Source organism: Haliotis rubra, unplaced genomic scaffold (genome assembly GCF_003918875.1).
Source record: "Haliotis rubra isolate DU_JTF1 unplaced genomic scaffold, ASM391887v1 Scf1568, whole genome shotgun sequence".
Classification (NCBI taxonomy): domain Eukaryota; kingdom Metazoa; phylum Mollusca; class Gastropoda; order Lepetellida; family Haliotidae; genus Haliotis; species Haliotis rubra.
The window spans coordinates 43,503-115,591 of record NW_025765523.1 but is presented as its reverse complement, the minus strand read 5'-3'; the positions used below and the strand labels follow the sequence as shown (position 1 = coordinate 115,591).

The 72,089-nt window shown below is 41.4% G+C and overlaps 1 protein-coding gene across 1 annotated transcript; it reads left to right on the top strand.

Annotated features, from left to right (window-relative positions):
* The first annotated feature begins 27,058 nt into the window (after positions 1-27,058).
* On the top strand, positions 27,059-47,029 carry LOC124271017 (ornithine decarboxylase-like). Its single transcript, XM_046706079.1, has 11 exons — positions 27,059-27,184; positions 27,663-27,818; positions 31,425-31,521; positions 35,324-35,400; positions 36,739-36,911; positions 37,331-37,468; positions 38,142-38,307; positions 41,272-41,431; positions 41,951-42,081; positions 44,808-45,016; positions 46,091-47,029. Exons 2-11 carry the CDS (start codon positions 27,717-27,719, stop codon positions 46,254-46,256), a joined length of 1,419 nt encoding a protein of 472 aa, XP_046562035.1. The 5' UTR covers positions 27,059-27,184; positions 27,663-27,716; the 3' UTR covers positions 46,257-47,029.
* The last annotated feature ends 25,060 nt before the right edge of the window (positions 47,030-72,089 follow it).

Genomic DNA, 72,089 nt, shown 5'->3' with positions numbered 1-72,089 from the left:
GAGTCAGTATAATGTTGTCCTGAGTGGACGCGACAGGTGCTAAAAGGGACATTTGACATGTGATAAATAGTTGAAAACATTGTGAGTTTTTGTTTCTGCATTTTCGGTAATGGAGATATTACTGCTTGGATTCAGCGGTTGGGACAATGGTCAGTAATAAAGGGCGCCAATATTGCAGAAATGGGAGCGCCAGTACACGAGATAAAGTCTATAATACACGAAGCTTCACGGTCATGGGACGTCGGTGTTCGTCGGTCGGCAGAAATTCTCATAGACTTGCATGTTATTTATTTTTGTAGTGTGGCTGTAATGAATTTTCGTTGAATTCAGTTTTCCGTTGTTTGGTTTGGTATGCACAGTGACTGAGCGATACTGCTGTCGATGACTGTAGGTCGTGATAGGCAGAAGATATGGGCTTCCCGTTCCGTCGTTTTGGAGAGATGTATTTGTGTGTGTAATGGAAGACAATTGTGGGTTTTGAAACTGCCATATTGTCTCTCACTCCCCGGGCTATATATTACATTGCTTCGTAGATTATCAGATATAATAAAAACCATTAGAGCGTTACCAGAATAGCACGTTTTTTGTCTCTGAGTAAATGAAAAGAAAGAACTTGATGCAATTGACGCTGGAGTTGTCAGTTAAAGTTGAAACGCACCAAAGCGCAAGAGGCGGTCATTGGGTCATTTGTTGTATTGAGTGTGATAACAATGACGGGGGTCGATATATTACGTGGTTGTCTTTCTTAACTACCACGGAATTATGATACTTCTGATTCTTTTCACGCCAAGAACACAATACGTCACGTTTGGATCGTAGTCAGCATCCCCGTTACATTCGGCATACTTTCACCGATTCTGCACGGTATAGTGTAGCACGCGGGCGTGGTCGATCACCGTGTTAATTATAGGCACTTTATTCCACAACCCTGACGATTTTTGGTGTGAATGAATTCAACCTTTGTATGACGCAGGCCTGGAGACAAATCAGGTTTGAGAAACCTAACACCTCTTTCTCCTGGCCATTTGATGAACGCGGTTGGTCTGGTGCTTAATGTTATACAAAATCAACAATTTAGTGCTATTCAAAAATAAGAAGGTGTGATTTAGGTACACAGTTGAATGAGTTTATCAAACGCACACATTCTATATACATTTCACCAGATTTACACCGTGAAAAGGTGATTTTCAAAAAATGGTGGGTCACGTGATCACATAGAAGCACGATAGCTTCTCTGTGTCCATCCACATTTTATCTGTCACAGATCAAAATTACTTCAAAATTCGTTTTTTAACATGTATTACATTTGTGTTTCAAAACATATTAAATTGTTCAAAAGACAAAGGGATTAGGCATAAGTGGTTGCCTTCTGCGTCTAGTTTACGAATATTCCATGATCAATGATAATAGGGTGATGCATTTCTAACTAATTTAAGAATTATATTTTCAGTAATTCTCTCCTTTGTACGTTATTGCTTTATGTTTATCGGTGAAAGCTCGTTCTGGCCAATCTTCATTAGGTCAAATGTGACATGATGCCATGCCATGTCGTCAGTGACTGAACATGGCATCTGATTGTAGATGACGCTAACAAAGCGACACTATGTGACGTCATTTCAACAACAGAGCTGAATCCATCAGAAATCAGGAAACACCAATGTCCAGAACAAGACGGGTAATATAAATATAAGCCTAAGAACTAGGAATATCGGAATCCTGTCCAGAGTGAATTAATGTTAGCAAATCGCATGTTGCTAATCTCTATCCTCCAATATGCGTATTGACTAAGTCTCCAACTTGCTTTGTACAGCCACAATTACTCATACATCAGGGGTCCCCAGAGATATTACTTCTATCTATACTGCGGGGAAGTTGGGGTGAGTCAGGTCAGTGTTTTGCTCGAAGCACTCAGGCTACCGTTATATAATGGAAGCGGGCGTTTTCGCACTAAGCTTAGAAGCTGGCTATGTTTTCAGGTAATATATAGTGTAACCTACATTGTATGGTTTGACGTCCGTGCCTCACAGCTCAATAAGCGGTACTGGCTGTACAGGAACGATGAAGTGAACCAACAGGACATACAATGTAGTGGGGTGGAGCAGATGTAAGGGAAGATGAAGTGAATAACAGTATACAGTAATCCGTGGTGGGCGACTGTAAAGGTGGAATACACTCGCGGTAAGAATGTCGAGGGGTGTAGCTGGTGCATCTTTAGGAGATTTCTATACGGCTGAACACAAACTAATTGCGCTTACATTTACGTTTGCGGCGGTGAGCGCGGTTTGACAGTGTTGTTTGAAGATGGCATGCAGATTGTTTTAGGCGTTTCGGAAGAAAATGTCTGCCTGAACTTATGGCGAGGTGCATGTAGGTTGGGACTTGGTCTGCCGTAGACAGAATTGGCAAATGGTCCTCAGAAATAAGGAGGATGGGTCGTTTGAGGATGAGTTGAGGACATGATTCTGCGTGGTGATCTAGCTATGTTTCATCGGTGTTTGCGTGGCGTGATTGATAGGGTGGTCCGAGTGGCTTCCGGACGTTCAAGTAACTAGTACTGGCTTTGGACGCTACCCTGGCTGTAGGGCTGTTAAACAGCTTACCGTTCATTAACACTCGCATAATGGCATTTTGTGGTTGCGGTCACACGCACAGGCCGTTGACGTTTGTGGAACAAGAAAGAAAGACGATAGGCATTAGCGGTAGCGGCTAGAAGAACAGTCAGATAGTGTTATTCTATTTCGATGTTCACGTGACATATTGTGAGGAATGAGGTTTGTGTAATGTGGACGGCCATACACCTCACCGGCTTATCTCTGCAGAGTCACCGGACCATGCACGTCCGTCGGCATAACCAGCCTGTAGACTTTTGGCTGTATTGTATTGTTATTGAGTATTACCGCATTATATGTTCTGCAGGCATATTCGGAATAATACAACTGGCTGGATAGAAAAGATACTTTTGATGCATGGTGCAGTATGCATTATTTGCGCGACTGGCATGATATGAAACATGAGCATGGCAACATATGTGATGTTATAGTATCGTACGTGCAATGTCTCCCAACAATAGCCCAACATGACTTACGTAAAGATATAGTGTTCGTGGCAGTAGCCTCTCCACCACAATGTTTGACCACTAGTACACATTACTATACATGTTACATACTTCGTTCTTAGCTAGAGTTTTACCAAAGAGAATTGTGTTCAAAAGGAATATAAAGTGCTACTAAATACCAGGGAAATTGCCGATGTCACCCTGGATTGGCCGAAAACGAAAAGGTGACAAGTGGCGTGATATACTTTCATCTGGCATTGGTGCCCCCACGACTAACACCTGGGGCAGGTGTTAAACACATACTGCTCCACGGGCGTACACTACGTTGACAAGTACTGATCAGAACCCTCAAGTCTGACAAACATACAAAATTAATTAACGAACAAATACATACAAATCAATACATAGCAATCGGCCTACTTTCAAAAGCAAAACGCAATATGCCTGGCTCTCTCAAGATGCACTTCTCATCATAAAATGTGTACGCACTGAAAACAGTAAGATAGAGATTGTAGAGACATGTCTGAATTCTGAGCATACATCTGATAGAGTGTGGACGTGTAGCAGGAACCTCCGTAATGTGGACACACTGACCGGTTTTGTTATAGAAATGTTATTGAACACAGCACCAAACATGATTATACGTAATTTCTTGGGAAACGTTCGTTATTATTTTTTCATTCTAACGATGCTTCCGGTGAAAGGTAAAAGGCGCCGACAATGTACTTAATCGAAGACGATAATGTGCACTTTTTGCAGCATCGTCACAATGTATTGGCGTCCACTGCGCCATTCTAGTCTACCCCTCGTAATCGAAATATATAATTTTGCGTTACGTCCTGTTTGTGAAAGCGACGTCACGATGCATGTCAGTTGTCATCGCTTCGTACGGTATCTTACGACAGTAAACTACTCCGTTGCATCCCGTTTCTTGGTTTTGCAGTTGCTTCACGCAGCTATGCTTATCACTGGTGCAATCATTACGTTTATGTTTTCCGACGGTTAAAATGTCTCAATTTGACCTCACAAGTTTTCAGCGACACGGTAACGTTCGCAATGTTTACATTCCCACAATGCAATGTGGAATGTAAACTTGACTACTCAGCTTCATCTGGATGTACTGATCTAAACTTACGTTGGTAGTAGAAATGCGACGTTCATATTGCCCAATATGGTTTACGTTAATCATAAGATGTAATTCAAAAATAATTTAGAAGATATTTAATCCGAACGTAAAACCGTCGTCAACGCTGTTATCATTTGTTTTTTCTGGTAACGTGTCGTCTTAACGTAGGGGGCAGACACATCAACAGGAACAGCTCAGCCAGTTAGCCCTGTAGAGTAATTCTTAATTGAGGTCACCGACACCGTGCGTTTTGTTTTCTACCTGTAGATTCGTCGTCAATTATCGCCCAGAAAGAATGAAGTTTGGCGTCTTGAAGTACGGTTAAATACTGTTCGTGATGCCACCATGTATGTATTAGCGCGCAGCTGGCCCGCGGACTGTTATCGGCGTTTAGAAGCGGTCGGTTGCAGGCGCCTCGAGACTTGGCTTTATGAGGTTCAGGGCGACGATATGCATGTACATGGTGGGGAGCGAACTATGATAATTAATATGTTTTCGCATGAAGTTTCAAAGGCGGCGCGGTGACGTGCGTAGTGTGGGCTATTAGGCTGTCATGAGTGAAGTATGTTACGCATTCACGCTTGCTATCATACACTCCGCAGCTTTGATAGTATTTGAGTTAAGTTCACGGTGAACAAATGTTCGTGTTAGTGTGACCTTCATGAATATGCATCACATTATTTACATATACAATATTTGATATGACAAGTTATACCATGACATGGTGCATGCCATGACGCCGAAGACGAAAGGTTTGAGGGCACACGACCAAGTAGGAGATGACAGAAATGCTGGTACCCCGGTAACATCGTTTTCTGTTGTATCCGGGAATATCGAACGTATTTGATTTTGTGAGTGGTAATTAAATTTCCAGAAAGTAAAGTGTTGGATCATTCTTTTAAAAGTAACTCGGACATTGCCTGTGAGAAGATAGCGTGTCTGCTGCCTTGTCACCAGCGTTAAATTTACCTACCCTGCTGAGCTGGAAACGCTAATGACCATATATGAACCAGTATTATTCTGAATACTAGTTTAACATTATGAAATAATACTGCTTATATGTTCATTGTGACCATAGTATCTGGCTGTCTGGGAAGACAGTCTCATCAACCTATTGCTACGAAAGTGATTAAAGGCTATTATCATGACAGCATTGAAACATCATAATTGCTTAAAAGCGTGGAGTTAAATGCACCAATACCAACGACAGATCACATACTAAGGTGGTATAATGTGGTTATTCAACATCAATCATAAAACAACTGTAACGATTGGATCTGCCCGGCACTGATGTATCGCAACTTTCTACTTTGACGGAACAGGACGTTACGGCTAGCGCCATTTCCTTCAAGCAGTCACATGTAAGTACTTAGTTTCTACAACACGATCCCTCATATGCAACACACACTGACTTCCCACTGTCCACATTGGAATGGTCAACCAGTTCAGTTGTACATGCGACAACAACAACAACTACTCCACTCCAGTGCAACTTGCTGTACATGCACGACGACACGGAGGTAGAGGTACGCAGTATGGAATCAGTCACGGCGAAGGTTCAAGTTGTACAATACGTGCTAACAACATCCTCCTCAATTACACATTGCTGTACATGCACGGCAACCGCGGAGGTAGTAGAGGTGCAGTATGGAATCGAATCACGACGAGGTTCAAAGTTGTAAGGTTCACTCCCTGAACCAACGAATCACCACACATCTTCAATTGATGTTTAAGATTACCGCCAGTTTTCTTGAACTTTATCATTGAGTTTTTTTTCAGAAAGTGCCGTTATTATTGCCTTTTTTGGACCGCGTTTAAAGTCATCTCCGGTTCTGCGTGGTCACTTAATCGCTGCTCGAGCTCTCGAGACTTCCCCATCCGTGGACCGCCGTTCCGCTGCCTGCAAGAAAGATTCATTACGAGGACTCATATGGTACACCGTCAAGTATTGACTTCTTCTCTGTGGTTTTCTGGCTGTGCCATCAAGCTGATACCCAACTTCCAGTATCGTTAACGCTATAACCACCTCAAGGTCGTCTTGCCGGTGTTCTTCGCATTTTGTTTGAACAACGGTTTTGTTGAGTCTCGCTTCGGTTTCTCGCCCTCACGCCTCTGTCCGAGACTTGCTGCTATCCTTCTTCCTGAAGGACCCTCCATGAAACTGGCGGTTTGGATCTAACTGTGTACATGGGGCGATCGAACTCATGGTCATCCTAGATGGATGCAGAGGTGCCGGAGAAGTCATCCTGGAAACTCGTATGAAATGCGTATGGCTGAAATTAGGTGACGTGCGCATTCGTGGTAAGCCCTCAAGGTCGGGTCGTTTCTTTTATATTTAAATCGGAATGCGGGATGGATGTCGGGCGTAGCCCGATCTTCTATGGGGCGGCTTCTTGATGCGGATGGGACCTATCGTTCTCATGTGCGTTTCCGTAGTTGTGGCGTTGCTGACGATCGAAGGATGTACGAAGACAGGGGTTGGAGCTGAACTGGTCGCCAGCATCCGAGAGACGAAGTATTGGAGGTTTCTGTGTTTTCTGCCGGATAGAGTAGTTTTAGCCGGATGGTTTCGGTTTTCGTCGGAATGTCGCATTAACGCGATGATGAAAGCTTTGTTCACCTTTTCCTACTTTGTCTCTATCACTGTTCAAAGGCTTTGCGCCGTTTGTCAATCGGAATATTTGCACTCCCATCACTGGCTAGGTATTTTTAGGTTTGTAGGCTCCCAGTTGTATAAACCTCCCTTTCATTTGCCGTTCAGATTGTATTTCTTTTTGCCTCATACTCCGAAGCCACCAGCCGATTGTGTCCAATGAATGGGTCACGCGGTGCCGGACCGCGGTTCATCGCCATCTTGAAGTTGTGGTCGACTTGAAGCTATTCACGGATACCTGGAAGATAAGAATATACACTCCCACTTAACAAATGACATGCGCGGTAGTGATAGTCTCTGTTTGAAGTTTACCAGATTTAAAGCATGTCGTTATTGCGACATTTACAAAAAGGAGAAAACCATAGCTAAAAGAGTATGTGTGTGTCAGTATGTGCAGCCACTCCATCATCATGAGCAATATATCTAACATCAGGAGGACCGACATTGTTAAAAGTACTCCTGAAACACTTTACAGGTGCAGCACACACAGCAACGCATAAGGCAAATGGTGACATATGTTCATCTCACCGTAACACCATGATCATCACGTTTCATCACGATCAGATTATGTTCCATAACGTTAAATCATGTCCCGTCACGTCTCATGGTCTTCCCCTCATGTCTAGTAACGTGAAATCATGTCTCGTCAAGTTGCATGACGTTCCATAACTTCAAATCTTGTCCCGTCACAATTCATGACGTACAATAACGTCAAATCATGTCCCGTCACGTTTCACGACGTCCCATAACGTCAAATCTTGTCCCGTCACAATTCATGACGTCCAATAACGTCAAATCTTGTCACGTCTAATTCATGACGTCCAATAACGTCAAATCTTGTCCCGTCACTTTTCATGACGTCCCATAACATATGCGTCGTGCTCGTGCACTTGTTAGATCCCTAGTGCTATCGAAGTTAGATGATTGCAACAGTGTCTACTACGGATCACCAGATAAACTCATCTCAAAACTACAAGAGTACAAAACTCAGCAGCTGGCATTGTCAAAAAAGTGTCCAAGAGAGAACATATCTCCCCAGTTTTACGAGCCTTACACTGGCTGCCCATAAGAGCCAGAGTGGAGTATAAAACCCTGAATCTAGCCCACCAGTGCTATCATGAAACTGCTCCCGACTACATCAATGAGTTGGTGACCAAACATGTTCCATCGAGAGCCTTACAATCAGCCGATCAACATCTATTAGTCATCCCAAGACGTAAACTAGAAGTCTTTAGTTTCCGCTCCTTTAGTTATGGAGCTCCAACACTATGGAACCATCTGCCACTCGAACTCAGACTAACAACATCCCTTGATTCCTTCATATGTGCCTTAAAAACATTCCTCTTCAGAAGATACTACAGTGATTAACAAACATATCCTCAAAAGTTTAACTATTTAATGTACAAATGTTTTATGTCTTGTAGCACTCCAATCACCTTTATATGTAGCACTTTGAGCATACATTCAGCGCGGAATAAATACACATATTACTATTATTATTATTAAATCTTGTCCCGTCACGTTTCGTGACGTCCCATAACGTCTCATCAAATCTCAGTCTATCTGGTACAGTCTTCCGATGCTAGCATACTTCAGCAAGTAGCAGTTATCTGCACCAGGACTACGTCATCTGCTCATCTGTACAATTACACATCCGTTTGTATATCACTGCTATTGTCCTCCCTCTATACTACCTAGGGTAGGTCGCCCGACACCCAGCTGTTTCGTTCGTGACAACATTTTTAAAACCACATCCTCACGCCTCGTACTGGTAGTTAAAAGATGTTCCCTTTGTTTGAGAACATCCGGATGCAGCCCTGGCCCCGATTTCTCAAAACAAACTTAAGTTTTTACTCAAATTTCAAACTGAGTTTGACAATTTGAAACAGCTGAATTTTTAACTCAGCTGCATTTTTAAGATAAAAAAGCCCAAACAACTTAAGTAATCAGTCCACCAAACTCAAATCGTCTACTATGTTTGAGTTTAATATCGATTTCAGTTCATTCTGGGAAATACATTTTCTCAAATTTGAGTAAAAACTCTAACTTAAGTCAAAACTCAGACTTAAGTTTGTTTCGGGAAATCGGGGCCGGGTGTACTGTACATAACTGACGTGAACATCTTGGAGTGCACATGCCGCTTGGGTATCAGGCGTGACAGCGCCTTTAAATAGTTACATATACCATATAATGTTCATAAATGTAAACGAGCGTAATAAAAAACTAACGTTCATACAATTATTATACAGAATATAACAATATAAACATGCTGATTTGAAATGGTCTAAAGTCCTTCTGTGGGATACATTATGAATCACTCAGCATGTATTGTGACGTCATTACATTTATTGGAATAGAATACAAGTTGTTATTGTGCCCTGACAGAGGTAGGTTATATGACGGACTGAAGTAGAGCGTGTCGAGGCTACCAGAGGAAAACAGACTCCATACCACTACCCCACACTTGTCAACACGGCCAGGCTGTCCCATTGCCAACTTACCTTACTCATGGCATTGACGTCTAACACAAGATCAACACATACATGTATACACTGAATACAGGGAATATACACAACAATCACGGCAAATAAACCTGCTAAATATGTCAATGAGTAAAGTATGTGTATTATGTCACCAGACTGACAATACATTGAATCTTGGACGGTTGTGTTATCAATGTGAAGTACCACAGTAACAGTGTTGTGACCACTGAGGGGGTCGCTGAAAAATACACGAGGTGGGAGGCTAAGTTACATGGTTGGTACACAGTCCTCATTCAATCAGTACATGTTACATTATGACTACGAAGTTGAGCTACAAAAATCCCTCATCATTTGGATTACCTTAAATTAAAACGTCGGTCCCTTCGTGTCGTGGCCATGTCCGTATCTCAATCATGTAGGCCAATACAAGCAGGTACTACAATACATTTATAAAACATATCGTTATGTATATTTCTGTTTTCCACTGTGAAATTACATGACTTGAATTACATACTGGAGTCACATTGACGCCAATTCCATGACCTTAGGACAAAACCAGTATTGAATCCCTACAATTACACCGCTTCATATCCTAGAAACATGACAACTGGTTGTCCGATAACATCGCTGAAACCACCTACCGTCTTTGTACTGATACCAGCTGATATAGCCCATACGCCTGTGTTCTACACGCGATGGACAGAGGAAACCGGGTATGCTGGGCGCGGCCAGATAACAAGTGACGAGAACTTCACGATAATGAAATGTCAGGTCTAAACAAGGAATTAAGTTGCTGTCTAATTTGTCAGTCATTGAACTGAGGGAGGTATTTCCCAACGTTCTGCTGATATTGGGTTTTCTAAGCAGTACGTTAGTGACGGTATTTTGGAACCGGCTACACAAGATTATTTTAATAATGATCTATATAGGAAATGGCTCGTTTCATTACGTGTGAATGGTAGTGAATACACAGTCTACTCAGAAGCTTCGACTTGTCGCCACAGCCAGTTCCCTCATGCGTGAATACATCTCGGGTAATAGAATGAGGACGTAATTAATAATTTCTAAATAATTCAGAAAATAATAGACGTGTTTTACTTTTCAGATCCCCTATCTCTTCAGGTGACGCCTTCCGATCTTGTATAGTCATGGTGTAGCTAGACGTCAATAGCTTGTACTTTACTATTTATTACTCACCCGTTGAAGATATCACTGTTTAATAATTTTACAATGTTATTACACATTGTGTAATAACATCGCGTGATGCCGTACGTATGACGTCAAAGTGGTTTACAGTTATGACGTCACAATGCTAATACCTCTGTCACAATAGTATTAGACCTTGCTTGACTCGCGGAAAGCTGAGAGTCATCACACTCGTTGAATTCTTAGGAAAGAATTACTTTGCTCGATATTATTTTGCTAATGTTGGGTGAGTAATAAATAAAATACTAAACTATGTCCCGTGTAATACCATATTTATGAAACTCGTGAATGGTATTGGTATCTAACTCGCGATTCTCGCTCGTTAGATACCAAACCATTCACTCGTTTCATAAATATGGTATTACACGGGACATCGTTTAGTTAGTCAATACCTTCACAAGCTGTATTCGCCATACCGTTGTATAAACACTAACATTCACATAGAATACAGTATTGCTAACCTACTGTCGTCACGCAGTCACATGTTGAATATCTTTCACTGGAGATCATGTGGCTGGCCCAACTACCGGGAGACTAAGCAGTGTTGCAACAAAGGGGCTATTTACCCCAGCGCCTACCCCGTCTACCCGCCACACAACAGCACACAGCCAGTATGGGATTCTTCACTAACTGGATTTTCATACAGAGCTATTGGTAGAGGAAATATCCGCTATAAATAACCGGTATATATACGACTTGCTTTCAAGCGTGATGTCAGTCGGCTGGTGACAGCGACAGCCGCTGCTGCATCCCAGGCCTCAGTGAATAGACCGTTCTTCACGGTATGTTATCGTGAAAGTGCTGTGTATTGTGTGTCTGTAATCATACGGGGAATATTTCTGAAGAGTGATTCAGGTGTGGGTTTGGCTAAGATGGGCGTGGCGTGTAAAGGAAACAATACATGACTGATTCTGATGTGCGTCACCGCCATATAGGAAGATGTCGGGATGACGTTCCACCAGCATCATAATAAACATGCATTTAACGCCCGAGGGACAGATCCAACATCAACAGGTGTCAGTACGCTGGGCAGACATCCTGCTTCTAACACTCTTAAAGGATAGCCTCAAACAATTGCATAAGAGACCAGGAGATACAAATGCATTACGTAACACTTTGCATTCATATCAATATATTATCAAAACCGTTCATGAATATATACATATAAACGCACCATGTCGACAATCCGTCACCATATCGTCTAATAAACCTACACGATTTGCATATAACACAAAGTCAATATGAGCGGCACTATAGGACGGAGAAATACACTGAAAGTCACAATCAATAGGCAGTTATCGGTATTGAGATGACGGCATGACACTGAGTCTTTCAGACGGAAATCACCCGCAATTTATTTTATATGACAATGATTAGGTGTTCCTCGTTATATACCGATCATATTACATATCAGTCAGGTTACAGTGCGCCACAAATCAGATGGTTAAAACAGAGGCGTGATGAATATGCTGAACTCCCCTTATTAGAGCTGTCCAAGAAACGAGTGTAAAGTGAAATATTGTACTTCACATTCCTAATGCTACGGTTGGTGCAGGAATTACAATCAGTAAAGTATTTAACTTATCTGATCAACCTCCTGTTCCTGTACATCTTGTTCTTCTAGTGTGAGATGCGAACAAAGAAATATGCACAGTCCAATCGTTTAGAGAATTAGGACATGAACAACTCACAAAAGACATTATTGCCTTACATGCGGTTTTTGTAAGCACATACATGAGCAAAGCATCCGCTTTACACCGACCTAACGTAAACAGTCTGGATGCTTGACGAGTTTGCCAGCATGCCTAACATGAGCGTCTAGCAGCGAATTACTGGTGTTATGCAGGAATATATCTGTGATGAAATATTCATGTCTCGGCTATACGTCAATAGAGTGCAGCTCTTATTGCAAGGGTCGAACATGCACAGGATATCGGGAATGACTTATTGATATCAATGTCAAAGTTACACAGGCAGATGGATGCCAAGAAACGGGATATGAGCTAACTGGCAAACCATGGCACTTTTAGTTTTGGAAGTTTGCCTGAAAAGTTTAAAACTGTGGCTTCAGCATTACATCATTGGTATTGTATGACTAATCAATTCAGTACCTTATAAGCACCTGATGTTGTAGTGAGTAATCAATGTAAATATAATTTAAGCAACACACATGTCATGTTTTAAGTATATATAATTGTTATTCAGCTGTAGGTGGGTATCAACATCATAGCTGTACTTAAAATGGGTCTGAAGCATACATCCTAGGATATATTTTGCCATATGCGTTGAAGGAACAATCTATTGGTCCAAAACACGCCCCAGCAACGTATGCTTGTGGTGCTAGGCGACCAAATTGTATCGGTTGGGCAGGCTCAGGGACTGTTGATGATTTCACGCAATCACTGGATCGTCTGGTCCAGCCTATATCATGTACAATTCGCGGCTGTAGATCTGGATTACTGCTGACTGCATCGTTAACAAAGATTACAAAACATATTTTTGATCCTTTAAGACTTAATACGTAATTCAATTCACATTTTATTCGAATCCCTGATCATGGGCTTGACTGGTCTTGGCTGTGTTCTCAACATTAATGTTTTTAGTTCGGATCAATGATTTATATAAAGAAACAGCATAAGCAATAAGAAAGAAGAAACCAACATCAAAAGCTTATAGAAATAAATAATTCAATCAGGTAGAAATAGATAAAGTATATGCATATAGAAATAATAAATATATCTCACGTCAATACAGCTTATGTTCCTGACTTTCACCAGTGAGTGAAGAACGGTCACCTGCAGCCTGGAGGAATATCGTCACTTCACCGACTGGATGGAGCAACCTATATCAGTGTGATCAGACTGGGAGGCATCGATCCCCCACACACGTCAGTATTACAACAGCAGAGATTACACAACGTTTCTTCCTAAGTACGAAACCAAACAACTGACAAATCTACAGCCGAGAAACAGAGCCCGACTTACACCGACATACATGACATTAGAGTTATCACCACTAACATCACGAACTTGCATAATTATCAGAACGTGTATCACCTGTAACCGTGCACTTGAACATTACCACCAACACCGGAGGCTTATCGTTTCATAACGTTAGTTGTATGTCTTGTGGGTCATCCCGGGAGAAGCCGTTATGTTACCCTGCCAGGCTGAACCCAGTGGGGCATGACCTGTAATATATCTCTGTAAAGAATTCCTTGCCTAGGGCGTGCCTGTGTTGAGAACCCACCCGAGCTACCGGGCTATAACTTTGTTTATCACATGCCGCGAGATATAGCGATATACACGCTACGTGTAGACGTCAGCATATGCTTGTCTACAACACGCACGAATGTTTTTGTAACATCAAGTCAGTAAGCACGTTGCAAATACTGTCGTGGATGTCCTTCTTTGTTCAGTAAAATGTATCTGGATGCTACCGTACCTCAATGGGAGCCTGGTGGTTCGTGAAAGCTACGGTGTTTGTGCATAACTCTGAATAATACAGCTATGTCAAGCCTGAATAGATAGAATTCTTAAAGTGATTCTCTGTCGACCTTTGGATGATGTCCCAGAACACTGCTTACAGTTGACTGTAGAAAGTAGTATGGTAAAGTGGGCCCGTACTGGTAACAAAGCTATACCCTGTCTGGACGTCATATCATTGCATGTTATATAGGGAGCGTTTGAGAAGGCTAAGGGGTCGCAGTTCGATGTACAGAGTTGCGTCCCTTAAGCGTACCAGGAATCTACAAATTTTGGTTCGAATTCAGCATCCTCTGTTAATGTTTTTTGCTTTGCCAGCACCATTCCCGTGCCCTGGTTTCACGAAAGACGTAACCGTCTTCAACCTGCATCACGACGGTCTCACCTCCTGCATGATATATATTATGTGGTGTTCAAGTCGACTTTAGCTCAACTCACCATCAGTCTTGTGGATAGAGAAGGGTCCGAGAATACCCTGAATGTCTCGCTTATATATACTTGTCACAGTAGATCTTTAAACAAATGACGGGAGTTGTGTCTATACCCATTTGACGGGAGTTGGGTCTATACCCATGGGTTGTAAGTTGGTAATAATATAAGCACATGTGACGGATTTTGTTATAAACACATGTGCCGCGAGTTAGTTCTATGTACATGTGATGTAAGTTGTTGATAAGCATCTCTGACGGTTTTTGTTATATACATGTGACAGGAGTGGGTTATAAACACGTGACAGGAGTTGGTCATATACACATGTGACGGGAGTTGGTTATATACATGTGACAGGAGTTGGTCATATACATTTTACGGGAGTTGGTTGTATACATGTGACGGGAGTTGGTTATGTACATGTGACGGGTTGGTTATATACATCTGACGGGAGTTGGTTATATACATGTGACAGGAGTTGGTTATATACATGAGACGGGCGTTGGTTATATACATGTAATGGGAGTTGGTTATATACATGTGACAGGAGTTGGTTACATACATGTGACGGGAGTTGGGTATATACATGTGACAGGAGTTGGTTATAAACCTGACAAGAGTTGGTTATATACATATGACAGGAGTTGGTTACAAACATGTGACGGGAGTTGGTTATAAACATGTGACAGGAGTTGGTTATATACATGTGTCAGGAGTGGGTTATATACATGTGACGGGAGTTGGTTATATACATGTGACGGGAGTTGGTTATATACATGTGACGGGAGTTGGTTATATACATGTGACGGGGGTTGGTTATAAACATGTGACGGGAGTTGGTTATATACATGTGACGGGAGTTGGTTATATACATGTGACGGGGGTTGGTTATATACATGTGACGGGGTTGGTTATAAACATGTGACAGGAGTTGGTTATATACATGTGACGGGGGTTGGTTATAAATATGTGACGGGAGTTGGTTATAAACATGTGACGGGAGTTGGTTATATACATGTGACGGGGGTTGGTTATAAATATGTGACGGGAGTTGGTTATATACATGAGATGGGAGTTGGTTATAAACCTGACAAGAGTTGGTTATATACATATGACAGGAGTGGGTTATAAACGTGATGGGAGTTGGTTATAAACATGTGACGGGAGTGGGTTATAAACGTGATGGGAGTTGGTTATAAACATGTGTCAGGAGCGGGATATATACATGTGACAGGAGTTGGTTATATACATGTGGCGGGAGTTGGTTATATACATGTAATGGGAGTTGGTTATATACATGTGACAGGAGTTGGTTATATACATGTGACAGGAGTTGGTTATAAACCTGACAAGAGTTGGTTATATACATATGACAGGAGTTGGTTATAAACATGTGACAAGAGTTGGTTATATACATGTAACGGGAGTTGGCTAAAAACACGACACAGGAGTTGGTTATATACATGACAGGAGTTGGTTATATACATGTGACGGGAGTTGGTTATATACATGTGACGGGAGTTGGTTATATACACACGACACAGTTGTTATAAACATATGACAGAAGTTGGTTATAAACATGTGGCAGGAGTTGGTTATAAACATATGACAAGATGGTTATAAACATGACAAAAGTTGGTTATATACATGTGACGGGAGTTGGTTATAACACACGACACAGGAGTTGGTTATATACATGTGACGGGAGTTGGTTATATACATGTGACGGGAGTTGGTTATAAACACATGTGACAGGAGTTGGTTATAAACACATGTGACAGGAGTTGGTTATATACATGTGACGGGAGTTGGTTATTATAAACACATGTGACATGAGTTGGTTATAAACACATGTGACGGGAGTTGGTTATATACAGGTCATCAACATGACCAAGTGAGCAGTACATGTCTAATATGTTTCACCTCAATGTGCATTTGTCCATGAACTCACCTTTGTGTGTTCATATAGCTGTGTCATTCTACGGTGTGACATTATGAATGTCTTGTAATATCAGTTTGTTATGGTAATACAGATAGTTTCATCTATTGCATTTTTCCGAGTGATATCGTCAATATTCTAAGCATGGTTCTTAAACGGTTCTGCACAAAATATTGTTGAATACACTTATATTTCACTTTCATAAAATGTCGGATTCATAATTTGTTTTCTTATTAAATATTCTGATCGTCGTGTAAGATCCTTACAACTACTGCGGTATGACACTTACAGCTACTGTGTAAGACACAGTTACTGCTGTGTAAGACACTTACATCTACTGTGTGTAAGACACAGCTACTGTTTAAGACACTTACAGCTGCTGTGTAAGACACAGTTACCGCTGGGTAAGACACTTACAGCTACTGTGTAAGACACTTACAGCTACTGTGTAAGACACTTACAGCTGCTGTGTAAGACACAGTTACCGCTGGGTAAGACACTTACAGCTACTGTGTAAGACACTTACAGCTACTGTGTAAGACACTTACAGCTACTGTGTAAGACACTTACAGCTACTGTGTAAGACACTTACAGCTACTGTTTAAGACACTTACAGCTGCTGTGTAAGACACAGTTACAGCTGAGTAAGACACTTACAGCTGCTGTGTAAGACACAGTTACAGCTGGGTAAGACACAGTTACCGCTGGGTAAGACACTTACAGCTACTGTGTAAGACACTTACAGCTACTGTGTAAGACACTTACAGCTACTGTTTAAGACACTTACAGCTGCTGTGTAAGACACAGTTACCGCTGGGTAAGACACTTACAGCTACTGTGTAAGACACTTACAGCTACTGTGTAAGACACTTACAGCTACTGTGTAAGACACTTACAGCTACTGTTTAAGACACTTACAGCTGCTGTGTAAGACACAGTTACAGCTGGGTAAGACACTTACAGCTGCTGTGTAAGACACAGTTACAGCTGGGTAAGACACTTACAGCTACTGTGTAAGACAGTTACAGCTACTGTGTAAGACACTTACAGCTACTGTGTAAGACACAGCTGCTGTGTGTAAGACAGCTACTGTGTAAGACACAGCTACTGTGTAAGACACAGCTACTGTGTAAGACACTTACAGCTACTGTGTAAGACACTTACAGCTGCTGTGTAAGACACAGTTACAGCTGGGTAAGACACTTACAGCTGCTGTGTAAGACACAGTTACCGCTGGGTAAGACACTTACAGCTACTGTGTAAGACACTTACAGCTACTGTGTAAGACACTAACAGCTACTGTTTAAGACACTTACAGCTGCTGTGTAAGACACAGTTACCGCTGGGTAAGACACTTACAGCTACTGTGTAAGACACTTACAGCTACTGTGTAAGACACTTACAGCTACTGTGTAAGACACTTACAGCTACTGTGTAAGACACTTACAGCTACTGTTTAAGACACTTACAGCTGCTGTGTAAGACACAGTTACAGCTGGGTAAGACACTTACAGCTGCTGTGTAAGACACAGTTACAGCTGGGTAAGACACTTACAGCTACTGTGTAAGACACTCACAGCTACTGTGTAAGACACTTACAGCTACTGTGTAAGACACAGCTGCTGTGTGTAAGACAGCTACTGTTTAAGACACAGCTACTGTGTAAGACACAGCTACTGTGTAAGACACAGCTACTGTGTAAGACACAGCTGCTGTGTGTAAGACAGCTACTGTTTAAGACACAGATACTGTGTAAGACACTTACAGCTGCAGTGTGTAAGACAGCTACTGTTTAAGACACTTACAGCTACTGTTTAAGACACTTACAGCTACTGTGGAAGACACTTATTCCTCCTGTTGCCAATGATTTTGTGTTTGTGTCCCACTACTCAGTCACCACCCTGTTTCTCTCAGCTACATGTATTTACACACGCTCTCGGCACTCCCCGACACTTCAGGCGCTGAGATGTAAGTGATCCACTGGTAGCATACATAGCGTTCACTGACATGAACGCTATTGCAGCACCTCCATAGGCCGCAATGGTGGAAATCCTTTGTCGCACTTTCGCGCACTCGTTACGATTTTTGCGCACGAAAACTTATATGAATTACTTCTTTGTACTTATACCTACACGTGCGCCCTATTTTTCGTTATCAAAATATCCAAAATATATATTTACAAGCCATCAAACATCTCAGTCGATCGCTCACATATGAGCGGGGCCATTTTGAATCACGTGACCTGTGACGCGAGGGGATATCCCTCCAAAAATAGTAACACACGTGTACCATACCTCGTTGCTTGTTGACAACACATTTTCATACATTTAAGGCAATTAAAACGATTGTATGGAGATTTTCGTTTCCAATCAAGACTGACTGACCACCCCTGCTTTTTCAACAGCTGTTTTCAAAGGATTTGCTGGTGAGTTTTCAATGCTTCATATATAATATAAGATTATTGCTGTCACCTTCACAGTTCCATGGGTGTCTCTGTACTACTCATGAATATTTGCCTACAAAACACAGTTTACTAATAAGACTTATTAGAATTTAGGAATTAAATAATTAACGAGTTCACGAATCAATTATCTATAAATTTCATTTGTACCATATAACCTTAAATATTTCTCATTTCACATTTCTCCTATTTTCATCATCATATTTATTTCCTCCTTTGGATAGGAGATTAGATGTTGATTACATGAAGGGACAGTGTTTTTCATCATGAATTATTAACAAATCCTAAAACAAGGGGATACATCTTGAAAGCAATTGTTAAAAGGGGGAAGGATCATTCAAATTACAGCACACAGCCAAATGCAAATCATTAAAATGCGCTCCGCCCGTCCGTCCGTGCACATTCGTCTTTTCCGGAGCAGAACTTCAAAACCGCTCACTATTTCTTCACCAAACGTGGCACATAGATAGATCTGGTGGTGTACTGGTGCCTTTTTGGTAGTTTGGGATTTCTGTATAAAATATTTTTGTGTGTGTTTCCATTGCAACAATTTTCGACTTTGACTAAAATTGGTGGTAGTGTTCTTTTCAGGAGCAGAACTGTAAAACTGTTCAATATTTTTCACCACAAATTGGTATATATATCAATCAGAACCTTAAGTGGTGCCCTGGCTATTTGCAGATTTTTGACATTTTTATTTTTCTCGGTTCCATGGAAACGATTTGGACTTAGTCTCAAAACGTAGGGGTGGGCTTCTTTTCCTGAGCAAAAATCGAAAACCTTTCATTATCTTTCAACAAATGTAGCAGATATATGAGAGAGATCTTGAAGTGGTGCCTTTTGTTATTTCAAAGTTTTAGTATTTATATTTTTCATGATTTCCATGGAACAATTTGCACCAAGTAAAAAAAAAATCAAGTTGGACTATCAGTAACTGTCAGATGATTTGTTCTTTCAAATTTCTGGAGCCTGGGGGGATTTGTCATCTTTGATGACTCTTGTTTTGATAAGTTATAGCAGTGAGTTTCACAAAAAATAGACATGTCGTCAAATACTAAGCTGCAACTATATCTCTTCCATCCCTTTGTTTTGTCTTCAACTTGCCCTTGCAATGGGCACAGACAGTGTCATCCATGGTTTCTTCTCTCAATTTTCAACCTTGAATACCAGTAAATAAAGTGCATATCAATGTTAATTATTAATTATCACTTTAATTTAACATGAGTTTAAACTTATACCTTCAAAAGAATAAACTTCATGCACATGTTCATATCCTTATCATTGTTAATGTTCTCAATAAACATCTAATTGCACCTTGAAAAGCAGACTTTCTAAACTAACTCTTCATTGATAATTTGGAAAGCCTGCTGTGTTTGCTGTCAAAAGATAAGAGGTACTGTAACGTTTGCAAATGAATTTTCTTCAGTTGACCTAACAAATAAAAGCCTTCTGTCCAATGGTGTATGCACAAGAGTTTAAGTATGATATTTGGCATTGTGCTGTAATTTGAATGATCCCCTTATTCAACAATTGATTTATTGATGTATCTCCTTATTTTAGTTTTTGTTTATAATTAATGATGACAAATAACACTTTTTTGGCCACTTGGTTTGCTAATATGGAAATGAAAAGATGATTTTGGCAAGGTTTGTAGCTGGTGCTTGAGACCTAATACAACATGGAAACATTTAAAATTTTATTCAAGGTAGGAGAGTTGTAAACTGAGAAATATTTAAGGTTTTTTTGGGTATACATGAAATTTATAGATAATAATTCGTGAACTCATTAATTATTTAAGTCCTAAATTTAATTAGTAAACTGTGTTTTGTAGGCAAATATTCATGAGTAGTACAGAGACACCCATGGAACTGTGAAGGTGACAGCAATAATCTTATATTATATATGAAGCATTGAAAACTCACCAGCAAATCCTTTGAAAACAGCTGTTGAAAAAGCAGGGGTGGTCAGTCAGTCTAGATTGGAAACGAAAATCTCCATACAATCGTTTTAATTGCCTTAAATGTATGAAAATGTGTTGTCAACAAGCAACGAGGTGTGGTACACGTGTGTTACTATTTTTGGGAGGGATATCCCCTTCGCGTCACAGGTCACGTGATTCAAAATGGCCCCGCTCATATGTGAGCGATCGACTGAGATGTTTGATGGCTTGTAAATATATATTTTTGGATATTTTGATAACGAAAATAGGGCGCACGTGTAGGTATAAGTACAAAGAAGTAATTCATATAAGTTTTTCGTGCGCAAAAAAATCGTAACGAGTGCGCGAAAGTGCGACAAAGGATTTCCACCATTGCGGCCTATGTATCTTGCTGCATAGCGTTCATGTCAGTGAACGCTATGTATCTGTATACACATTGTATAAGGCAATAACAGACGAAGCAGCATAGGTCAACTCCCTCTACTAGTTCCGCGGAAGATACTGTGCCGTGTATGTGACGTAGTGACATAAGCTCCGCCCACTCATGAATATTCATGATTTCTGTGCACTTAAGACCATTGTGCGTTTAAGGGCACAACAGACGTGAAGGTTGTGTTCGTGTTCCTCCAGAGACAGCCTCAGTTAACATAACCTCTCTGTGTAAGTATTAAGTAAGCCTATGGTTAGTGTTTTCATCAAGGACCTTAATTTGTGTATCAACTGCTGCAGAAGGTTTCGCTTATGTAACTGAAAGAATGTTGTTAAATCGATGTACATGTATGCTTGTTCATTTGACGATCACTCATTCCTGGAAGTTTGTTAAGAGTCATCTCTGCCTGAGACATTTGGTGCATAATAAGTTGTCTCAATAAAAGAAGGATACGAAATGAATTTGCAGCCACATTACCCCTACCGCCATGTTTGGAATGTATAATTTTAGCCGAAAAAGCAGATCAGATAAAAAAAGCAGATCAAAGCAGTTTAAATCAAATATAAATCTATACTCTAAAAGATACAACCTTTTAAAAGCATTCGTTGAGTGCTGAAAAAGCAGCAGTGCAATTCATTTCTTGGCTTTTGGATATTTTCAATTGAAAATCAAACATATGACAAAATCACCCGAGAGCTATACGTTTCCGTTTGCTTCTCGGGTTATCAGGTCAGGATTCTAACTGATGAAGAAATCTGCCCGATCCATGCTTCAGTCGATAAACTTTGGCGTGACTTTAAAATCTGAAGATATATATCAATTCCCCTTTTGTACTCTCAGCTAAAACAAATCCGTACAGACAGATCTTTTGTTAGGTCCAGAAATAAATACCAGCAAATCCCTCTCATAGAAACAAACCTATTATATACCTTTTAATACGATCAAGAAATGGTTTTCTTTATTAGCAAAGGTATTTTACACAAATGGAATTAATTGCATGATGATTCTCAAAAACTTTTAAGGGTTTGTTAAATTTGACTTGCTTCTTTGGAGTCTCAGAAAAGAACCAAATTCAGTTCTGACGAAGTACGTGCTTGTTCAGTTTTGTAAACCGCTATCCCTCTCTCCAGCTTTCTGAGAAAACTTCATTCCTTGATACATATGTGCAACATAAAACATTTAACGCGGTGACCAAAGATAAGTTACATCTGTATCGTCACATTGAAGCCCTGGTTTTATATATTGAGCATCTCTTTCAAATTCAAAACTACAATTAAAACACTGACGTCAAAGTTAAAAAATAATAACTCGTTGAAACACCTGTACCGAACTTTACTTCACTCAAGGCTATATACGTATATAATGAGGAGTTAACAGGTCAACCATGCGTATAATCTATTCCTGCATTAACTGTACAGTATTCTGGGACACAATGGAGAGCAGTTTAATCAGCTGATAGCAATAGTTGAACCGGTGGAAACATAGGAGCAAATAATTATATCATTAATGATATACGGTAAGATCTGTAAAGACAGGCTTGTTATAAGCAAGAAAGGAAAGACCACTCCATGTATTTCGTAACGCTGTATTTTTAGACATGTAATTTCCTCAGCCCATGAAACATTGCATTACGCATTGTCGCGTTATCGCCATATTTACTCAAATTGAGTAACATCCTCACAGATATGTAAGCAAAATAGTTCCTATATCTGTCATTGGTATAACAGTGTCCAGGTCGTTTCTATCCCGTTTATTACTAATTATAGAAATACCACTGTTTGTGTGATATGTTGCCATTCTCATTAACGCTAACTGTACACGTAATTGGGTGATTTCCATCCTTAGTGTATTCATACGCATCGCAGGGTATATAAATAACACGTCCGCCATTTGCAACAGTCTCTGACGCATGGCGACGGGATAGCATTGTTTAGCTGTACAGATCCCGTCTTCTTTTACATCATTAATGCATTAATATTTTCTCATTGATCCCGTAAAGCCGTCAAGATTACGGCCGTAAAAGAAGAAGCAAACGGTCTTGAAGCTTCTGTGCAGGTGAGAAGTATTTCCGAATTATTTCTACAACAGGGACATTTCATTCATAGCCATCCCGTTTGTGACATGTGACAACCATGCGTGTTCGTGGTTACATCCATAACAGCCGACAAAGCGTAACTATGTTATCCAACGGAACTAACTGATTACTGATGGGCCGAAAATAGAATTAGCATAGATATTAAACATTGTCAGCTTTTAGAACCTATATCAATATGAATGATTAACGATATGGAGTGTAATTCAACGCAATTAACTATCCTGGTGGAACTGACTGAGGAAAGAATTCCACCCTATCCGTTCCGAATTATTCACATATATAAGTGACATGGAGGGGATGTTATGGCAATGATAGTTTCTGCTTCATCATTCAGTGACATTTACACAACCTACATATCGTGACGTCACTTTTTTGCCAAATCTTCATGCGGTGCTATCTGGTTTCCTTCCACGAGTAAGATACTGTAGGTCATGCCCCGCGATGAAGCCCCTCTTTTTGGAAGTGCTTCTTGTAGAGTACGAGGGAGTTAGATTCTATTTTACGTTATTTTGCAGAGGGGTGAATGTTGGGTAGGTTCACATAAAAGTTAAAACCTAAAACATGTTTAGATATTCACTGGACAGACGGTTTTCCAAAAACATTTCTGACAAACATGGCTCTGAACATCAATATCGGTAGACTTCAGTGTTTTTATTTGGACTAGTACAAAGATGAGCTCACTCGCGCTGACCAAATTTGGCTTGGTCCTCAAACTTGTAGCTGTATTCCCAGACTGCTTGACATAGCAAGAGATGACAAAATAATGAAAGCCACCAATCAGTGGTGAAAGCATCCCAATTCCTTCATTTAGTTACATTATACCTGTTCATCAGTTATCATTTCTCAAGTTTAATTGCTTGTGAATTGAGCACAAAATGAGCTTTCATAAATAGTGTAGGAGGTGAGAAATATATCTCGTACGTTGGCTAGTGTATGAATTCAGTGAGTTTGCTGGCAGACAAGTTTAGTATGATTGTTTTCAATCAGTGAGGAATGGGTATAGCACTGTTCTTTCGTCTGGAGTGTGAAGCCCATTTCTGGTGTCTCCGTCGTGATAATGCTGGAATATTGCTAAAAGCGGCGATAAACTAAACTCTCTCGCTCACTCAATCTCAACGCTTCAGGTCCTGTAACGTTGTTTTGAATGTAAGATTTAGATTAGAATATGTTATCTAGCTATGTGAAGTTTGTTAATGATAATATAGCGCAAGTAGCTGGTTCATTGATTGTAAGGTCACAAATGAATGTGTGTTTTTTCCTTATTGGCCTATTAATTTCTTCAGGAGGTACTGCTGGTCTCTCTCACTAATAGTTTAGGGCATAGGTGGCTTATAATCCAAAGCACGACATTCACTGCTGAGAGTTGGACACACCAGGAACCTACAACTGTGGGGTTGAGTCTTGGTTCACCCTGTTTGTCTCTAGTTTTGTCAAGGCCATACCCATGCTCATGGGTTTTGTCAAAGTGGGTAAGCTCCTGAGACTGGCGGGCGGTGGGGTAGCCTAGTGGTTAAAGATCACATATACTCTAGCGGGGTACAAATACATAAATCACTAATTGGCATCGTTATAAATGAAACCCCATCATTAAAACTACTCATTTCGATCTTTAATTAAATTGACCTTTTTGACAACAGTGCACAATTCTCACCCTCGGAACGAAATTTCAAACAATCAGAGCAGCGCCTCTCTGTGACGTCCTATGAGGGCCGATGCAGAATTCATGTACATTTCAGGGAGTAAATTATCTTGTTTACAGGTTTGTATAAACCTGAACTCGTGACAACTGTTGTGAAAAAATGAAAGCTATATGTTCTCACAATCTACTGTCATTTAATTTTGTCTCCTGTTTTGCCTAGTTTCTGAGTTACAACTTGTTTTCATAGACGATTCTGTCAAAATCGCTTGTATGTTGTCTGTCTCATTACACTTCACGGCAAACACCATGATTCCACAACCTCGCTTCCGAGGAAGAAATTGTTATGTTACAAGTTGTGTCATGGAAAATCTTTATGGTCATCAATCACATACATATTTTACTACAACTAGTAAGTATACTAGCCACATACAGAAACTGTGCATTGTCAAAATATTATCCCAGTTGATAAGTACGATAACAATGTCAAAGGTACATATAAACTTTAATGGAGGGATCATGAGACCATAACAAGTCGGGAGAATTTCAATTGAAAACTCAATCACAATGACGTCACGAGTCCACAAGCGGGACAAGGGTCAAACGACCATGTCACAAGCTCAGTAACGGCTATGTCCACCATCGGCATTGAGAACAGCAGTGCATCGACGATGCATAGAGCCTATCAAACGTGCAAGGAAGGCTTGTGGGATGTCACGCCAGATTCTCTCAAGTTCTGGTGCAAGGTCAAGGACGTTATATGGCAGATGAGGAAGACGGCGTAGACATCGATCCATCTCGTCCCAAACATGTAGGCCAAGGCAGTAAGTCAACGTTGTGGTGTTGCAAGAAATCCATAGCAACCCTTGCTGTATGAGGGCGGGCATTGTCCTGTTGGAATGTTAACCCAGGGCCATGACTTTGCAGAAAAGAAATTGCTACAGGTCGAAGAATCTGATCCCTGTAGCCCTGAACAATCACCAAAGGCGTTCTTTGGCGTGCTGTTATTCCACCCCAAATCATCACGGAACCACCACCAAAGCGATTCCTCTCCAGGACACAGGCCTGTGCATAACGTTCTCCCATGCGTCTATAGGCACGTTGACGTCCATCACTATGGGAAATGTTAAACCTGGACTCGTCTGTAAAAACATTTCTCCACCAAAACAAGGGTCTGCGAATATGATTTCGGCACCACATTCAGCGAGCTTGTCTATGACTTGTATGGCGGGACGTCGTGGTCTGATCCCGTGATGATGGAAACTTTGTAAAACTGTTGGGGTGGATACGGCGAAGTGTCTACACGTTTGATAAATTTAGATTTTAAATTTTTGTATGCACAGTTTCTTATGTGCCTAGTATAGTTTTGATTCTTTAACTCCCATGAAGCGATCTGAACACAAGTAGGATATCGTTTCAGGCTTCCAGAACGCTCGCTTTGCACTCATAAACAAAACCCATTTAGCACGAACTGCGGTGTCCTGTAGAAATCTGTGCATGGTGACACCATCGCCCAACCCCTAGGAGCAATTGACGACAACGCAACAATTCGTCAAATTCGAGAAATCATCAAAATGACGAGCTTGCCACACACTTTCTATACAACTAACTGAAAATCCTTCCTCATATGACTTCACTGCAGTGCTCTGGCGACAGAGTTACATAACCTGTCTTTTGTTAAGTTGGTGGGCGAGAGTGAAGCAACTTTTAATCGCTCGGTATTAATTAACAAGTTTTTTAAGAATGAATTTGGTGTTCCGCATAAGACTAACCACAAATCTTTCATATGTAATGGTTAAAAGAGTACAAAAAAACATTTATTTGTTCTTTTAAGTGTTGCTTGTCATGCCGGCGACCATCGGATTTGATTGGTACATTGGTACAATGTGTGGAGCCCATTTCTGGTGTCCCCTAAGGCCCTGTCATGATATTGCTGGAATATTGCTAAACGCAGCATTAAACCACACTTCACTTACTGAGACTGGCTTCACTTCAGTCTTTCCTCACACAATGTTGCCATGCCATGTATCTTAATACTGTTAGAAGCAGCATTAAATTAAACCCAACTGAACACGCTCACTTGCACTGTTGTCAACTGTTATTTTGCACTTTGCAGGAGGCTTGGCTGTCTTCTACACAGAAAGCCCAGAGGGGCTCTGCCGTTCAAAAAAAAAATTTAACTTCAACGCAGAGCCACCGTGGGATCCCAGCTAGTATTTGCTAAAAGCAGGTGTTCCCTCTGGCCAGGTGAGATTCCAGAGCCTTGTATTACAGTGATCAGTCAGGATGAATACCAGCAAGCCCATTAGTGTAAAAACACATTGTTGGTACAGGGTGTAATACAATGAATTACATGCAGACTTGTGCAAGAAATTTTCAGATCAGTGTTCTTTCTAAAGTTGATCAAATTAGGGAAATGTTCAGTTGTTCATGTCACAGCATGGGTAAAATGTCCCCATTTCTTGTGACCCTATCATGAAGTGGTATAGCTCACAGCAGCTTTAAGTTTGTCTCCCTGCATAAAAAATGTGCTCCTTGCCACTTCTCTTATTTATGTGGAAGAGTTCAGCAAAGAACATTTATGCTAGAAATACATCATCAGTAACATATGAACTTTTCTTGAGCCATGATGCTAAGAAAGATTTTAGCAAATCCTCCTGCATCAGTTCACATGACAAGGTCACATATTACTAAAGTAAAATTACTTTTCACACTTCTGTTTTAGATTGTTTGTATACCCTTGAACTCAGACTATCTTTGCGGACTTTTGAGCTAGAAAATGAAGCATTACATTGGAAACGGTTGCACTGTGGAATCGATGCCCTACGAGAAGGCTAAGGCCTGCATGGTCGCTGAGAAGGCTGCACTTCTGAACAATGAGGTAGGTCTGTTGGTGATTTGATCTGCATTTCTATCAATTATTAGAAGATATTCAATTAGGACATATTTCTGTTCTTGCCTAGACTAACAACTAGTCTCGGAAATGAACACATTTTACAGAAAAAAAATAAAATATAATGAAAAGGATCCCTGCGACTTTGTTCATTTTCAGAAGCTGTGGAAACTTGCCACATTTTCTAGACTTGTGTGGGCTATCTTGGATCTTGGCTCCAGATAATTTTTCAACATCAGGAGTATGTACTCCTTATTTTTTCAATATAGGAGTCCTGGGAAAAACTTAAGAGTACATTTAGAGTACTGAATGGAATTTAATGGTGTATCAGTAATCTTGTGTTTCGTTTCATATATGCACCACAACATTGCTACAACATTGTGTAAAGAGGTCAATATACAATAAAACAATAATTTTTCAGATAAATACGTCTGTAAATGATTCTAAGACCATACACCATTAGCGTATCTGCTACGTTTCCTAAATTATTTCCTGTCGTATCGTGCTTAATCATTATCCGTACATACGCCAATACAGCCTTTATCTTGAGCCCTGTTGGATATATTTGCTTCAGGTTCTTTATGACAGACTAGTTCTTGCCTAACAGGGACTGATATTACGATCACTTTGGCGATGTCGTGCCAAAAAGTATTCACAATAGGGACAAGTCCAAATCTACTGACCGGTTTCGTGATCCTCTGTAACCCAACCCTACCTAGGTGCCCTCTGTAAGTCCCGAGAGTTTTAAAATAAATTAAGAAGGGTTTTTAGCAGGAGCCCTTTCAAAAATTTGTAATACATGAAGAAGACAATCTAATCAAGCATGCTCTTAAGTATTTGTATTCAAAACATTTGGGTGGAATGAATACTTGCATAAATAGAGATTATTACACAAGCAAGTGTGTCATATGACTTACTGTGAAATGAGTGTGAAATTTTGTATTGCCCAAGCAAGAGCTCTCACGTCACAGACGACGAAATACAGAAACAATGGTTGCTAGGCAAAAGTTATATGTGCACATATGATGTATGTGACACTGGTTATGTTTCACCATATGGATAATAATAAGAAAGAATGTTAACATTAGCTGAATGAAAGTAACTAGTGTATCCTAGGAGTTGGTCAGATCTTGTGATGAAGTGTGGAAGCTCAGTGTAGTCTGGGTCGTACTGTGGAACCACTAGACGCAAGTTTTAGTGTTGCCTGTCCCAGGCTTAATTCTCTGTTTAAGTCGATGTCAGAACAAGAGGACATCTCTCTTCTCTCTCTCCTCCCTCTCTCTCTCTCTGTCTCTGTGTGTGTGTGTGTGTGTGTGTGTGTGGCCACATTTATAGTCTTATTTAAAGTTGAATCAAGATGAATTTTACTTTTCATTTGCCTGTTTTCTTTCCCTGATTACCAGTAGTTATTGTCTGAGAAAATTAACATTGTGTAGTTGCACAGTATTTTCATCCAAGTTCTTGTTTTTTAATCCATGGCTGGATAAACCTCTTGTGAATTTAATCTATTTTCTATTTCCCTTTAACCCCCCTGGAGCATACAAGTCCGTCTTACTCAACCTTCGATAAAATTCAAAATATATCCTGCACAAAAATACACTTCACAATTATGAATTCTGTTCTGAAATTCCTGTTCCTTAATGTCATCATCCACCATCATGTTAGGTAAGGCAAATGACTGAGAATGACCACTAAAAATTAAGTACATGGTAAATGTAGCCCTTTTTGGCAGAATTTACAAAATCACGACCCATGGTGTTATTTGTTGTCTTGGTCATGGAATTTGTCATTGTATGGACAGAACAATGATGTATCATGCTTGGCCAGGTGCACGTTTGTCACAAACATTATACCATTCACTAACATTGTTTTCGATAATATGGTCAATTTTTGGTTTGATAAATATATAATATTGTCATCATTGTGATGACCAGATATTAAACTGAATATCAATCTACACAAGGCACACCAAGTTATTGCGGCTTTCCCATCCCTACGAGGTACCCATTCACAGCTGGGTAAACTGGGACACATAGTCACAGTACTTTGTCCAAGTTTACTCACGTTGCTGTACCCGCAACCAGGTGTTTGCACATATTCATGTGGCCACCATCTGGTCATATACCAAACGGATTTGTGGGTTCTTTAAGTGCACAGGGTTGTGTACTGTACACTAGGGGTTGTGACAACACTGAAAGAGTCTGCACATAAAGTTGACTCCAAGGTGTTTACACCCAGGTGGGCTCTATCCCAGCACCTTATGCTCGCTGATTCAATAGCCTGGCGCCTTAGCCAGCTCGCCCACCATGCCCCCAGGACGCCATTAAAGAAGTTGTCATTCCGTAGAATTTGTTGCTCTTCATACCAGCTTCTGAATGCCACTCAGGGTGTTATTTCGACATTTCTTGTAATTTGTGATACAACCAAAACGTATCTAGTTACAATGTGGATCTTTGCATTGGAATAGTTTGTCCATCATGAACGAAACCTCACGAAAACACAATGTCGTTATCCACAGCGAATTCATTCCTAATGACCTGAGTTTACAATGACAGAGAACCGCCTCCATGGTGTAGTGGTTAGAGCTGCCGCCCGGAGAGATGAAGGTCGCGGGTTCGATCCCCGACCGCGTCATACCAAAAGACGTTAAAATATGGTACTTGTTGGTACCTGCCTGCACTCGGCATTAATGGGTACAACAAGGACTGGTCGGCTCGGAGTCAGTATGTGTCTGAGTGGGGTATTCATGCTTCACTGCGGCATGGTATCTCAGTGAGCTAGCACTATAAAACCAGCTTAAGTCTGGGCTAGTACAAGCAGCCGCACATACACATACACACGCATGCACGTCGTCATATGAGCGAAGTATTTTCAAGCACGACGTTAAACCCAATTTCACCTCACCTACAATGACTGAGTGTTAAGCATAGCAGAGTTATGCCCCCTCTTCTTTATGCTTGTGTAAGCTCTGTCGCTGTTTGCCGTAAAGGAAAGTCAATATTTGCCAATTACGGCAAGTCATTTCATATGTTAAATATATAACATTATACATAAGCTCACAAATCCATTTGATATATACTTATATCGTTCAGAGATCAGGTTGTATTTTGTTCGCTCACACTTCCCGCAAAGAGTTGAAGGGTTGTCATTGGTGCACTGTAAAAAGCGAAGAAATGTTTTGTATGTATTAGCAGTTCCTATTTTTCAAACTGCCTAAGCGTTCGCACTTGAATTTACATTGTATAGAAAATATATATTTTCTTCTTTTCTGTGTAGTTTTATAGCTGTTGGTAGATCCAGTGCCAATTCGTTCTCTTTTCAGACCTTATACAAATGTGCATTAAAATCCCCTTCTTCATCCAGGGGGTTAACTTGTCAGTGTGTGTAGTATTATCGTTTGAACTAGTTTCTATGCATTATCATGACCAGGTCATTGAGCTGATACCTGTGTTGTAACAACAGCAACATTCAAGTTAATATGGTGCCAGCACAGCTACCTTCCATCTTTGAATACTTGGCTGTACTGTTCTAGTACTACTGATCATGAAGTTAAGTCTAGACATAAGACTAAATACTTATATGTTCGTCTTTCAGCAATGTGAAGATGCCTTCTTCATTGCTGATCTTGGTGACATTGTTGCCAAGTATAAGAAATGGAGAAGACTCCTGCCAAGGGTGGAGCCTTTTTATGGTGAGTACTAAATCCCCACTGTTCTTGATCACTGTGTGTGGTTAGGAACAGCCCAGTTGTTGAAGAAGGATCCACAGTGTAACAGTAAACTAAACAAGTGGAGACAAGGACTACTTCATTTTCAGACTTCCACCACATAAATATCAATGAGATATGCAGGGATGGTGACAAGTAATGTTTGCCAAACAAAGATTGTTTCCGATGGCAACTGTCACATATGTAACAACATCACAGCATGTCTCTTCACACTCCAGTTGTTAATCCAACTAGGTTGATTAATCAGCTGTCAGAAGTCAAATCTTCTACCTTCTCAAGTTTCTAGGAATCAGATTCCTCATGAACAAAAAATCCTTTCAAGTGCCAGAAGATCAGTGGATAAAAGTGACAGGTGATATTTGGACTCCTCATGTCGACACAAATACTTCCAGTGAGAGGCACGCTACGATTAGGACCTATTCAAACTATTAGGACTAGTGGTGAGAATCAGTTGAAATTTCATAATCGATTTATCGGTTGCTATCGGATTGTCCCCTCCGATCAATGATTGATTGATTGTATAATCGGTTACACTGATTAAGAATTAAATATTTTTTTACAACTTGTGCAATTCCCAGGTAAACATTTGAACTCTGTTACAATACTGTATATTTGTCAATTTCTTTTAACTATGTGATAATAGTGGGCATTAAATTAAATATATCAGCTTTTGTGGTTGGTTTCTGTGAAAAACGTGACTTGAGGGTGCATCTACAAGAACCTAATAACTCCTGGATATAATATTTTTCATAAGTTTAAATTGTCATTTGAGGCAAGATTGTAAAAAATCACAAACAACCCAAGTCTACATTGATCAACAAAACAATGTGTACAAAAATAAATACTGACAGGCTACCAAGATATATACTACCCATCAAGCTTATTCAAGTCATGCTGTTTCGTTATACATTCGGAGTTGTGCCCCTTACCAGTGTATTTCCCAGGTCTATATCAAAGGGCGGTTTACTGAAGTTGAAAAGGCAGTGTGCAATTATCGAAACAAACTGTCGGGTGAAAAGTCGTCTGCTGCTGTCAAGCGGCAGGCGCAAATACATTCGTTTTTTTAAATAAAAAGAACAAAACCTGATAGAGAAAATGCCGAAACCGTTGACAGTTCTAATTCAGTAATTGAAACAGAATCATCAAAAGCCAATGACACGCCGACCGATGCTGAAACTGAGAGCAAAACATCGACCCGTTCGTTCCAAACGGAATGGCATGGTTTGTATCCGTGGGTTCCGGATAATGAGTGTAAAAACAAAATGACTTGTGCACTTTGAAAAATGGAAAACATAATGTTTTCACTGATGGAACTGATAATTTCCGTACTTCCACGCTCAAGAGACACGCTGATAGTGCCGACCATAAACTTGCCGTGCAAGCTGAATCATTGAAGGGACAAATGAAAGGCAGCAATTCAATGTATGAAAGTAGTTCTTTGCCTTGCCCATGCGAAAGTATCCCAGTTTGATGAACCTTTTGAAAGAACTATGTTGTCCTTTCATTGAGAATTTAAAGATTAGGGAAAGCTGTGGGTCAGGATATACAACATACACCAGCATTCCAACAGCTAACGAAATGGTGTTGGCGCTGGCATCAGTTATAAGGAGAGACTTGGACAATAAGCTTTTTCGTTCCCCGTTCGTAAGCATATTGACTGATGAAAGTACGGACATCACCGTTCACAAAAAGTTAACAGTGAATGCAACTGTGATTGACCCAGAGACATTTGCTGCATCTACACATTTCATTACTAATGCCAGACTTCAATAGCAGAGACACTTACAAATATCCTTGATGAAAAGAATGTACCCATAGTTAAATGTATGGGTTTTGGAAGTGAAGGGGCATCTGTCATGACAGGTTTGGACAAAGGAGTTACTGGGCAGTTGTTGAACAAAAATCTGTTGATGGTAAATTACCACTGCATAGCGCACCGTCTAGCATTGGTTTCTTCTCAAGCTGCAGAAAATATTCCAGCAGTTGATGACTATAGTGAGACATTGACCTCCATGTTTTATTATGTCAAGCATTCTGCCAACAGAAATGAGTCCTTGAGAGAGAGATACCGACTCTTTTAGAAGAGCCTACACTTAGAATGAAGTTCATTCTGTACAATGGTTGGCAACCTATAAAGCAGTTGAAACTGTGTACAGGTGCTTAGATTCAATAATGACACTTTTCATCAATCAGAAGGATGCAAAGGGTCAGGGATTAGCAAAGAAAATTTCTCAGCAAAATTTTGTTGGTTGCATTTATCTTTTGATGAGTGTATTGTCTATTCTCTCCAAACTGTAACTGGTGTTTCAGAAGAGAAATCTTTATTTCTCTTGTGCAAGTATCAGTAGAAAATTCCATTCCATCTCGGAAGGAACTTTGTGGTGAAAAGGAACACAGAAAACTTAACTACATGTATCAAATTGATGTGACACGTAATGAATCAGGAAAAGCTCAGTTCAAGTCCAATCATCTGAAGCGTAGAAATGACATTGAAAATATCAGAAATAACTTTATACAAGCTGTAATAAAAAATCTTGAGACAAGGTTTCCAAACAACAGCATCATATATGCCTTTGGTGTGCTTGGTATGCGTCCAGTTTCATTTCTCATCAGTGATGAACTTGAAATGAGGGAAATCTGAAATTAGAGAAGCTATTGGAACACTTTGGGAGTGATAAATCACGGGTTGTTAATGGGACTGAAGTACATGTGAAAGCAATCATTGATGCTGCTGATGTTGGGTGGAATGGAGGAAACTGAAGAAGGAAGTGGTTAACTCGGATTATCCAAGAGATAACATGCAGAATCTGTGGAGTTTGTAACACAGGTACCACTCCCAAGACTTTCCTAATCTACTGATTCTTGCTTCAGTTACACTCACAGCATCCATCCACACATCAGGCTGTGAGTGAGGTTTTAGTTCCCATAATTTGGTGCAAACATCACTGAGCAATCAACTTTTAGATGAGAAACTTGAACTTCTACTCATAGCTGTTAAAGGTTCCAGAATTCAGGATTTCAATTTTGAGGACAGTCGTAATGAATGGCGATCAGTGAAACAAAGAATACTGTTTCAAAAGATGTGACAAAACTTACCTAGTGTCCAGTATTACCAAAGTGACTGTAACTGTTTTCTATTTTTTAATAACTCAAAATTACAACAGAGTTAGATGATAACTATTATGGCCAAATCAACAGTGTTTAAATTAACACTTTAATTGATACAACTGAACAGCTATTTGAATGACAAATTTATTAAAATTGCCGAGTGAATGCATTGTCTCCCTTGTATTTTCTGATGACCCACCTACAATGGCAAATGTCCCACCAGTTTAATTAACCATGGGCCCAGGGCAAACTTCATCTGAAAAGTAAATTAGACACTATATATGATTTTGAATGAGAGCAGTAATTCTCGGTCCACAAGTGTGCAGGACGCGATCCTCCTACAGCATCGAGTCCACTACACAAAGTTAGAGCTATAGCATCCATGCTAACGCTTCCCAGTTTGGAAGGATGTTTCTGGAAGTCTGATACTGTCTTTGCCAACCACTTTCTCAGATTATGCTACAGAAGATGTTGCGGTCTAATCACCAATTTGGACCTTTGGTTGTAGCGCAACAATTAATAGTTCCTTCAAGAAGATAATGCTTACCCACAATCACTTGTAAAAGACAGCCATACTCAGAAAAGACAGCCATACTCAGAAAAGACAGCCACACCATACCATCCATTTCCAGTAAACTCCTGATTTCCTTTGTTTCAGCTGTCAAGTGCAATGATGACTATGGTGTTCTTAAACTTCTCGGAGATCTGGGGACATCATTTGACTGTGCGAGCAAGGTGAGTTACTTATAAGAAACCAATGCAAAAGAATTATATTGGGGAAAAAATAATGTTTTCTCAAATAGATTTAACTAATTGTTATGCTTTTTAGGCTTTCATGTGTTTTAACATGGAAAGGAATATAGGTCATGGTTTTGCACACTGATTGGAAAAGTCTTTAAAATCTTTAATGTGGTAGTTGAAGGGCAGATTTCTATTTTTACCAAACCCTTTGAGACTATGAACCCCAAATTGTATCTCCTGGGGCATATTTGTCATTAGTTTTAAGGTATCCGGTGATCTGCACATGTTGTGCAACATGTCAAACTAAACTGGAGTTTCGGTTTCATTTGAAATATTTATCTGTTTATGACAGGCTTCCTGATAAAGCTGTAATGTTCCTAATAACCAAGTTCTACTGTCAGTATATAGTGCATATATGGCCTAGATTGCCTGGACGGCCAGGAAAACTGTTTGTTCACTGAACAGAGATACTTCTTTGAGGCATGCCAAAAATCTGATTCCGAGTTCCCATGGGGATCACCCTGATAATGCTTCTTAATTTGTCATCACCATATGCTCGTAGATTTGCCCTAAGTGGTAAACATCAATGACTACTTCAGGATTTTCGCCAACAGCTGGCTGATATGTTGCAGCACAAAGCCAATCTATTTGAAAGTCAGTCTAAGTACGCTTAGGCTCAGTATTATTCATTACTCTGCTATACTGAGTCTAACAAACCTTGTGGAATCAGAACACAGCTTACCAAATCGCGAAAGCTGACATTCGCACATACCTTTTGAACTTTTACCTCGAAAAGGTTTTGCACCCGAACGATTCCGAATGCTATTTTCCGTACGATTGCTTCCAAGTGATGCACATGGAGCACGCCACAAGAGTGAGTTAACAGTCGCTGAGAATGGCGTTTTGTCAGTATTCAAGGATATCAGCTTGCGGAAATATAAGCTAATGATAGCCATGTCAACAGAAACCCAAAAGCGTATATTCTGCAGGTCATATGTCTGTGCTTTATGCAGGTTTTCATTTGTTATGAGATCAGTGTTGGCAACCGGGCAAGAGAAAATCCATTTTGTAAGTCCCGCCAAACACTAACTAGTAGCCGTTGTCTGATTGGTTAAATCCGTTTAGCCATCTCGCATTTGATTGGACGGTCATAGGTCGTTGAAAGGTTACCTGACCAACCTTCCACAAGGTTTTGTTAGACTCAGTATAGCAGTGTAACAAATAATACTGAGCCTAAGTTTACTTAGACTGTTTGAAAGTACTTCTATAAGCTTGTTCTATAAAGTTGAAACAAATTGACATGATGGCCAGTGTGGTGTGGTGTCATTTTAGATGGAAATTGACAAGGTACTGAACCTTGGCCTCCCCCCTTCACGCATCATCTACGCCAATCCTTGCAAGCAGACTTCCTTCCTGCGTCATGCTGCCAAACGCAATGTTGACCTCATGACCTTTGACAACGAAGCTGAATTACTCAAGGTCAAAGCTGTCTTCCCTGATGCAAGGTAAGTTCTTACAAAGCTTGCCAAGTCAATTGTGGGTGCTTGCAGGATCCTTGGCTAGGTATTTGCAGAGTTGTTGGCTACTGCTTGTACTCTGTAGACTACAAGGTGGCCATTGAAGTCTTGGAGAGTGTTGGCTTCAAATTCAAGATTGTCAGAGTTCTTGATATTTTATTCAGTATACTCTTGATTGTTGATTTCATCAAAGTGTTAACTGTCCACAATCACTTTATTTTCTCCCACGTTTAAGTTATCATGCTCTTGTGTAACTGAAAGTCTTGGTTTATTTGCAATATTAGCTTGTGTAGCTCAAGAAAAAATCTAGTTGTACTTGCAAATGTCCTGATCTTCCCAGATGTATCTCAATTACAGTAATGTAGTAAGTGTTCTTTGTTTCACTGTCTCATCATGCTGGTCCACAGACTGGTTCTTCGTATCCTTCCTCCGAGCAACTTCAAGGTACAGTGTGAGCTGGGAATGAAGTTTGGCTGTCATCCATCAAAGGCCAAACAGCTGCTGGAGAAAGCCAAGGAACTGGAGCTCAATGTTGTGGGAGTCAGGTAGGTGTGCAATCTGGAAGGACAACTCATGATATTCAAAGTTTTCACATATGTTTTGCCATAACAATTATCATATTGGTGGATGTCAGTGCCTTGCGATGACTTACGTTGCTGACAATCTATAGCCTGTTTTTATATTGTATTATCCCAAACAGTGATTTAAGTTACATGCTAGTTTTAAATCTCTAATATTCTGGTGTTTTACTGTCCTTCGTTGACACATTATATAATATAACATTATCTATTATCAATGAATGACACACAGTATGGCTGAAGTACTGCCGATGTCACTATATATCATAACTCACTCTTGTAGCTTAGCATGATTATGAAGTATATTATGGAACTGATAAAAACGATAAAAACATCAAATCAAACATCATATTGTATTCATTACCAAAACATACTTGTTGGAGCACAAATTCATAGTTCTAGGACTGTTAGCTCAATGGTCTGCCACTATATAACCTGCATTAGTATGGACCAGTGTTAGCTGGCAAATACAAACCTGTGAATCTTCCAGCCTTTATATAAGTGCCATAATGATCAATGCAGTGTTAAACGCTGTAATCATTTCTCTTTATATAGACAATTTCTGTTTATATATCTGTCTATATTAAAGTATTGAAGATACGTATGTCCATGAGCAGACAGTGATGTTTGGTTATTGCAGCTTCCATGTTGGTAGTGGTGCTGAGGAGGCAGCTGCCTTCGCTGTTGCAGTGGAGCAGGCTTATGGCGTCTTCCAGACTGGCTTGAACATGGGATTCCCCTTTACTCTGCTGGATATTGGTGGAGGATTCCCAGGCCAAGTTACTGCCGCTATATCATTTGAAGAGGTCAGTGATTGAAGGCCCAGGTTTAGGCTGTAAGACTGCTCTGTATCTCCTGGGCTAGCCTGCACTAACCCTGAATCCTTTCCCATGATACTTTTAATTGCAAATTTCCTGCCCTGAGTTTTCATTTTACCAATCAAACTTTTGCAAATGGAAAGGGTAATGGAGATAACTAGTTTTACCTAGAAATCAAGCCATGGCTAGTTTCATTGGACATGAAGACATGCTTAACCTCAAAGTCATTTTAGGGGGGTGTTTTGTGTCAGTTTTTCAATGTTGAATTTCTCCCAAGTTTGAGGGTTGGTGGGGTATCCTAGTGATTAAAGCGCTCACTCGTCACGCCGAAGACACGGGTTCGATTCCCCACATGGGTACAAAGTGTGAAGCCCATTTCTGGTGTCCCCTGCCGTGATATTGCTGGAATATTGCAAAAAGCAGCGTAAAAATAAGCTCTCTCTCTCACTCACCCAAGTTTGAGCTCCCATGGGATTTGATGCCATGTTGTTAACCATTCAACACATGTCAACAATCTTGGCACATCCATTACAATGCTCTTTACCTAAATTGATGACTTTTGATGTTTTGAAACTTTTCCAAACATATTTTAAGTTTCTGTAGAAACATTTGGAAATGTCAGGATTGGCTCTCAAAACAATGAAACTTGGCATAAAACTCTGTTAACATGATTGGTTCTTAATATTGGAATGGAGCTTTGTCATCTTCTGGTAACTCCTTGGTCGGAATGCGTACTCTTTTATAGTAGGAACCTGAACTAATATATAAAGAAAAACGAGGGATGGCGATGTATGATGAAAACACATCCATGTAGATTTAGTTCTCTGGCCACAGCTCGACAACTCATTTTATCAGTTTTAAAAGAAAACATTGATTAACAACATTTGTGTTAGTACAGGACTAGTCTATCAAGTTTGTCACCTTATGTGACACATAATCCGTAAGTGTCAATGTCACCTTATGTGACACATAATCCGTAAGTGTCATTGCAGACCGTAGTTTCCTGTGGTCAGGCTCCTGCAAGTCAAATCATTGATATACTCATATACAGTACCTGTCTGTGTGATGATCCATGAAAGTCATGTCCAGTGAACCTTTAACAGTAGTACAATCTAAGTGAATAATGCTAGGAATTGTCAGCTGATCAGGTGTCCTCTTTCTGAAGTAATTTGCAGACTGCTACTAATCTTTTACCAGTTGCAGTGTGTCCTTTATTAGCAGTTAAACTCCCCAGGTAAACATTGAACACATGCTATAGTCATAGCTCTTAGATGCTGATAGGTATTGTTACACAAATTCTCGTGAGCTTGCAATCATGTCATGTAAAAACGATGGGTTATAGCAAGGAAACAACATTGTTGCCAGCTTCCCATATACTGTAACTGTATATATTTTCACGGGGTGCAATTTTCGCGGAAAGTTCACATAAAACCTGTTAGCGCAGCTGTTTTTTAGCGCATATCAATAACCTGAGTGAGTGATTGTATCCTTCACAACGTTTACACCACCGATAGACATGCAATGATCAAAGCTAGTCGCCATAATTGAATCGTGTTTACTAAAACAATCAGAGAGAGGTGGGATTATACTGTACTTGTGTTAACATTGTGATTTGTGACTGACGTCATATCGCTTCGCGTAAACGAACATACAAGAGAAGACCAAAGATGTCAAATTTGCTATTGAAAATCGCTGGAAAAGATTATTTACCTGTTCAGTTCTAATTTGTTTTTGCTAGGCATTGTCTTATATGCAGGGATTAAGATTACCGTGTGTAATTGTCTCGTATACAGCGCCGGAAATAGCAGCTGTGCAGTGCACACGTTCCCCTACCTGAGATTTAGTTTAAACGTACCCGATAATATTCCGAGATGAATTCTGATGCAGTGATCTTAAAATGTTAGTATCTGAAACTAATGTTTTATAAAGAGCAATATATTGTAGTTTTGTGTCATTGTTATTGCTCTATAAATGTAAAATATTTATAATCGTAACTAAGTTTATGCGACAGCTTTTTGTTGTATAGCCGGATAGTTTTTATGCATGGAACAATTTAACCTGTCACCGATGAGGTTTCGCGTGATCTCGCTATTTCCACTGCGAACATCTGTGGACTTCTTGACATTGTTTGATCACGTAATTTACATTGCTTTGATATTGTTATCTGAGAGAATAAACAAATTGCATGTTGTTCCTACCTGAGTATTTGTCTTGACTTCACCATGAACATTTCGCTTGGTATGATTATTTGCGCACAATCCTTTTGCACTAAAAGCGCAAAAATTAATCCCACGCGAAAATAACTACGATTACAGTATACGCATACTGGAAGTAGTCAGAGTTGAAGTAATAGTATTCAAACCCAAAAATTCCAGGACTCAAACGATATGCTGGTTTAGAGAGAATGCCTGAATATTCAGGTGCTGGTTATTTGACAATGTCCACTGTACCAAAGTGTTACAATTTTTATTTACATACAAGGAAGTTTCATAAAGAATAACTTTCAAAGGTAGAAAAATGTGCTAAATAGTTGTTGATTTATATTAATTGATAATAACTGATATTCTAAATGCGAACATTGCTAAACAGAATATATATGAAATAAGGCAACACAATCAACTTGACAGTAACCAACAAATATGTTCGAACAATATTAGCAATATACTAGACTGTATGTGAATGTAACCGCTAGCAAACAATATCAACATAATATTTCGACAATAATTAATTAGTTCTTGTGGGAAAGCTTTGAGACCTGTGGCTCCTTTCACGAAGCAACCTTTACTAAGGTTAACCTTAACTCCCATTCTTTAACAGTGCACTAAGGTTACCTTAGTGACTTACGATCACCTTAGTGCTTCGTGAAAGGAGGCCCTGAATAGGCAGATAACTGTAATACATTTGACTAGTTTTCAAAGCCACCGGTTTGTTATGCACAAGTTGATGTTGCAGGTTGTGGACGTCCTCAATCCAGCCCTGGACCACTACTTCCCAGCATCCTCTGGTGTGCGAATCATCGCTGAGCCGGGCAGATACTTTGTGGCGTCGGCATTCACTCTCACTGCCAACATCATTGCCAAGAGGATGGTTGCAAGAGACAGGTCTAATGATGGTGTGTGATGAGTTATGTCCCTTTGTCCACCTTTGTTTTTTGGGAAATACATCCACATTGTTTTCCATTCACATCTAATATTCAGTTTGATAATGGTAATATTAACGTTGAAACACCAAAATTCTATTAAAATTAAACACTATCAGAACTCAATATAGTGTTTTTTTGCTATTGTTTACTCACATTTATCATTTGCCTCGTGTGAATTGATATATTTCTTCAGTTCATGTCCGTTAGGTATTATTAAACCAGTTCGTGCTGTTTCAGGTGATTATTAATTTGAAATTGTCCATATGCTGCCCCAAGCATGTCAAATGTCGCTTAGTCCCCTACAAACTGGGTTGCTGAAGAAATGTAGAGCACAGGGACCCAGATAGTGCTTAAACTGAGGGTCCTGTATTTTCGAAAGCGTGATAACCAGGCTTTGGCAGTCTTGTGTACTTTGTCATTTGTAAATGAAGAGCGTTATGTGTTGACACGCTACAGATGAGTAAGTTACACGATGCTCATGTATTTCAGAACACCTCCCTGACCAAGTTGTGACTGGGGACGATGAGCCAGCCTTCATGTACTACATCAATGATGGGGTGTATGGCTCTTTCAACTGCCTGCTGTTCGATCATGCCACTGTTACACCATCTATATTGCAGGTATCTGTCTTCTTATAAATCAGTTTGGGTTTGGTTCACTAGGATAAACTGAAGTTCAGGTAATTCCATGTATAGGGATCCTCTACTTTGATTACAGCAGTGTGTTCAATACTTACGTCCTTAATTGTTCATACATCTCAAAAATCAACATCTCAAAAACTCATGATTTAGGGAAATAATCCATGCTGACTTCAGCTAGTTAGTCCTGAGTTAGTCTGGGGCAGGTACAGTTGTTTTTTTTGTGTGTGTGCATGTGTGCGTTAAGGAAGGGGTAGGGGGTGCAACTTCATTTTCACTTAAACTTTCAGGACAAAAGCGGGGGTGCACACCCCTGCAACCCAACCCACCCCTCTGGATCCGCCTATGGGCTAGACACATCTTTATACCTTAACCTAAAAAGGTTGAGGGTACATAATTATACCAAGGACTATAGTTGCTGGTGATGTACAGCGCATTGTTATATTGTATTGTTCTTATGTCCATTTTTTTATTCATTTGCAATGTCTACCAAGTATGACTCACTCATGAAACTTAGGAAGTACATCTGTCCGTCCAACTGAAGACATTTTTGTCCTACTAATAACATAACTTTATAGCCATAAAAAAACAAAAGTGGGACAGTCAGAATAGAAAAACATGAAAGAATGTGAAACAAGCCAGGGAATATTAGCAAAGCTCACCGTCCACTGTGACTCCCAACTTAACTGAACAACACTAAACACATTTTCGTTTAAATCTTTTCTTAAGGTATTTGTAAATAAAGGTTAGCTTTCACGTGAATGGTGATTAGTCTGATAGCTCACCAATCAGCTGGTTAAGAGATAATTAAGTAGAGAGGAAATAACCAATGAGGGTACTCTCAAAATATCAAAAAAGAATAAATGACCTGTGATACCTTTTGACGATATACATATACAAGTTACATTCCATTACAAGATCAGGGTGCCGTTCCACTAACCGATCTTAGCCCTATGCCAATCGTAAACCCCTAAAATCCCAATCTTAGCGTGACGTTACGATCGGCATACCGTTCCACTAACCAATCTTACCTAAGTCAATCGTAAAGTTAAGATTCAAAGTCTAAGTTGCTCATGACCAACTTAGGATAGCTAAAATCAATCGTAGAGAAACCAAAATGGTGGCTTTCCTATTCTATGTGAAAAATAAGAGCGAGCATTTCACCGTGAGCGTCCCCTAAATTCCCCCATGAAATGAATTTGTATATTTCTGTGATGTAAACAAACACTGCACTGAAGCCTTACAAATGTCAGGCCAGTCTGACCACTGTCGTCATGGGAACACAACCGAAGGCGGTCGGTATAACACATTTGTACAACAGTATTGCAACGTCATGGTTAAGAATAGGGACAGCCGTAAAGTGAACAATGTTCTGAAGCAAAAGATACAAATATGTTTGATTTCACTCGCGCATATTTGGTTGGGGATTCTAAAGGCAGGCGGCGTGTTATTCAAGACCACGCCTTGTTTATTCTTATTGACAAGGTTAAGGCACATATTAAAAGCTCTGACACAATTGACATTTTAAAGTCCAGACTTAAAACCTGTTCTCTGTATATTACTTATAATCTCGCTGTAAATATTCTCGAGTAAATTATCTTTACACAGCTTTGAGCATGCCCAAGGATGTGGAATAGGCGCACTATAAATATGCATTTATTATTATTATATTATGCTTGATACCCAGCGTTCACACGCACTTGCACCTGAAACCAAGGTGCTCACTACCCTAATATTTTGCTCTAGGTTTTTCTCCCGCGTTTACACTTGGTTGGAAAAATACCCATGAAGAGCCTGGGTTAGAATATTAAACTTCAATAACCCATGCCTGTCGAAGAGGCCACTAACGGGATCGGGTGGTCAGGCTCGCTGACTTGGTTGACACATGTCTTCGGTTCCCATTTGCGCAGATCGATGCTCATGCTGTTGATCATTGGATTGTCTGGTCCAGACTCGATTATTTATAGCTAAGATACATAGCGTTCACTAACATGAACGCTCATGTTAGTGAAGCGCTATGCATCTTAGCTAGATTATTTACAGACCGCCGCCATATAGCTGGACTATTGCTGAGTGCGGCGTAAATCTAAACTCACTTCGTAAACTACTTTCAATCATTTGCTAGACTATGCAAAGGGAGATAACTCGTGCCTCGCATTCCTGTATCTCTTGCACGAAAGAGTCTCGATCTAAGCTTGGATCGGATCGTAAGATCGGGACCGGCTACGATCGGCCTAAGATCGGTTAGTGGAACGGGTGTAACTTTTAGCTAAGACGATTGTAAAATTGGCGTAACTTGCTAAGATTGATCTTAGATAAGATCGGTTAGTGGAACGGCACCCAGGACTTTTTACAATGCTGTTCTCCTTCAGACAAATATGTTTTCCAAATTTGATAACACTTCGAAGAATACTTTCAAGTTACTGGGTGAACAAACCTTTCTTAGTTCAAATTTGTTGACTGCTGCAAGTTAGAAACATTCAGTATCATATTCATAATCAAAATATCCACTGTAATACGCTTTATGCAAAGAATGTGGTCCCCAAAATATGAAAACTATCAAACCAATACTATTTTGGAGGTTTTGATGTTTTTAGTGATACTGTTGTGTGGGAATTTCCAAGAGCTTTCCTACATTGATTACCGATGTGGTGAACAACATGGTAAGATACAAGAAGTGTTAAGATATTGTCCTTGTGTTTGTTCAGGATGGCAGCGATATGACCTTTGTGTCAAGTGTGTGGGGACCAACCTGTGATGGCCTCGACTGCATCACGGAAGAGTGTCGACTGCCTGAGATGCAGATTGGGGAGTGGATCTACTTTGAGGATATGGGGGCCTACACCATCTGTGCTTCCTCCACCTTCAACGGGATGCCCAGGCCGAGGATCTTCTATCTGTGTCATGATGTAGTCTGGTAAGGAGAACAACAACATATGCTCATGTTTTGCCCGGATTCATAACCCCTCTATAGCACTGTGGTATCATACATGACCCCATTCGGGAAGAGACCCTTGAAGATCTGGGCCCACTTGCACAAAAACGATCCTAGCTACAATCAGTTGTAGGCATTTGCAATCAATTGCCCCAATAACGCAGGGAATTCAGCTATTTTGTAGAAGTCTTGCATTCCAACTTTATTTGCGTCAGGATTGAACTTGATGTCCAAAACGTTGTTTATGGCATGGATTGTCCGATGGACGGCGCGAGACACAGAGGACTCGTGAACGCCATGTAGATCACCTATTCCATTAAAAAACCTCCTTTACTCAGGTAACAAAGTGTAACCAGCAACTGAGTTTCAGGGGAAATGGCATTTGAACGCTTGGTTATTATTGTAGGCTTACGATCGCTTTGTGCAAGAGGCGGGTGACCCTACAATTACCTTACAATCAGAGTTACGACTATTGTAGATATACAGTCGTTTTGTGCAAGTGGGCCCAGGGTTAGAATTTGTCTTCATCAACCCATGCTTGTCCTAGATGCGGTATCGGGTGGTCATGCTAGCTGACTTGGTTGACACATGTCATCGTATCCCAATTGTGCAGATTGGTGCTCATGCTGTGGCTCCCAGGACCGTCTGGTCCAGACTCGATTAGTTACAGACCACCGCCACATAGCGAGGATATTGCTGAGCACGGCATTTACCAAGAAACCAACAACCATTCCATAAGATATATATTGGATTGGGAGTGGTAAAAACATCACCTGGAATGAAATAGAAAAATTGTTATTTTCTATTGATTCTGATGGTGTTCTTGAAACCATATTCAGAAAAGTTAGGATTGTTTTTGAACAGAAAGGCATTTGCATGGAAATAGGTCATCCATGATCCGTATTTTTTATGGACATCATCATCCATTGCTGGAATTTTGCCAAAAGCGACATAAAACCTCACTCACTCACTGTGTATACCAGTAACTTAGTTTCTGTAAGTGCATTAGCAAAAAGTGTTAGTCCTCTTCTTCATTACCTTCATTTCCGATTTCAGGGCACAGACTTACTCGAAACAGACCAAGAAGCTGGATCAGCCTATCTCCAAGGTGATCCCCTTCATGAAGGCAGGCCATGACCTCTTTGAAACACATGATCAGGTTGAGGAAGTGTTTGGGTCACCACGACCTGAACTCATCTGCGACCTTGACCCTCTCAACTGAGAAGTTTTGCTTGGCATAGTCAGCGGATTGTTAGCTCCATTCCTATTTAGTCCAGATTAGGTGATTTGGCATTTTGATTCAGTAACTTTAATTTTGGTTCTATTTCCCACATTTGCTTTCAGTTGAAATAGCTGCTTTGTTTCATCTTTCTCCCTCACTACCCCAATGATTAGGTGCAGATCAGGGGCCAATTTTGAAATGTTTGTATGCTGATTGTGGCCCAAATGAAATTTAATTTTTGTCACTGTTTACACTGGAATATTATCAAAACCACAATATCAGGGCATTGATGAAACACTTTTTACACTTGTTTTCTGTAAATTTGTTCAGTTATTTATTGATTCTAAAATGAATTTGTCACAGTTGTTACAAATGTTTAGTATATACAGTTATAAGTTAATTATACAGGTTCACTTTGCATTTATTAATGACATCAAAATGTTACTGATTATTGGTGCAATTTTGTTTCCTCTTTGTTCAATTCATTTATTCACCATATAAACAAATTTACAGAAAACATTGTAGCAGTCGGTAAGCATGTGATGACTATATAATATATCCAATGTTAGTGATCTTCAGACTGTAGTCCTACATGGTAGTACTCAGTTTGACTAGGAACTGTTTAATGTTTTGACTAGTCCCAGGTTTTCCAGTCTAGTCTGAATCAGGGGTATACAAACAAAGGGGACACCTGCTACTGTCACCATGGCCAGATTTTTTTTTTCTTTCATATCGGTTACTGTGATGGTGATTGAATAAAATATTTATAACCATGTCTTTCTTGTTGTTATTCCTGCATTGAAGTGGGGGTGGAGTTCACTCATCTCTCTGCTTCGCATTGGGGAGAAATTTTCACACAAACTATTGGTGTTGGAGAATTTCGATTATACAAACTGTTCAAAATTTGAAAATGAGTGTCTCAAATTAATATTTTGCAGAGCTATCGTCTTTGGTCCAAGCTGCATGAAATGAGAATATGATTTCTGAGAAACTACAAAAAAACCCGTGTATGAATGAAAGTTTGCATGCTTATGGACATTATTATCAAACATCAGTGTTGTTACAAAACGAGCCTAAGAACAATATAGCAGCCTGGTCTTTGGGAGAACTTTGCTGGCACGACACTGAAACGGACAAGGACTGCACAGTGGCAAACAGACATGGCGATCCCATATGTTTAGAAAGAAACAATGATTGTGGTGATGTTCATCAAACTGGAGCAAAGTAAAGTCACAAGACATGCAACGTAAAACACAACTTTGCAGATTCTGATACCTTTCGGTATGGACTTACCGAAACAAATCATCAAAAATGCAAATTCAACATATGAAGTTGAAAAATAACGCGATGTAAAAAAACGCGCAAAATCGTAGTTCAAACGATTCACTAATTTTCCCCCCAGCGTTTGGGGGGAATTCAAGTGGTTCCAACAGCTGGGCTGCACTCATAGCACGTGCGCAGTGAAATAGGTTCGCGCAACTTGGAAGCGGGTTGTCCGGTGAATACTCTGTGAAGGCTTTGGTGTGAGCTGTTTTTCTAATGTTTTGTTGATATCTCACAGGCGCGAGCTTTTTATATGTTATGACAGTAAATTAACTGTTTATACAATTTCATTTGTCTATTTCACCACACGTTCTTCTTAGCGAGTCACTTCCTCAGTTCGATACTTGAAAGCAATGTCATTATTTAGGGTTGACAGAATTTCTAACTGTGATATAGATATGTCGTTGTCACAGACAAAACTCAATGTCTTGTTTTATTGACACCTGTGTGTCTGCCTGCCTGTCTGCTAATGACAATATTCAATACACAACTGCGATCACTGACCACATGCAATTTGAACTTAACACCAATCAGGCTATACACCATAAACAAAATGCATTGATTTATGGCCCGAGTTCGGTCTCTGTCACATTATGTAATTACACAGACAGGCAGGTGTGATACTTGGAACACATGACATGTTATGATGTCGGTTGATTGCAAAATGTTATACACAAAAAATGAGCATGTATTTACAAAACCCAACATCTCTATATATATACACACACAATGAGCCGTGAGGGCATCTGCAAATGAACCAGCCGTTACACTTGAGAGTGCGCACCCACCAGCTCTGTCTGTCTTGGGAAGTAAACCCAAGTACACAATATTGCACTTTTGATTTGCGATTGTACGCTTATAATTTTGTTTATATGTTTTTTTTCATAACCAGCAATGTATATTATATGTCACGAATAAGTGATAATTGTGTTTTAATTATATTTGATTTTTTGGTGAGGTGAGGTGAAATTGGGTTTTACGTCGTGCTTGAGAATATTTCGCTCATATGTGCGTGTGTATGTGCGGCTGCTTGTACTAGCCCAGACTGAAGCTGGTTTTATAGTGCTAGCCCACTGAGATACCATGCCGCAGTGAAGCATGAATACCCCACTCAGACACAGTATACTGACTCCGAGCCGACCAGTCCTTGTACCCATTAATGCCGAGCGCCAGGCAGGGACCAACAAGTACCATATTTAAACGTCTTTTGGTATGACGCGGTCGGGGATCGAACCCGCGACCTTCCGCTCCACGGGCGGACGCTCTAACCACTACACCACGGAGGCGGTCGATTTTTTGGTTGCATGTAACTTTTAAAGTACTGTCGGAAATGCTAGAAACATGCTTTTAGCCTTAATATCTTTAGAAAGGTGATAAATGTATTATGTTGTCAATATATCAACTCGCCTATAGTGTACCTCATTTTTATTTCAATTGTTTAACATTCCCATGGATTTAAAGGGCAGTTTACAGGAGAGAATTTGGTACCAAAACAACAACTGAAATAGTCTTTACATTTATGCTAATAATACAGGTGGGGTAAAAATATAAATTAACCTTTTTCTTAAACAAATAAATGTTGAATGTTTGTGTTACTTTACTTAATTATCGTTTCTTTATTGAATAAATATTAATATAAATGTTAAGTCTTGATAAATAAGTTTCCCGTCATGCATGCACATCTTTATCACAGCGTCCACTATGGCCAACTATTTGCAGACGATTTTTGCAAAGGTTTATAAGTGTTTTGTGCTTGAAAAAGACCGAGGTAAACCTTTCGTTAGTATAGAAATGGTTCATTACAGAATTTGTAGAGCTGTTGGTATGTCTTACCAACAAGTTTACAATATTGTCAACAAATCAGACAAGACAGGGACCGTCTCAAAAGCAAAACCGGGACGTAAAACCATCCTTGACAACTTTGACAAGGGGGTACTTAGACGGGCGGTCTACAAACTTTAGGAGAAGAAGAAAATATATATTCTAAAGAAGCTACACCAGTGACCTCGTTGAATCTTTGGCCAATGTTCACAACTAGATTAAACTGACCGAATTACATTCATATTTTTGCAATGAAATATACTGTTGACATGCAAAACATTTATTAAAACGTTGCACATTTCTACAATCAATCGATAAGATAACACAAGTGATAGGATTATTTCCAATGTACAGTAATTCGTATGTATATTTCACAACAAACACACACACACAAATGATCCCTTACATAACCAATACGTATACTATACGTACACATATTCAACATTTTGAAGAAAACATCTATTGAGATGACCCCTCGCGTGTGCTCAGGTGGTCAATTTCACCTGTCGATACCGTGCATGCTGATGACATAACACAGGCAGTTAATGTTTGTATCAAATAACGTCCCACTACCCCTTATTTTTCTAAGTTTTTGGTATTTTCATCAGTATAAACGCATTTTAGGGCATGTCTCAAAATTTATTCCCTCGGTCTGCATTAGGTAGATGTTTCTTAAATTGATATTTGTTATTTAAGTAACTGTAATACCTCTGAATTTTAAATATAAGTCAAAAACACTTTTCTAGCATTTCCGACAGTACTTTAGTACTGTTGATCTGCAGTAATGATAGCGATTAGAGCCTGATTCTGCTATTTAGTACAGTGCCATACATCATTTCCACATAACACATTTGTCTTCTCTTGTTATTCGGGCTGATCATGATATATACATGTATACCATTCTAAAGTAGGGGATGTTCCATTTTGCGAGCAGACCACCAGTCAATGCCAGTGCATGTGAGATAAGGTAATATATATCCATACAGATAAAACATTTCCAAAGGAATGGAATATATTGTGACATTTTCCCTTAATTTCTCTTCATCATCTGTTTAATTATTTACATTTTATCAATCTTGTAAATCCAATATCCCCTATTATTTTTATGGTATGTTACAAATATCACCATTGGTGTGTTAACTGTTTACCTGTTAAACCCCAAGTTCAAACTAAAAGTTTAAAGAACTTGATGTGAAACCAACAGAAAAGAATGCTATGTGACATGAATGACAAATGTGTTCTATTTTTGGACAATTGAATACAAAAGAATGATCTTACAAGTACCGGTCATCTTGTCACTTGAGATGCAATGTGAGGTGAGAGGAAAATCCTGAAAAGAATTTCGTTACAATACTGGCGGGAAAAAGTAACTCTATAAATAAAAGTTATAAAAATAACTAAATAATAATGTAGCATAGCACTGAATGAAATTTGATATCAGGTATTGCGCGTGGCATCTTTGTACACAACTTACTTTTTGCATGCATTTTGCCACCCGAAGTTCACACACCTGATATTGAAAATTGAACGGTTGATTATTCTCTAGCCTCTAAATGTGGAAAACGTTAATTTCAACCTAAACTGCGCGTACGTCATGCTACGGATACAGTATGCTGGAGACTGGAATGGCACAAAATGAAGTGGCAAGATATATTGGTTTTCACTGAAACACGATCTTATCTCTATGGAGACGTTTTCAACATAATAGGACCACGAGAGATTCGCCTCGGACCGGCCGTCCACGCGAGACGTGACGTCAGCAAGACAAACCACATAAGGAATCTAAGGAATCAAACCCAGACTGCCAGTTTGACTGCCGTTCATGGCTTACGTCCAACCAGTTCCAGGACTGTACGGAACCGACTGAGGGAGCATAACCCGACTGCCTGCAACACGTCCAGGTTTGCTCCAACATCACCAACAGGCATGTCTTGCCTGGTGCAGACAACATCTACGGCACAGGAGACATGATTGGGATGGTACTTTGTTCACTGACGAGTGAGACATCAGCCTGATGGCAGGGCAAGGGTGTACAAGTGGCAGGGTGAACTGTATGCTGACGCGTGCGTTGTTTAACGTTGACAGTTTGGTGTCGAGAGCGTTATGGTATGCGGAGTCATCACATCTTATGGTCGGACACAACCTGTCATTGTCAAAGGCAATCTAACAGGTCCGCTATAAAGAGATGAGATCATTGGGCCTCACGTGCAGCCGTTCCTTCGAAGACAGAGACGTAACTTCACGCTTCAGCAAGATAATGCCCGTCCACATGTCGCTCGTGTTGTGACAGATGTCCTGAGACAGCTGAACATTCCGGTACTCCCCTGGCCAGCTGTTTCTCCGGACCTGTCCCCTATCGAACACGCTTGGGATGAAATGGAGAGACGCTTACGCCAAGTCCAGAATCAACCATTGACGTTAGCTGAATTGGGACATGCATTGCTTCAAACATGGAACAACATTCCAGCAAGCTTTCTTCAATCGCTTAGTGTCGTCTATGCGTCGTCGTTGTTAAGCCTGCATCAACGCCAATGGTGGACACGCGATGCTGAATTTGTGAACTTACTTTTGACACCACATCTCTTCAAGGGCGTGTCACGATGCCTGGTGTCGAATCATACAGATGTCCATATTATCCAGTCAACAGTTAAACAGTGATTAAGGAAAACACCACAACTCATGTCATTATCATTATTTTTCCTTATCCTGACTCATGTATTATTGCTTGTCTCCTTCCTCTTGCGAACGTTGGTGGAACACATGTATCTTCTATTGTAGCTCCCTTCAATAAAAACAGACGTAAAATCACTACTCACCACGAGTTATCTGTCTGGCCGTTTTGGCGGGAAAAGTGGCGCCACCGCTCTCACATGCTTCACTCTCTCCTTCTTCGCCCTAGTGGACGGTTGGGAGAGCGCCTGTGTCTTCTACACGGCACTATATCCTTTTATTAATTAGTTGTTACCCTATAAATTACCTTTATAGGGGTTTAGGGAGTATCCTTCAACAATATGGTTTGAAATTTATTGGTATTTTTCACTGTTTGTTCACGGTTTTGTCCGTGTTTGTTCAGTTGTTTACATTTCATGAAAACCTGTTTTCGTTGTAGGTTTAGGTTCTCTGCTGCAGACCCGCATTTATTGTGCCCTAGCTGCACAACACCATGTACTTCCAGCTCTCGCTGCAAACTTTGTCAGCATTTAACAGATATTGAATTGAATAAATATATTTTCTGTGTACTTAGGCGTGCTTAAGACAAATCCAGGCGATTTTTTTCAAGTCATGGATAAGCCGGCTGAGACCCTCACGACCTGTCAACTGCTGTCAGACGACCCTCTTCCGAGTGATCCGCCGGAGATGTCCTCGGAGGATGGGCGCGGGACGTTGTCCGCCACTTCGAAGAAGAGGGCTGCCACTTCGGACATCCCTTCATCGCAGACGAAGAAGAAGAAGCCATCCTCTACGCAGAGACGGCCACACACCCCTAAGACGGCAAGCAGCTCTACGGGGACGTCTGCGCAGACCACAAGGACTTTCTCGGCCAAGATTGTCCCGATGAAGGAAAGAGGACTCTATGATGAGCCGCCACTCATCATCCCTGAGATACATCACCACAAGAAGAAGCAGGCCTCAGCAACGGTAACATCAGCGCAGTTATCTACGCAGTCCGAGGTATCTACACTGACGGCAGATGAGCGATCCCTGGACCATATCGCTACCAACGCAGAGAGGGCAGCTTATCTATCACCGCAGACATTCAACCCCAGGGCCTTCATGCAGCAGTTCTCGCAGCAGATAATGGAGATGATGGAGAGGCACTTCGTGCAGGAAAGAGATCCACAACCAGCCCTTGACACCACCCACAGAGAGGACCCGGACCTGCACAAAGGACCCACCGCCGACGACACATCGGAGAGGCCTTCCATTGACGACTCAGATGAACAGCCTTCGCGAAGGCCTTCGCGAAGGTCTTCGGAGACAGCCTCAAGGACGTCATCAACATCTCACAGATCATCAAGGGATTCGCCGAGGCATTCACGAACCAAGGGATGCTCACCTCCACGCAGGTCTCCACGCAGATCGCCCTACAGACGCAGCTCAACAGGCTCATCTCCACGCAGATCGCCACGCAGGTCTCTGCGCAGGTCTCCACACAGATCCCCAGCGGAGGATGATCAACGATCCCAGATCAGCATCCCTGAAACAGAGGACGATGGCGGTAGTATCTTCTCGGACGCAGAGATAAGATATTGGATGGCCAACGGACTGGAGTTAGCGTCACCCTCTAAGGAAGAGAATGCAGCACTAACGTACCTGATGAAGGACGATGATGTCGACACGATCACTCTACCGCCAATTGATCCCATCTCGGAAGTTCCAGAGAGCTTGGACGCAGCCTTCAGGAAGGCAACAAAATCCCAGGCGCCAAATATTCCACAGTTCAACGCTAAGAAGTTCTCTCTACACAATATGGACCCCTTCATGAAGGCACAAGAGATCGATGATAACTACAAGGTCATCGACAACGCCGGACCAAGTCTTATAAGATTGACGACAAGAAGCTGGCGCAGATAGAGACGATGACCAGAAGGATGTTCTTCGGCCTGAACAGATCCAGGGCAGTGAATGAGACGCTCATCGCCAAGTTCAGGGACTCTACCTCAGAGGAGGACCGGATGATCTATTCTGCTCTACTCATGCAGAAGAAGGACACCAGCAGTTTATGACGGACCATCTATCATCCATCTCAGCAGCGTTGACGTTGGCGAGACGACAGGGACTACTGGCATCCTGCAACTGGAGCAAATGCTTCACGAAGTCGCTGTACAGAGCCCCATGGTCGGCATCATCCATCTTTGCAGGGGAGATTGACGACGTCGCCAAAGAAGTTACCAAAGACTCCAGAGAAGTCCTTATGATAAAGTCCATTGATACACTAGCCAGTGTCATCAGGCAGACGTCCCAGAGCTACTCGGGCAAGTCGAAGTTCGCAGGCATCCAGAAGGCTAGAGACAAGAAAATGAACACCTTCAGAGGAGGGAAGGACTCTTTTCGTTGCCCAGCCGGCAACTATAGAAGACGACCCGGACGAGGCAGGGCACCCAGAGGCGCCAAGGATCAGAGATGATGAAGGAGGGGTTCGGAACGACTGGAGTCTTCCACCCCCAGCCGTTCCTGTACAACCTTCACAAGTGGATGGACGTCTACAAAACTACTGGGAGAACTGGGGAATTCTTCAAGATCCATTTGTATCCAGCATCCTAAGAGACGGATATCGCATACAACTACAAGCAACTCCGCCGTTAACAGACGAACCTCAGAAGTTCGACTTCACGACCCATCGGACAGAGAGGCTACGAGAAGCGGTCACATCTCTACTAGAGAAGTAAGCCATAGAAGTGGTGGAACAGGACCAGCTCTCACCAGGATTCTACTCCCCAGTTTTCCTAGTGCCAAAGAAAAACTCCAAAGAAAAGTTCCGACTCATCTACAACATGAGGGCCTTCAACAGAGATTATCTACGCAGACCACCAAAGTTCAGCATGATACATCTACAACAACTACTACACCTCGTCCGTCCTATGGATTACATGGCCAGCATAGATCTACAGGACGCCTACCTGCATATTCCTGTACATCCGGACTCAAGGAAGTACCTGAGGTTTATACTGGACGGACGACACTACCAATGGAAGGTCCTGCCATTTGGAATATCATCGGCCCCCCTGGTTGTTTACAAGGGTGACGAAGCCCATAGTCACATACCTACATCATCGAGGTCTACGCAGTGCATTCTACCTAGACGACAGGATTCAAGTACATCAAGATCCCAAGCATCTCAGACTACAACTGGACTTCACCATCAGACTGCTTACACAACTGGGGTGGCTAGTGAAGCTCCTCAAGTCGGACCTAGAACCTACACAGGACCTGCAGTTCCTAGGAATCCGGTTCATCACAACACAAAACCGCATAGTAGTACCAGAGGACCGATGGCTCAAGATACAACAGACGATCTTGCAAGCTCTACTCTCTCCGTGGCCACTACGACAATGGCAGAGTCTGTTGGGTCTCCTCACGTCAGCACAAGACATGACAGCCAGAGGGAGACTACAACTACGCCCACTACAGGTCTTCGTCAATGTTCATCTGGACGACCCCGGAACCCTTCGGACTCCCGGACGCACTACGACCATATCTACTATGGTGGACCCAGAGATCGAATGTTTGCGGAGGCACCTATTTAGCAGAGCCGGAGTGCACGACACATCTCTACATGGACGCATCACTCCAAGGTTGGGGAGCACATCTCGACAACGAAGTGTCAGCTGGGACATGGACCAAAGAGGAGAAAGATCTGCACATCAACATGCTGGAAATGAAAGCAGTATTGAACGCTATACTCCACTTGACCAACATTCTGGAGAGTGTTCATCTGATGGTGCATACGGACAACTCCACAGTGGTGTTCTACATAAACAGGCAAGGATCAACAAGGTCGGCGAACCTCCTGGACCTCTGCTTTCAACTGTTCAGCATAACAGACAACCTGAACATCTACATAAGAGCATGCCACATTCCAGGAGCCAAGAATGTGATAGCAGACGCACTATCCAGTCCAACGCAGCCATCCCCAACAGAATGGATGCTCCATCCAGAGATCTTCAAGCAGATCATACAAGAGATGGGAGCACCACTAATAGACCTCTTCGCCACAAGATTCAACAATCAACTGATAACATTCGTCTCACCAATACCAGATCCACGAGCATGGGCAACGGACGCTCTAAGCATCTCCTGGGAAGGACTAAACGCTTACACGTTTCCACCACCAGCTCTAATACCGAGGGTGTTGCAGAAAATCAGCCAGATGAAGGACCTACAACTGATTTTGGTCGCGCCTTACTAGCCAGCGAGAATATGGTTCCCCATTCTCATACAAGAATTAGGACAACCTCAACTGCAACTACCAGAGTGGACGAATCTACTAGTACATCCTCACACAAAGCAGGCGCACGGCAACCCAGAGGTGTTCCGGCTACACGTGTGGACTGTATCAAGGCATGCTTGAACAAGAGAGAATATTCCGCCAGGGCAGCGAAAGCAGTCACACTAGCACGCAACATGTACGACGACAAGTGGCGAAGTTTCGAGACATACGCTGCGAGGACTGGCTTTACAGCCATAAAGGCGACACACCCTCAAGTGGCGGACTACCTTTGTCACCTACGACAAACGAAGCGGTTAAAAGGGTCAACACTCTCAACATACCTAGCGGCATTGAGCTCAGTCATCACCATGAGGACGAGTGCAAAACTAACGAAAGTACCAGAGTTACTGGCCTTACTACGCTCTTTTAAATTGGAGGACCAACAACAGAGATTTAAAGCTCCGGCGTGGGACCTCAACGTAGTTCTACGACATCTCACCAGTGACGTCTACGAACCATTAGACAGGACATCCTTCGAGTTCTTGACACAGAAGACGCTGTTCCTGATCGCCTTAGCAACAGCGGCAAGGATGTCGGAAATACATGCTCTGGACTTCGAGAGAACACGATTTGATGAAAATCAAAACACCGTGCATATGGGACTGAGATGGCACTTCATCGCAAAGAATCAACTGCCAGGTCAACCGGACAGACAATTCCACGTCCCAGCACTATCATCAGTCCTTGGACCACAGGATACGCAGGACCTCTCCTTGTTCCCAGTAAGAGCATTGAAAGTCTACCTACAAAGATCCAGGACCAGGAGACGGAAATTCAAGCGTCTTTTCGTCCCAATATCGACAGCGACACAGACGTAGGTCTCCCGCAGTACGATATCAATCTGGATCAGAAATGTCATACTACGGGCCTACAAAGCAGCAGGACTGGATCCCCCAAGAGCCTCCAACACACACGAAGTTAGAGCTCTGGCGTCAACACTCGCTCTACATGGGAATTGCTCTATCAGGACGATAATGGAGGATGCCAACCATTACCTGAGGGACATCGCCACCGAGGACGTCTCCGGCATTCACCATTTCGGCCCGTTGGTTGTTGCACAACAGTTGACAGTCCCTCAAAGGCACTGAGACGAAGTCTCGCCCTTTTATCACATGACTTGCAAAAGCCTACACTCGGAAGAGTTCAGCTTTAGAGTCTGTATGCACGTCTAAGGACAGACTAGCATAAGTGATATGACCCAGTACTTGTAAGGATACTCGTTCAGGAAAGGGTCGCTTCTCCACTTGATGCTTGATACAAGTGTTCCACTTACGTTCGCAAGAGGAAGGAGACAAGCAATAATACATGAGTCAGGATAAGTATAAAATATCAATTTTATTCAGAAAATTACATTTTAATTACAAAATTGCATAACATCAATAATGCAAGTTACTTTATTCCAGTAGTATGTGTTAGCTGATAAACTCAGTTCATAATCCCACAAATGGCTTATACAGATCTATTGGAATCTGCTCCACCTGAGATTCTGGCTTGTTACACAATACTCTTGGAGAGATGTAGCGTAATGATTATAGTCCACCAGACTGTATAATAAAATTCTGAAGTACGAGGGGCTATTAAAACGTTTTGAGCCTAAATGCTTCTAATATGTGCATCATAAGAATAACTATGATATTGAAGAATGGGGGCGTGGTGGGCGAGCTGTTTAAGGCGCCAGGCTTGTGATCCAGAGAGCTTGAAGTGTCGGGATTGATCAACCCACTGACCGGGTATAAAAAGTCAACTTTGTGTGCAGACTCTTTCGGTGTTCAATATGGAACACGTTTTTATGGATAACAACTTCTTTATTTCGTGAGTGCGACGTTTCGATACAGATTCTTGTACCGTTGTCAAGCAAGAGTGTACAAGAATCTGTATCGAAACGTTGCACTCACGAAATAAAGAAGTTGTTATCCATAAAAACTTGTTCCCTATTGTACGTCTCAACTTTCTCAAATGCCACGCAAACAAGTTATCTTTCGGTGTTGTCACGACCCCTAGTGTACATTACACAACTCCTTGCACTTAAATGAACCCACGAATCCGTTGGTAGATGACCAGATGGTGGCCACATGAACACGTGCAAACACCTAGTTGCGGGTGCAGCAACGTGCAGTAAACTTGGACAAAGTACTGTGACTATGTGTCCCAGTCCACCCAGCTGTGAATGGGTACCTTGTAAGGATGGGAAACCTGCAATAACTCGGTGCGCCTAGTGGCTGCAAGAGTTGTATGATCCTCAGGGAGTTGAGATTGACAATACGATGTGCCTTTGAGATTGACATCCAATGGTCGAAGGAAAAAATACTAGCATGTACTAGTGGATATATGCGCTATATAAATACCCTATAATAACAACATGTCACTAGTTTCAGGTCACGTGACATCTAATCCCACTGACCGGGTATAAAAAGTCAACTTTGTGTGCAGACTCTTTCGGTGTTCAATATGGAACACGTTTTTATGGATAACAACTTCTTTATTTCGTGAGTGCGACGTTTCGATACAGATTCTTGTACCGTTGTCAAGCAAGAGTGTACAAGAATCTGTATCGAAACGTTGCACTCACGAAATAAAGAAGTTGTTATCCATAAAAACTTGTTCCATATTGTACGTCTCAACTTTCTCAAATGCCACGCAAACAAGTTATCTTTCGGTGTTGTCACGACCCCTAGTGTACATTACACAACTCCTTGCACTTAAATGAACCCACGAATCCGTTGGTAGATGACCAGATGGTGGCCACATGAACACGTGCAAACACCTAGTTGCGGGTGCAGCAACGTGCAGTAAACTTGGACAAAGTACTGTGACTATGTGTCCCAGTCCACCCAGCTGTGAATGGGTACCTTGTAAGGATGGGAAACCTGCAATAACTCGGTGCGCCTAGTGGCTGCAAGAGTTGTATGATCCTCAGGGAGTTGAGATTGACAATACGATGTGCCTTTGAGATTGACATCCAATGGTCGAAGGAAAAAATACTAGCATGTACTAGTGGATATATGCGCTATATAAATACCCTATAATAACAACATGTCACTAGTTTCAGGTCACGTGACATCTAATCACATGTACTCCTATTGAAACGGCAGAAATGGATAAGCTTGAGTACAGAGCAGTCCTAAAGGTTTTGGTTGTCGAGGGCCACCCGGCGAATCACATTGAAGAGCGATTGACAACAGTGCGAGAGACGTCGGATCACCCGAATAAAGAAGTTGTTCATCCATAAAGTTTGTCCTTATCTATACATGGGGTTTAGAGCGATCTGTATTTCTTTAAGCAGGTTTCAAATACTATGGTGGCTCTTTCAGGCCATCGCTTTATCGCCCTGAAAAAATCTAGGCGGTATTGCGACAAAGCGATAGTACGACACGATATTGCGATATGGCGACACGATATAGCGATACAGCCCAAAAACGAAATAGCGATAACACGATACGATATGGGGATAGCAAGACACGATATGGCGATAGCAAGACACGAGATGGCCATAACTCGACACGACATTGCGATTACACGACGCGAAATGGCGATAACACGACACGAAATGGCGATAACACGACACGAAATGGCGAAACGGCGAAACGGCGATATTGCGACATAGCGATACGGCAATAATGCGATATAAACAGGCGACAAGGCGATAGTGTGACATAACGATATGACGATATAGCGATACTACGATAAAGCGAAATTGCGATAATGCGAAATGGTTACGCGACATGGCGAAACAGCGATACTGTGATGTGGCGATAAAGCGATTTATTACCCCCGTGGTCAACGTATGGGTAGTTGCATACTGATCTCGTACGTCACACGAGTGTCGTATCGCCTTGACCTGTGTCGTAACGACTTGACCTGAGATTCTAACGATTTGATTGGATAACCGATGACCTCTCAATTAGGTCACATTCTGACGTAACTATTTTTTTCGTTCATAACAAACACGTGAATTCATTCATTCTGCAACTTAAATGCATTGTGGGAATGTAAACATTGCGAACGTTGCCGTGTCGCTGTTTAATTGTGAGTCGAACTGAGACATTATATCCGTCGAAAAACATAAACGCAATGTTTCCACCAGTGATGTTAGCCGAATGACGCAAAACTGGAAACCCAGAAACGAGGTGCTACGGAGTAGTTTACTGTAGGAGGCTGTACGAAGCGATGACAACTAACATGAATCGTGACGTCGGTTACCAAGGCAGTGACGTCATTAGAGCGTGACGTCATGCAAATATTGTACTACAGCACAAACTCTTCCGCAACCTCTTTATGAAACCAGTGTCGGTTTGAAACCAAAAACATGACAAAAAGACGCTATTTTGTCAATTTAATGCATGTAAGACGTGGGTAATAAATAAAATACCACACTCGGTCTCATTACATACGAATTATACGAAACTCGTGACCTTCCTATGTTATCTGACCTCGCTTTCGCTCGGTCAGATAGATTCTACCATAGGAAGGACACTCGTTTCGTATAATTCGTATGTAATGAGACCTCGTGTAGTATTCTCTATATATTCATCTTTATATAAGTTTGTGCGTATGTGTACGTGCGTGTGATGCGTCCATGTTGTATTTGAATTAGTATCGTATTAGTTTAAGTGAGAAAGCAAATACTTTCTAGGGATTTCACGTAATGATAATATTCGGTGTATGCAAATGGATTCTTCTGTGCATGTCCATCATGAATATGGTGCTATTGTGTAACTCATCGTCTGAATCATCAAATGCAGCAACAACCGAATAATACATACAGAGAGAACAAACATGATCGACGAAGCACCAAAAGATGGAGTGCTTATTATTATCTAAGACTGGATCTCTTATAGCAGCTGTTCAACTTCGGCGTCATATCACCACAAATTAAAACACAATGGAACAACGTCGGCGAATGGAATCATTGTTCCATCCATAAGTGTTGAAAATTACACTAAATGTAAAAATGTTTGACTTATTTACCGGTTTTCTTTAAATAGTCATTACTAGCATATCATTTGGCTGATTTTATTGAATCTTAATATATACAAAACGAAGTAAAAGTTTGTTATTTTACAAATTTATCATTGTCTTATCTTTAAAACCATCGCATGAGCTACAACCAAATCGAGAAAGTGTTATTCTAACTTTACATGTAAAAGATAAGGCTCTGCTTTTTTAAAATAAAGTGTACTATTCAGCTTTTTCTCGAATTGGGTAAACTGCCATGCCATCTTGGGGTGTACATGTCTTTTAGGCCCATGACAAACGGCTTATCAACATCTGTAGCGCGTATCCGTGTTGTAACTAAATGAGCGTTAATTAGGCACCACCTGAAACTAAGGGCAATTTTACAACGTTTAGTTCAAACAGGCGATCATACTAGAATGCACATGTAAAGCACGTACTTCACCCAATATATAAAACGCAGTGGGTCGCAGGTTCATGTGCTGCGAACGCGCCTAATACTTAGGGGTATATATTTCAAAATTCCAGTATGTGCAGTCTGAACTGATATAAAAGATGACAGTACATGTATCTTTCCAGTAAAATCCTAATGCTCTTGCCTCCACATATCTGATGAAAATAAATGAATGGGACCTACTTTTGAAAGCAAATACTTTAATCCAATCATGTGTAATATTGTATCCCGGGCTGTTTAGTTGGGCTATCTGTCTCCTTAAACACAGAAGTTCCTCAGCGGGTCCACAACACTTTATTCGGCGTGAAATATACAATTACATGATAGTGCAGCAACGCACAGATAGCATCTCAGACGGGATCATCAGTCCACTTGCCTTGCCGTTGTATGAGGGTCCAGTCCCGTTGAAAACCAGAATTCTACATATATTCTCACTTACAGGCATCCTTGTATCGTATGTACAGTACATGTATGGTCAGTCCGCAGTATCCAGCACCTCATCCACAACACATGGCTTTGCTGATGGCTATGATAATAATGGTCAAACTGCACTGTAAAGATTTAGATATACTACTGTTACTTAACTTATAGTGAGTGAGTTTTGTTTTACGCCGCACTCAGCACTATTCCAGCTATATGGCTGCGGTCTGTAAATAATCGAGTCTGGACCAGACAATCTAGTGATCAACAGCATGAACATCGATCTGCGCAATTGAGAACCGATGACATGTGTCACCCAAGCCAGCGAGTCTGACCACCCGAATCCGTTAGTCGCCTCTTAAGACAAGACTGGGTTACTGAAGAACAATTCTATCCCGGACCTTCAAGGGTACTTAACTCAGGAATATAAAACGTATCTATACTCCCCTTTAAAACCTACATCCCGAAAAATTGCCAACGATAATTGTCAAAAACTCTGAGATTGATTTACTATACAGTGGCCTCTGTATAATCCGACATCTGAACTATCCGACAATCTGTGTATTCCGACATATTTTTGGGTCCCGGCAGCGTTCTTCTATATTATCATCATGTTAATATTGAATTATCTGACATCTGTACATTCCGAATTCCGACACCACTTTCTGGTTCCAATGACACTATCACGTTATACAATCCGACATCCTCTCCCCATATTACACTAAAATAGCCAATCAACCTGTCAAAGGCTACTATGGAGGACATTTTCATGAACATGTGAATATGATCGTGATTGGGTAGTCAGCATGGTATGTACATGTACATGTATGTACATTGTACTGAAGAGAATAAATGCCAATGATTTACATGTGTATGTAAATACAGATTTAGTTTTTTTCCCTTAATTTACCAAGAAAATAGCTATCAAACATTAATTTCATGAAACCAGTTACAGTGTATGGTACTGTTTGAAAAGTATTCGAGCAACGAGACAGTGAATTATCCGATACGCTGTATAATCCGACATGTTCCCCCGGTCCCAGTGAGTGTCGGATTATACAGCTTCCACTGTACCTACTGAAATTATTTTGGTGTGCAATGTATTGTTTACTTATTTATAGATAGAAGAAGAAAAGTATTCCACAACCTTTCGGAAAATACTGATATTTTCCTTTCTTGATAAGCAACCACCATTCTTAAAAATAAACCCTGCAGAGATCGATTTCCCATAAGATTAGGCAGATCGACCAGGCACCGAAAGAGCCCAAATCTATTCTGATGAACTCTTATAATCTTCAGAATTCTGGACAAGTATCACAGTTTGGAATATGTCATCTCTGATTGTGCTTTTGGATGAGCTATTTCAGTAGAATGGACGGTTTTACGAATGCGATTATCTCACATACGTTTTAGCAAAAAAAAATTATTCACTTCACTTGGATACACTTTGTATGAAACAATCCGTGGACATAGTTTTGTAATGATATTATATAAGAAAGGGCATGTCACTTTGTTTCAATTTCACTAGGAAATAGATATGTAACCCTCGACGAAACACAGTACACTTGAGTAAAACTATTTCCTTGTCATAATCACAGAACATTTTGGAGTATAATCCATTTTCTCTCAAATAAATTCATATTGAAATTGTTTGTATTTTTAGCAATATATTATTTCTCAATGTCATATACATCTTTTAGTAACCCTTTATATGTGGTGAAACTTTGTTTCACACCTTTGATATTCATGACAAAAATGTGGCGCTTGGCTAGTGTGATCATGTGGTTGAGCAAGGGGTCGCTATTGGCACAAACTAGTATATCTTGAGATGAGAGTACGAATGTTCTGTACAGGACACAATTAACAAAATTGGTGAATTCTTTCCAGAATAATCTAATGGTGGGACTTTCAATATATACATGATACATATTCTCACTTACGCCACATGATGTACATATGTCATTATCAACTAGTTTCATTTTAATGTATAAATAACTCTATGAATAAATTTGTATTGAAAATCCAAAAGCCTTGTGTCTTTAGTGGTTAGTCTATATTGCACAAATATGGTCTTCCAATCGATATGATCGTCTAATTCACTTTCCCATTTATTGCATACGTTTGGAAAATTGGATTTCGATATGATACTATCGTAAACTGATCTAGATCCTTTAGTAGGTTTAATAAGATCATTCCAAGGGGAACTTATCGATACCTTTGTTATGTTTGGGTGTCCAGCAGTTAGAATGACTTCTTTCCATTTTGGGGGAATACTGATGATGACACGATTTAGGTCAAGCACTGTGCCCTTAATATCAAATTTTGTTTTAAGTTCTGCAAATGAGAGTACCTCTTAGTCATTGAAAATGTCTTTAGTATTAACAATTCCTTGTTTGAACCAGTTACTGATTATTAAATATGTGTTGCGAAACTGGTGATTTAACCAGAGAAGTTGCCCAACAATGTCGTTTATGTTGATATAATTCACTACATATCCCTATATATATCTATGCCAGGCATCAAGTGCATCTTTATCTCACATACTTCCCGCTATCTTATTATTGAATCCTAAAAAATGAATCAACTTACCCGCTTTTCTACATATCGCAATATCGCAATGTCGCTGTATCGCCATATCGCGTCACCATATCGCCTTTTCGCGTTATCGTCATATCGCTGTGTCGCGTCGTTTTATCGCCATTTCGTGTCGTATTATCGCCATTTCGAGTCGTGTTATTGCAATGTCGTGTCGAGTTGTTGCCATTTCGTGTTGCGTTATCGCTATATCGTGTCTTGTTATCGTCATGTCGTGTCGTGATATCGCTATTTCGTTTTTTGTCTGTATCGCAATATCGCTATATCGTGTCGCCATATCGCAATATCGTGTCGTACTATAGCTTTGTCGCGATATCGCCTAGATTTCTTCAGGGCGATAAAGCGATGGCCCGAATGAGCCACCATACAAATACAGCTAGCTAGCTATTCAAGTAATAATATTGAATAGAACCTCACCCTGCCTACATACAATGGCCTCACACAGCTGGTGTTTCGTGCTCTACCTCGCTCGGAGGCTGTACAGCAATTGATTATATATCCATGGAAATTTAAGCCGGGTTTCCAAGTGCGCGCAGTGCGTGATGCGTAATGCGTATACAACACTTTATACTAAAGTATAGAGCGGGTGGGTGTGCACTCAAGTGTAACGGCTGGTTCATTTGCAGATGCCCTCACGGATCATTGTGTGTGTATATATAGAGATGTAGGGTTTTGTAAATACATGATCATTTTTTGTGTATAACATTTTGCAATCAACAGACATCATAACATGTCATGTGTTCAAGTATCACACCTGCCTGTCTGTGTAATTACATAATGTGACAGAGACAGAACTCGGGCCATAAATCAATGCATTTTGTTTATGGTGTATAGCCTGATTGGTGTTAAGTTCAAATTGCATGTGGTCAGTGATCGCAGTTGTGTATTGAATATTGTCATTAGCAGACAGGCAGGCAGACACACAGGTGTCAATAAAACAAGACATTGAGTTTTGTCTGTGACAACGACATATCTATATCACAGTTAGAAATTCTGTCAACGCTAAATAATGACATTGCTTTTAAGTATCGAACTGAGAAAGTGACTCGGTAAGAAGAACGTGTGGTGAAATAGACAAATGAAATTATATAAGCAGTTAATTTACTGTCTTAACATATAAAAAGCTCGCGCCTGTGAGATATCAACAAAACATTAGAAAAATAGCTCACACCAAAGCCTTCACCGAGTATTCACCGGACAACCCGCTTCCAAGCTGCGCGAACCTATTTCACTGCGCACGTGCTATGAGCGCAGCCCAGCTGTTGAAACCAGTTTTCCCCCGAAAAGTCGGGGGAAAATTAGCGAAACGTTTGAACTCCGATTTCGCGCGTTTTTTTTCATCGCGTTATTTTTCAACTTTATAAGTTGAATTTGCAGTTTTGACGATTTGTTTCGGTAAGTCCATACCGAAAGGTATCAGAATCTGCAAAGTTGTGTTTTACGTTGCATGTGACCTTTAAATACCAATCCAGCCAACCCTGACACCCCAGCTGTTATTTCGATGACTAGCACTATGGGTGCGGCTACGATGGTGGCCAACAACCCCACACCTACCGCCTCTAGCCCCATGCTGGTTGTCATAAGGGCGGTATCAACCCCATCCACGACATTGAAAGCCCTATGGTACTTCTTGTACAATGCTGCCCGTGTGTCGCGGTCTTGTTCTAGTTGGCGTTTTACGTCACATAACTGTTTCAACTGAAACCCGTCTACGGTTTCCAGTGTCTTCTCTACTTCTTCTAGGACTGGGTACAGCCCCATCCTGTGCGTATAATATATACTACAAGATATTTTTTAATTGGGCTTTATTTAATAGGCTTATAAGGCCTACGTGTTCGTGCAGGCGAATAGTGGAAAGGTAACTTTTGTTCTATACTAACTACATGGTCTCTTATTAAGGGTGGCAGCAACCCCAGTGAGGGGTCCGAGCTCCGTCGTATGACAATACGACAATGGCGGTCCGTAAATTGAATGTGGCAATCTTATTTCCACCCCAGGTAGAAGGTGCCAGAAGGGATTCAACAACTCATCAATGTCGTTGAAAAAGAGTTCTATGATGAATGTGGAGCCTGGGGGCATAACCATAGAATATAATAATTGCATGCTTGTAATGCGCTGTTTTCCATGTACAACATGCTCAAAGCGCAAGACATAGATGTACATACAGACAGACTATAGGAGAGAATAAAAGATTAGAGAGATGCATGGAAACAATGCAATGAATTATCGTTTACACTCATAAGCTAATCTGCAAAAGTGAGTCTTTAGTAAAGATTTAAAATTAGAAAGTTCTGTACAGTCACGTAGATATTGAGGTAGTTGATTCCAGGCTGTAGAGGCTGCATACGAAAAGGACCTTTCACCATACGTAGAAGTCCTAACAGTGGGGATAACGAGGAAACGTTTATCCTGTGAACGGAGAGAGCGACATGGGCGGTGCTGTGTGAGGGACTGGGCCAGATACGAAGGGGCAGATCCAGACAGACAGCGGAAATTTAGGCACAGAAGCTTGAATTGAATCCTATAGTGAATGGGCAGCCAGTGTAAAGAATGTAGGAGTTTCAGAGTGTCATCAGATTTACGTGACTGGGTCACTATACGTGCAGCAGCGTTTTGCACACGATGAAGTTTCCTTATCTGTGTCTTAATGCACCAGCGAGAAGAGAGTTACAGTAATCAATCCTGCTCATAACTAGAGACAGGACAAGAGTGGTGGCAGATTCGGTGGTGAGATATGGTCGGATATGTCCAATAGTACGCAACTGAGCAAAGCAGCTCTGGACTAGATGGGAAACGTGATCATCCAGTGACACATCTGAGTCGATAATCACACCAAGGTCTTTGACCTTGTTAGCGATTTGGATGTTTGTATTATCAAACCTAAAACATGTAAGACCAGACTGTGATCTCCTTTTCTGCGGCCCTAGGACAATGCATTCCGTCTTGTCACTCTTCAGTTTTAGTTTGTTGTAATGCATCCACGCCTTGATATCTTCACAACAAGTGCTCAGTTCACTCAAAGCCCTGTGCGCCTGAAGTGGCGTATAGTAGGCCAGCGTATAATCGAAATGATAAACGTGTTCTACTTGATGCAATTAACATGTATTCCGGGCGATTTGGTATTTGGGAAACTCTTATACTCTGAATGTCGGGGTGGGGGTGGGGGTGGGGGGGTGGTGGTGTGGGGTTTTGAAACGCCCGAGCAAGATACCGTTGTTCTTATTTTCGGTGATATAACTAGTGATTGGAACCACCACCCTGGGAAAAGAGACGTAAGGTGGGGTGAGAGTCATGTTGATCAACCATTTGGGCTCTCTAAAGTCTTCGAGTGTGATGTTGGGCCGATGATCGGGCATTGCCGCCCTCCTATACACGTTGTCTTTCAAGTGTAGGACGTACAAGGCGTCTCCCTCGCCGGGCAGATCGAACCCTTCCATGTCTCCTAGGTCGTTAAGCGTGGCGTTGGGCCGATGATGATTGGACATTGCTATAATACTATTACAAGATAGTTTCCAATTGTTTTTCTGATAACTTCTCAGGGGTGCACTTCACCCCCATGAAGTATATGTTGTCGGGTAGGAAGATCTTGGTGAGCGATATCTTGTCTTCCACGGTCACAGTGACCCCCTGCAGACTGGTGTGGGAGTCGACACCCACCCGCACGTAAACAGTGCAAACCTGATACTGGTGTTGTTTCCCCCACCGGAGTTTGATCCCCTTCACGACTTCGACTTCGCGCTGTGGTTCACCTAGGTAAACTTGGATGACCAGCATGGAGTTCGCCGGTAGACTCTCCATGATGTTGGCCACGTCTTCGAATTCAGACACCAACTGCAATGCCACGTTTTGCATCCCGGGCTTGCTCGACAGCATGTGGGCTGCCATACTGGAGAGTGGGCTGATGATTACACTACGTCTCTGAGTCGGGATGTAAGCCACGAGCAGGGTTCCGTTGTTCACGACTTTGTTTAGGTAGTTGTCTTTGTTCTCCGTGAACACGTAGGGGGGAGCCGAGACTAATGTTGAGAAACCAGTCGACTTGAGCGGGTAACAACACCCACTTGTCGTCGTTGGTGAAGACGAGGGTATACTGCTTGTTTCTAACGACGGTTGTGCTCTCAACATCTTCTAAGTCGAACAGTTTGCCTCCGAACGATGGGTATACCGACCATCTATCATCACCGATGCGGACTAGGTCGAACCGAGTGTTGAGGGCCGCTCCTGAGGTATCTACTATATCATCTAGGGTTCTACTGATGGAGGGGACTTCAGCGCGCTTGTAAATGCTGTTTTTTAAGCTGCAAGGTGTATAGTTTACCATCTACTCCGGGGTCGTCGAATCCTCGTGTGTCCCCGAGGTCAGAGATCCCCACACTGACGCATATTTTCAACTTCATTCCGGGACCTTGTGCGCTAGTCATTTTATGTGCAGCGTTATGCTGAGGTATCCTATATTCACAGGATTATGCTTTATATCTAACACTGATATTACCAACTCAGGGATGGTGCCCTGAGTTAACCTCTTGTACTGCCGCGGTGAAAACGACTCGGTTCTGCCGTCGTTGTATTTCTCCGTGTCACCGGTACGGCTCTCAGTATCGTGGAAGGGTGGTCACCTTGAATGTTGTCTGTTGTGCTCAACTGACCGAGATGAATGCACAGCTCTCGGTATGGTACTAGGTCGGGTAACTTCGTGCCTGTGACGATAGTTGTGGGTTTTATCTCATCCGGCAGCATTCCGAGTGTCCTCGCCAATGGTTGGCCGAGCCTCAAGGGGTTTATTCCGTTGTTGGTTAAAACCACTGTGCCGTTTGAGTCGTCCATCTTGAGTTCGGCTCCCAAGGGTTTGAAGACCTGATCACTTAGCGAGCACATACTGTAGTAGCCTTCGATTATCTGGGTACGGGCGCCACTGACGAACAGCTTATTGTTGCTGGTGTTGATGTTGGTCCATCACGGTAGGTAGGTGATATTGCAGTGTGCGACTTCGAGTTGGGCCGACGTGTTATCGATCGCGTGCATCAGCGCCGTTTTACCAGGCCGTGCTGGGTGATAGGCTTGAATACGAGCTCACGTTTAACGTTTAACTCCGTGGAGTTTGACATGGTCACTAGGACGGAGCTGGCCAGGCAGGTTCGAAACCAGTACTCAGGGAAGGTGGCCATTCTGTACGACCGCATACTGCGGCATAGAACGATCGTACGGGATAAGAGCGACACACTTTGGAACATCAACCTAAAAGTGCCGACGCGATCGATAAAAGGCATCCTGATCATCAACGTGGAGGATTACGAGCCCTTCCAAAGGGACAGCGAGAAGTTTTTCAACCTGAGATTGAAAAGGTGGAAGTGACCATCGAGGGCGTGCCCAACCAGCTGTTCAGCGCCGGTATGAGAGCACACCAGCAGTGGGACGAGATAATGAAACTACCGACCCGACACCAACACGTCATCAAGGACCTGGACCTATCCTCCCTGCAGATCGGTGAATACCTGACCACCAAGTACGCGCTATGGTTGGACATGCGATCCACGGACGATGATCAATTGAGGGGGTAACCATCCAGATTACCAAGAAGGCTCAACCCGCGGGCAAGTTGAAATTATATCTGTACGTGATTATGGACGCGCAACTTTATATAGAGAATGGGAGATTCGTGCAAGCCATCTATTGATCTACCCCGCGACCCGCACTGCTCCATAGTGTGTGGGCAGACGGGCTGTGGGAAGACCGTTTTCGTGTTGGATATGCTGGAGGGGTACTACCGGGATGTGTTTGATAACATCGTTATCATATGTGCCCTACTTTGCACATGAATAGAACGTACACGGAAAGACCTTGGGTGATGACGGACCCGGACGTATATAGAGTCGACCCGGAAACACGTCTGCAGGACTGGTTGAAGGCTTATCACGGGAAATTTAAAGGGGAGTCGACGCTGTTCATCGTGGACGACTGCAGCGCTAACAAGGAGATAACAAAAAAGACAGACATGCTATCGTATTTAGCCTTCTCCGGCCGACACGCAAAGCACAGCGTTTGGGTGCTGACGCAGAAGTTCAACTCGGTACTGAAAGACCTCAGGGAACAGACGCGATGGGTAGCCTTATATATAAAAAGGCAGCTGGCCGAGACGAAGCATGTTAAGCTCGTGCTCAAGACCGACCAACCCATGGGCTATAGGGTGTTTTAGCTTAGCAATGCTAAGCAATGTCTTAGCAATTGAAAGTTACTATTCTATATGGTTTGTGAAGTGCTCATCGCGTGCAATTTAACCTTCATCTCGCTGTGTTTCGCCTGTATCGGTTTTTATATCATTAGAGTTAAGAATCACTTGTTATATTATAGGATGGAGTGCGACGACCTGCTCGAACAACAGTTGGTGGAGGGGGATAATCGACCGATGACGACAAACGAGAGAAACTAATGGCGCTGGCGGTCGTCGGCAAGGCTAAACAATACTTTGGGGACTATGCTCCAGATAAAATCCAGAAACTACCCGCCGCCGAGGTCGATAAGCTGTACGCGAGATACGAGTCCAGGCTCGGGGCCGAGATGACGAAGACTATATGCTCGACAATGGCGCAGATCTACAACGGCATTGCGGCGTATGTCCTCCCCATTCCCCCAGAACGACGGCTTTACCTGTGGGAGGACCTCAAGAAGGACCCCTTTATCCAACACGCTTTGAGCGCCGTCAGCTGCCTGCTGTACCATAAATACGGTATGCTCTTAGCCCCAGTGACGGCAGCGATCATCACGGCGAAGCATTGCCAATTTAAGGAGGGGAAAAATAATAGTAATGGTATACAAGATGGATCAAGAAGTGACTCCGACCCCAATAGAGGAAACACCAATAGGGGGGAACCCCCTACAGGAGGGAACCCCTACAGTAACCAAGAAGAAGAACCCAAAGAGAGTCGCTGCCGGCAGAAAAGGAGGCTTAGCCAAGCAACATAAGAGTAACTACACTCTGTGGGTTGCAGGCGCTGCTGCTGCGGCTCTCTCATTATTCATGTTACATAATAAACGCCCAGCACCCCCGGCACCACAACCCCAATTAGAGGTCAACCCCCATATTATGTTATAAATATATATTTCTATATCATATACATCATGTCTGAGGGGAAAACGTTCGTTAACGAAGCATACCACGCCACCGTGGTCGCCGGCCTAGCCATAGGGTACGCTCGGTTGACCAAGATGGTCCTCAAACAACCGACTATCAAGCTCGACTTTGACCTGCAGGATATTGGCATGCTCATCATGAATTTGG

What these genes read in the sequence shown, in the direction of transcription:
- LOC124271017 (XM_046706079.1), top strand. Translation starts at nt 27,717, where the DNA reads ATGAAGCATTACATTGGAAACGGTTGCACTGTGGAATCGATGCCCTAC. An exon ending in CTCAATGTTGTGGGAGTCAG is followed by an intron (nt 37,469 to 38,141) that starts GTAGGTGTGCAA and finishes TGGTTATTGCAG; the next exon opens with CTTCCATGTTGGTAGTGGTG. An exon ending in CCGCTATATCATTTGAAGAG is followed by an intron (nt 38,308 to 41,271) that starts GTCAGTGATTGA and finishes TTGATGTTGCAG; the next exon opens with GTTGTGGACGTCCTCAATCC.